The 71260-nt window shown below is 54.7% G+C and overlaps 2 pseudogenes; one reads left to right on the forward strand and one right to left on the reverse strand.

Moving 5' to 3' along the window:
• Positions 1-968: 968 nt before the first annotated feature.
• Positions 969-22789, forward strand: LOC141937020 (scavenger receptor cysteine-rich type 1 protein M130-like; annotated as a pseudogene).
• A 9292-nt stretch (positions 22790-32081) lies between these two features.
• LOC141937021 (scavenger receptor cysteine-rich type 1 protein M130-like) lies at positions 32082-57447 on the reverse strand (annotated as a pseudogene).
• Positions 57448-71260: the final 13813 nt, after the last annotated feature.

Genomic DNA, 71260 nt, shown 5'->3' on the forward strand with positions numbered 1-71260 from the left:
CCAGCGATGCAGCCTGTCCAGATCTCTCTGCAGAGCCTCCCTACCCTTGTGCCAATCAACACTCCCGCCCAACTTGGTGTCACTCTTCGCTGAATAGCTGTTTAGCCAGGACCAGGTGCATGGCCTCTACAGGTGCATGTGAGGTCACCAGAGGCCGAATACGTCAACAGCAAGAATATGGCGAATGGGTGTATATGTACTTGTGAGGTCACTGGTGCCTGAGTAGCTGACAGGGCAGGAGCAGGCATCTGGCATTGTACTGGTTTTGGCTGGGGTAGAATTAACTTTGTATTTAGTGAAATAGTGAGCGAGGGACTGTGTGGGGCTGAGCTGCTGGCTGGGGTTAAACCACAACAAGTACGTGTAGGTTGTTTTGAGGTCACTGTTGCCTGAGTAGCTGAAAGGGTAGAAGCTGGCCCATAGTGTCTGTGCTGATGAGGTCACTCACGCCTGAGTAGCTCGTAGGCCCACGGCATGTGTAGGTGCTTATAATGTCCCTGCTGCCTGAGTAGCTGATAGGGTAGGAGCAGGCCCATAGTTTGTGTTGGTGGGTTTGAGGTCATTGGTGTCTGAACAGCCGATAGGCCAGCAGCAGGTCAATATCAGAGGTAGATGCTATGACATCACCTGTGGCTGAGTAGCAGATAGGGCAGGAGCATGCCCATGGCTGTGTGTGAGCTTATGATGTCACTGGTGCCTGAGCAGCTGATAGGGCAGGATCTGGCCCATAGCTTGAGTAGGTGCTTCTGATGTCACCTAATAATCTTTAGACCGTGTCCAAATATGGCTTTTTGGAAGAACCATTGCCAGAAGAAGTCCATACACCACACACACGTGTGACAGTGTGACTCATGCACACACAGCAGTGGCAGCAGGAGGGTGTGAGGTCACTGTCAGTGTAACTCATGAGCACACAGTGGTGGCCATAGGAGGGTGTGAGGTCACATCACCAATGGCACCCCGTGGCCATGGGGCTCAGCGCAGAGCAGCCGTGTGCATCAGAGGGGCATCGCAGGGGCTGGGAGCTGCCCAGCCCCATGTCTGTGAGGCCAAAGGAGCAACCCCTGCAGCCCTGGCTGGAGCTGTCAGGGTGAGGGTGGCTCGGGGGCACCGCAGGGATGTGCCTGGGCTCAGCGCCAGGAGGAAACCACAGACTTCCTGCCCAGGCTCTGCGGGGGGAGCGCGGGGAGCGCCGCGAGTTCACGTGGGCTGTGGTTTGTGCACCTGCAGGCTGCAGCTCCCGAGCCACCCGTGGGGAATAACGGCCCCTCGGTGACATGCTGAGAGTCAGGGATATGTCTGAGCTGTGTGTCTGTGCCTGGACAGGGCCATGTCCCAGCTCCAGCTCCATCTCATTGGAAGGGACCTTCCGTGGGGCTCTCCAGGGAGGGACGGGTGAGTCAGCGCTCCTGGGATGGGGCTCTGGCCTGGGATAAGGCCCTTTCCTAGCTGCTGCTCTCAGTACAGAGGGGTCTGATGCAGAGGCAGGGGCTGTTTCCTTCCCTTCCTGACACAGCCCCCGGTGCAGTCCCAGCCCTGTGGTTCCCATGGCATGGGGATGGCTGGACACTCGCAGTTTGGGCTTTTGGTTGTGCCCAGTATAGGAGATGCTCAGTGCTCCTGGTCCACACAGCAGGGTTCAAGGCATGAAAAACCCATTTCCCCCACTACAACTGACCCTGTCCTGTGACGCCCCACCACCACAGTGACGTGACACCTGCAGCGGAGCCATCCCTCATATATGGTCATGAATGGCACTGGAGAAGTTCATTGGAGGGCTGGGCTGTGTCGGAGGGGAGATAGGTCCCGATAATGTCTAAAAAGGGGCTGCTGCTTTGATTGGCTCCTCCTGTAGCTGGGCTGGCATCAGCAGAGATATATTGCCCTCCCGTCGTCATTGTCCCCACGAGTCCCCAGGAGCTGTGGCAGGGAGTGTGGTGCAGCAGGGATGTGCAGGCAGGGCAGGAGGCTCAGGATGGGCACAGAGGGACTCCTGTCCCCTCAGATGCTGTGGCTGCTCCTCTGGGTACAGCTGTGCAGGGGTAAGTGCCATCTCCCTTGTCCCACAGCACAGGGCCAGTGGCTACCTGCGTGGTCATTGGGATCTATCAGGGAATGGGGATTCTTTGGAGGTGCTCCTGAGACGAGGGGCAGAAGGTGCTCAAGTCCCTGGACCCTGTGCCCACCTGGGTGGGAGAGAGTATCATCTCCTTCTCCAGGCTTCTGCTGTTTAGGGCAGGCTGTGCCTGGTTGGATTCATAGACACCCTGTCAGGGGATACCCTTTTGGTACCCGGTGGTGGCCTAGTGGGTGATGGAAGCACCCAAAGATTCCCCCAGGGCACTACCAATCTCTTGGGTGCCCCGAAGGGTTTTCTGTGCTGCTCCCTGTCCCCTTGTTCCAGGGGAGCCCTGACCCCAAAGGGGCAGTTTGTACTCCACTGAGAGAAGGGGACCAGAGCATCTACTATAGAGGGACATCCTGCCTTGGGCCCCGGCCCAGTGCAGGGACTGGGCTGACACCAGGGGTGAGGAGGGGATGTAGGTGCCGGGACCTTCTGGATCCTCTCAGTGGGAACATGGAAAGCCCTGGGCATGGGGGTGGGTTTGGATGGTGCTGGGACAGGGAGTTTGCATGGGAAAATGCAGGCCTGGGTACATGGGGCTGTTCAGGGGGTGCTGGGGAAGAGCAGATGCCCAGTGACGGGCTGGGCAGTGTGTGGGTGGCCATGGGCAGGTGGTAAGTAGCCACTGGGCTGTGAAAAGATGCCTTGTGTGGTGGGATGGCCACAAATGACCCAGCAGGGCCAGAGCTTGGAACCCCAAGCCTTGCACAGACCATGAGGATAGAAGGAACCCCTGAAGTGCCCTGGGGAAAGCCAGGAGGGGAGTGGGCTCCCACCCTGGTACCTCTGACTACCCTGGCAGGGGGTTTCCTCAGACCCGCAGTGCTGGGGCTTGGTGCTGTCCTGACCCATCTAATGTTGGTATTTGAAGGTGCTGTGGAGGTGAGGCTGGCGGATGGCGGCAGTCGCTGTGCTGGGAGAGTGGAGGTGAAACACCAGAGCAAGTGGGGAACTGTGTGTGGGAACTATTGGAGCATGAATGATGCAGCAGTGGTTTGTAAGCAGCTGGACTGTGGGTCTGCTGTTGGAGCTCCTCAGTACGGACACTTTGGGCCAGGATCTGGCCCCATTTGGATGGATGATGTTGGCTGTAATGGCACCGAATCTGCCCTGTCTGACTGCACACACAGTGGATGGGGTGAAAATTACTGTGATCATGTTCTGGATGCTGGAGTGATGTGTTCAGGTAAGAGGACAACCTATTCCCCACCTCTGGGGCTGGGATGGTGGAAGAGATGTGGCTGTGCCCTCAGAGAGCAACAAGCGGTTGCTGGAGCACAGCACAATGTGGCCGGTCACACTGCCAAGCTTGGACTGTCATTGCTGATGTCCCCAGTCCCTGGGGAAAGCCCAGAGGGAGCTTAACCCTGGGTGAACTAACCCTGCCACGGGGTCTCAGCTCCCTTCAGTCAGTGTCTTGGGCTGCAGATGAACCTTCCATCCCTGCCTCAGTGTGTCCACTGGTATTCACTGGTCTCCACCCATTCTGCCAGTTCCCAGTCAGCAATGCTGAGGGTCCTGTGCTGGAGAAACCTGCAGGGAACTTTCATGGAACACCACACCTTGGAGGAATGGCATGAGATGGCTGGTCCCCGTGGCTCATCCCCCCTCAGAGGCATGGGTATCTCAACTGAATCAAAAGGCTTTTCAGAGAGCATGAGCGCTGGGCCCTGGGCAGAGGAGCAGGCTGGCACACAGCCCTTTGCCTCCTGTCCCCAGGGCTGGGCTGTGTGATCCGGCACTGTGAGGCCTCGGAGCTTGGCAGCTGCTTGACTCTGGCCGCTCCCTACTGCATCACCGTGTGCCCAGGTGGGCACTAGGACATCCCTGGGGCTGTGACAGCCCTTCAGGGACATGGCCACATGCAGGCAGTGCTGCCCTGCTACCCAACCCTTCCTGCCTGCCCACAGCTCCCCACACTGCCCCATGAAACAGGGGCATTGGCCACACACACTGACTCTCAGCTGTGCCTGCTGTTACCCTCCAAGCCAGCGTGAACCCAGGGGCATGTGCGGGTCCCCTGCCCCTCTGCCTGACTGTCATTTTGGGATCTGTGCACTCTGGGCAGAGTCCTGTGTCCCTGGCTGACGACACCCTCTCAGAGCAGCCATTGGATGGGTCTGGGCAAGCAGCACCCGTGGTAACAGCTGCACCGTTTCTATGCTCTGTGAAATCTCACTGCTAACAGGAACCTCCTAAAACACCAGAACACCCCTGGGAGTGGGTTCTATTTACATCTGCATCAAGGTGATGGCCCCACCTCGTCCCATGCTCTGCAGGGATTGAGCAGGCTGCAGCAGTCATTATCATCTGGGTCATTTCTCCTGGACCTGAACTGCGCACACCTCTGCGGTGCTGGGGGGACCATGCCAGGCAGCACAGGGCACCTTGCACAGCAGCAGTTTGTCTGAGCGGTGCCTGGTGCTGCGACAGACACATAATGTTGAGTGAGGTGATGGTGTAGTGAAGGGGTGCAAGGGGTCCTGGATGTGTTTGTGTCACCAACACTCCCCCAGCAGCTTCCTCTGGGATGTGTAATGGGTGAATTGGTCACGGCTTGCTTGGAGGTGATGTGGAATGTGGGCATGTAACTGCCAGAGGGCTCTGGGAACTCCCAACTGTTTTGGGTTTTTTCTAGAATTTGTCCATCTGGTGGAAGGGAAGAGCCGCTGCTCAGGACGTGTGCAGATCCATGATGGGGACCAGTGGAAAACTGTCTGTGCTTCCCACTTTGGTCCCAAAGCTGCTGACGTGCTCTGCAGGGAGTTGCAGTGTGGCACAGCCCTGCCTGTCCCTGGAGGAAGTCCCTTTGGAGAAGGGGTGGGTCCCATCTGGGATGGAGAGCTGCAGTGTGTGGGGAATGAATCCCTCCTCGCCTCCTGCCCCAGGGGGTCCCCCAGGGACCAGCCCTGCACCCACGCAAACAGCGCTGTTGTCAGCTGCACAGGTAAGGACTCAGGGAGGGGTGCTGAATACTGGGGCTGTACTGGGGGCAGGGGAGCAGAGCAGGGACCGTGTTGGCCTTGGCATGAGACCAGGAGGGGTGATGTTTTCTTCCGCAGCCTTCAGTTATGCAGGGAAAGACACAGAAGCCAATGTCCCACTTCTGTTCTGTCCTCAGGTATTTGGTGCAGGGCTGCAGAAAGGTTCAGGATGGGGACAGAGGGACTGTGTCCCCTTAATTACTGTAGCTGCTCCTCTGGGTGCAGTTGTGCAGGGGTCAGTGCCAGGTGCCCTGTCACATTGTGCTGGGGCCAAGGAACACCACAGGGATCCCTCTGGAAATGGGGCTTCTTCCTGTGTGTCAATGTGACAAGGGGGAGAAGGTGAACAGGTTCATTGACCCTGTGCTTCTCTGAATGGGAGAAGGGCTTTTCTGTTTCCAGGGCTCCCACATTTGTGGCTGTTAGTGCATGGGTGTTGTGAGAGACGAGAAACCAGGCCTGTGAGAAACTAAGAAAAACAGTCTGAGAAAGCAAAAGTTGAGGCTGATCAAAGAAATGCCTCAAACACTCGCAAGACAAAACTATGAGTCACAGGGTGCATTCTGTGGAGGTCGAAGCTGATAAGGCTGCCCGAATAACACAAGATGGGACTGGAGGAGGGAGCCCTGTGAAGACAGGACGGCTCTGCTCTGGTGCACCTGGCCAAAACTTCAAGGGCCATCTGTCCGGTGAATGACCTTTGCTTCATTATCCACGAAATGCATATTAAAGTTAACACCCCTCAATATGCTAACGAGGGCTAACATGATCATGCTAATTACATCATCCCATGAAACACCTCACCCCTCCCCGTACATGGGATACGTAGGTATGGGGGTCGACCTAGGGGATGGACCCAAGTAAAGTGGGTATAAATCAAGAAGGGAAGAGGGGGGGGGCCCCGAGGAGAGAGAGTGCAGTGAAGCGAAGAAGACGGATGCCAGTGAAAAAGACGGATGTCTCCTGTGCCTCTCGGAACCCTCGTCGGCAGGATCAGCGCAGAAACCCAGACCGGTGATCTGTATTTCCCCATTCCCTCTATCTCCCTCTTTTCCCTTTCCTATTAAGAAATGCAAGGCATATTATATTGCTTGCCACAACTTGCTATATACTTAGCCAACTATCGTGTGTTCAATTAGTACATTGTGAGTAGTTAATAAATGTTTAGACTTGGAGACTTGTTGTCCGCTCCATTGGGGATTTGCGAATCTGAGTCACTTGTCCCCCTCGTCTGAGCGGGACGTGACATTAAAATTGGCGTAGTCGGCAGGATCCCCTTCGGTGTCGGAAAGTCTTATGAGATACTGGTTCTCTATCCGACCAACTCGGACAGGGAGAACTGGGAATTGGCCCCTCAGCTCTACGCTGGGAAAGGGTCGGAGGGATACCGATTCTCTATCCGATAAGGACAGGGAGAATCGGGAAGTGACCTCTCAGCTCTAAGCCAGGAGAGGTTCGAGCAGTGGCAAGCCATGACTGGCCAGGAAATGTCGGTGCTTGACTGCTCCCCTATTTTTGAGAAACTGAAGGAGTATAAGGCTTGTCCTCCTCATTTAGTAGAGGTTTGGGCCCACGATAATTGGCATAATCCAGAAGCAGTGGCAAGCTATATCAGTGCACTTGCGGGGGTGCAAGGGTCGCGACCAGGCAAAGGAAAAGCTGTAGTGTGCGCTGTATTAGGGGCAGCACTGACTGCAGCCCAAAAAGATAAACATGTTAAGAAACAATTAGAAGGGGAAATGATCAAATCCTTACAAGATCTGGTAAAAGCTCTCCAGGATCAATTGGTTGAGGAACGTAAAGTTACTGAACAAAAAGCTAAACTCTGGCAAGAGCAAACTGAAGTTCTGAAAAGCCAATTAGCTGATGAGCGTAACACCTCTCAGCGATTTCACATGGCTCTGTTAGATGCCTTGGACCGAGAAAAAATCTCACGGTCCGAAAAAGAGAGGAATGAACAAGAAACCTGCAACCGGACAGATTTCGGCTCTGTTCCGGATAGTGAACAGGGAGTTACGAGTCTGGCAAAAGCAGCAGCCAGACCCTTGTATCCAACAAAGGATTTAGAGATAAGCCGAGAAATTTTTTACCCCGAAAATGAGGGGGCAAATTTAAGACCATTAATTAAAACGGAGACCACCGAGGGTCAGGGTGGAAGAGCTCCACAGGTCACCATTCGAACTACACCATATCCAGCGACTGAGCTTGCAAAAATTCAGGAGAAATATACCAGACAAGCTCAGGAAACTGAGACTGAATACGTGTGGAGGGTATCTTTGACTGGTGGCGACCGAATTTTGTTATCAGAAGATGAGGCCCAGGGATACTGGGGGCCAGGGGTTTTCTTAGTTACTGATGACCAGAGAGAGCCGTGGTCGTTAACTCAACGAGCTGCTTATTGGGCTGGGGGTCTGGACCCCTTGGAAAGGGGGGATCCAGTATGTATTGAGACCCCAACCGTAAATCATTTGACTGAAAGTCTGCAGAAGGCTGCTTGTCTCCAATTAATGCATGACAGGCGTTTGGTTCCGCAGCAGCCTTCCCCAATGCTATTAATTGCTAACCCTGATCAAATGACTCCCCTGATTCGGGGTTTGCCGGACTCTTTGAAATCACATGCAGTACAATTACAAGATCGTTTGCGGAATGCATTAGCCCCGCGAGGGGGGAGACGGGCGGGGGGAGAAGCCATGACCTGGGGAGGGATAGCTCAGGATTTAATAAATTATGGCCGGAGAATGGGCCTTACCAGGGGAACGGGTAAACCTAAGCCCTCGGTACGCAGAGTGGAACAGCAGGAAAATCCGCCTCCTTCCCCTCCGCAAGTTTTAAGAGCAAAGAGAAACCTTTTGTGGACTGAGGGAATTGGACAGGGGATTCCCCGAGAGTTAATGGATGGTATGCGTACTACAGTTTTAGAAAAGCTCATTCGAGCCTGGAAAGACAAAAGAAAGCTGCCCCCCCCAACCGAGCGGACCTTTCGAGCAAAGGGAGGGACAGAGCTGGAAACTAACGAGATGGTGGTAATTGCTTCTCAAACACCAACTGCCCCTGAAGAAGACTTGATTGATTTAGGGTCGGGAAACTGGATGCGCCATCCCCAGTAAGTGAGCCGGGGGATGGCGGGTGGGTCCACTTAAGGAGGCTCACAGAGAATACTAAAGGAGACTTGTTGATTACCTTTCCGCTCGGTCCCTTTAAAACTCCAGTTACATTTCTAGTAGATACGGGTGCTCAGATTTCAGCACTCCAAACTGAGGTTGCCAAGCGGAATGGCATAATTGCTGACAAAAAGCAGATCTGGGTTACAGATGTTTTCGGGGACTCTAAGCCACAGCCGACTGCTCGGGTGAAATGCTGGTTACCTGGGAATGAAACTGCAACAGAGGCTATGATGATCCTGGGAAATTTCCCCACAAATATCCTGGGACTTGACCTATTGAAGGGACAAGCTTGGGTGGATTCAAAAGGAAGGGAACGGAAATTTGGGTCCCCAACTGCCTCTATAAGACTTCTACAGCAAGCGCCTGCGCTTCCTCCTTCTAAAACTGTTAATGTGAAACCTTACGCCTTACCGTTAGGTGCAAGGGAGGGGATCACTCCGGTAATAGCAGAGCTGCGGGAGCAAGGGATAATCGTTCCAACTCACTCACCCTATAATTCCCCAGTGTGGCCAGTCCGTAAACCTAACGGAAAGTGGCGTCTGACAATTGACTATCGGCGATTAAATGCCAATACAGGTCCTCTAACAGCTGCAGTGCCTAACATAGCTGAACTGATTGCAACCATACAGGAACAAGCCCACCAGATCTTAGCAACTATTGATGTGAAAGATATGTTCTTTATGGTCCCCATACAGGAGGCAGACAGAGATCGCTTTGCCTTTACATGGGAAGGCGTGCAATTTACTTTTACACGTCTCCCCCAGGGATACTGCCATTCGCCGACCATCGCTCATTATGCACTAGCACAGGAGCTTGCTCAAATCCCTCCAAGGGAAGGGGTCAGGATATATCAATATATTGACGATGTTCTGATTGGTGGCTCTGATGCTGCTGCAGTGGGACAGACCCAGACAGAGATAATCACCCACCTAGAAAATTTAGGGCTCCAAATTCCAGCTGAAAAGGTACAACTCCCATCCTCTGAGGTAAAGTTTCTGGGTATTTGGTGGCGGGGAGGAACAGTGTGTATTCCCCCAGAAACTTTAACTACCCTGGAAGAAGTAAAGAGCCCTGAAAATAAGAAGGAGCTGCAACATGCCTTAGGCTTGCTGGTATTTTGGAGGAAACATATTCCCGATTTTTCCATCATAGCTCGTCCTTTATATGATTTGACACGCAAAAGGGCTACTTGGGACTGGACTCCTGTCCATGAAGAAGCCTTAAAGCTGTTAATCTTTGAGGCTGGAGTATATCAGGCTTTAGGGCCGATACATCCAACAGATCCATTCCAAATTGAGTGGGGTTTTGCAATTCATGGACTATCCATACACATGTGGCAACGTGGGCCGGAGGGTACCACTCGCCCTATAGGGTTTCATTCGCGCAGTTTCAAAGATGCAGAAAAGCGTTACTCGATCTGGGAGAAGGGTCTTTTTGTGGTTACCCTAGCTTTGCAGGAAGTTGAAAAAATCATAAGGCAGCAACTAATCATTCTACGAGGACCCTTTAAGGTCCTGAAACCAGTACTGGCTGGAACCCCCCCTCCTGTGGGGGTTGCGCAGCGAGACACAGTGAGGAAGTGGTATGCACAATTAGATCATTACTGCCACACATATCAGATAGAGGAGGGGGCACCCAAAGTGCTCAAAATACAAGATCCACCTTCTGACCACCCTGAACCTCCTCCCTCATACATAAAACCTGCTCCCCCATTTGAAACCCATCTAAAGAATGTATGGTTCACCGATGCATCTTCTAGAAGAGAGGGAAAGGTATGGAAATACCGAGCAGTAGCACTGCATGTTGACTCGGGGGACCGAATCATAACAGAGGGTGAGGGAAGTGCTCAGGTGGGAGAGTTAACAGCGGTATGGAGCGTGATTGTTAAAGAAGCTGAGACTACAGAACCAGTATTTATTTACACAGACTCCTATGCCGTATTCAAGGGATGTACCGAATGGCTTACATTTTGGGAACAAAACCACTGGGAAGTAAATCGGGTACCAGTGTGGCAGCGTGAAAAGTGGGAGGAAATCTTAAACATTGCAAAACGGAAGTCCTTTTTAGTAGGATGGGTTGCTGCACACCAGTCAGGAAATCACCCTGCCCACCTGCTAAACAACCAGGTGGATTCAATGACTCGTTTGATGAGAACTGCTACAGAAGGTGAGGAGGAGAAATGGGAACACTTACTGGAATGGCTGCATGTAAAGCGGGGTCATTCAGGAAGCAAAGATTTGTTTAAAGAAGCGATAAGCAGGGGATGGTCTGTAACCAGGGAATTGTGCAATACCATTATTTCAGCGTGTAGTCTATGTCGTACTCGGCTGGGAGAGCACAACCCTCTTAAGGACCAACCCCTACACCTAAGGGACAACAAGGGACTATGGGACACCTGGCAGGTGGATTATATTGGCCCTTTCCGGCTCTCTGAGGGAAAACGTTATGTATTGGTGGGGGTGGAAATAGTATCAGGCCTAACTCAAGCAGAAGCTGTATCTCGAGCAACTGCAGAAAATACGGTGAAGGGGTTAAAACGTTGGTTTAGCTACTTGCCTAAGCCCAAATCGATCCAATCAGACAACGGTAGTCACTTTACTGCCGGGGTGGTTCAGGAGTGGGCTCAAGATGAAGGAATTCAGTGGATTTTCCATACTCCATACTATCCCCAAGCAAATGGAATTGTGGAACGCACCAATGGACTGTTAAAGCAGGCCCTAAAACCCCTCGAACCAGGATGGCCACAACGGGTGTCAGACGCAGTAATGAAGATAAACAGCCGGTGGGGAATTAATGGGTGCCCACGACTTACCGCGTTCTGTCCTAAGCCTCTGTCCATACTCGCCAGGAAAAAAGAGACTAAAGACCCTGCAAACCCGCTCCATTATCCTGGACAACCTGTTCTAGTAGACTTGCCCACTGTGGGGCAAGTACCCCTAACCCTAAAAACTCCCATCAATATTTGTTCATGGGTGGCTACTGATGCCCATGGGAAAGAATACCGCATCAATACCAGGTGGATTGTCCCTTCTTTCTAACCATCATTGTTTTGTCATGTATATATGTGTTTTACAGAGCATTGATCCTGGACAACAGGAGACCTATGTTACTTTTAGCACTTTCAATGGTTGTAGGCATTATTGGCTAGTTATTATTTGTAATCTGCTTACATTATTATATAATTTGTGGAATCATACCTGCTGAGTGTGGAATAAATCATTGCCAATCAATTACAATCAACGATCCAGGAAATTTTACAGGTACATTTAATGAGTTCACTTATTAGAAGGTTAACCTGGAGTTGTGCCTTAAGTTACCTTATTGGGAATCACCTCCAAAATAAAGGAAGCCTGTGAGCCACCTGTGACTGCAAACTGGTGCTTGCAAATACCAAACAGATCACAGTGCTAGCTCATATAACTGTATGTGGTCCTTACAACACCACATCCATCAACAGCAAGATGCAGTCATCAAAGATTAGTTGAAGGGGTCTGATCCCACAAATTAAGCATTAATGAATTGTACCTGAATATTAAATTGTATTCCCATTTAAATCCTTATAGACCTGATAATGTCATTGTGTAACCTCAAATAGTTTTAGAAAATTTAACTTAGCAATTATATGTACTAACAAGATATGCCTTTAAGGAATTAAAGGTGCAGACCCAACAAGCATCTAAGATGACGTTGCAGAATCTGGCTAGCATTGCTGAAGGAACATGGACTGTGCAGTGTGCTGAATCTAACTGAGGGAGAATGCTGCATCACCATCCACAATGCCACCACCTCTACAGAGGAGACCGTGCCATGATGAAGATGATCAACAACGCAAAGTGAGAACCTTTTTATTGACTGATGGACTAGTTTGATGGATGGAACCCTGGGTCATGGGTCACATCACTGGGATCCTCAGGACTCACGGGGTGGGGAAGATGGCTTGTAAATATTAGTATTGTGATATTATGCAAATTTTTGCTTTTAATGGTATGCCTTGCAGCAATTAGCTATATGCTCTCTCACCTTCTGTCTTCCTTTTCCCTATACCTTTTGGGATCACAATGGTCAAAGAAGAACTTGGAGTGTTTGAGTCACGGGGTGGGATGTGAGAGACGAGAAACCAGGCCTGTGAGAAACTAAGAAAAACAGTCTGAGAAAGCAAAAGTTGAGGCTGATCAAAGAAATGCCTCAAACACTCGCAAGACAAAACTATGAGTCACAGGGTGCATTCTGTGGAGGTCGAAGCTGATAAGGCTGCCCGAATAACACAAGATGGGACTGGAGGAGGGAGCCCTGTGAAGACAGGACGGCTCTGCTCTGGTGCACCTGGCCAAAACTTCAAGGGCCATCTGTCCGGTGAATGACCTTTGCTTCATTATCCACGAAATGCATATTAAAGTTAACACCCCTCAATATGCTAACGAGGGCTAACATGATCATGCTAATTACATCATCCCATGAAACACCTCACCCCTCCCCGTACATGGGATACGTAGGTATGGGGGTCGACCTAGGGGATGGACCCAAGTAAAGTGGGTATAAATCAAGAAGGGAAGAGGGGGGGGGGCCCGAGGAGAGAGAGTGCAGTGAAGCGAAGAAGACGGATGCCAGTGAAAAAGACGGATGTCTCCTGTGCCTCTCGGAACCCTCGTCGGCAGGATCAGCGCAGAAACCCAGACCGGTGATCTGTATTTCCCCATTCCCTCTATCTCCCTCTTTTCCCTTTCCTATTAAGAAATGCAAGGCATATTATATTGCTTGCCACAACTTGCTATATACTTAGCCAACTATCGTGTGTTCAATTAGTACATTGTGAGTAGTTAATAAATGTTTAGACTTGGAGACTTGTTGTCCGCTCCATTGGGGATTTGCGAATCTGAGTCACTTGTCCCCCTCGTCTGAGCAGGACGTGACAGGTGTGTCCATGGTTTTGCCATCCTTGGGCACCCTTCCTGGAGCCCGGGCTCTGCCAGCTCTGTTCCTTGTGAGCTGGTGGTGGCTTAAGTGGTGGCTCTTTGCTCTGTTATCCCAGAGGCACAGTCAGCCTGAGGGGTAGCTGGGAAGGGGTGTGGGCTGTTCAGTCTTTCCCTGGAGTCAGGGTGAGACCCAGCCTGAGCAGGGGTAGTTTGTGCTTGTGGAGGCAAGGGAAGTGGGGTGTCTGTTCCCACAGGCTCACAAGGAGGTGGCCGTCCTGGGGGATCTTAGACAAGGGCAGGGCTGGCTTGATGCCTGAAGACAAGAGGGGGCATGGGTTGGGAGGCCTGCTGGGACCATCATGTTGCTACAGAGTGGACACAGAAAGACCTGAGGGTGGAGGATGAGTTGGGAGGGGCCCAGGTCAGGCTGTGGTGCAGGGGAGCTGGGGGCTTTGGGGAGGAGCAGCTGTGTATGCTTGGGGGGGCCACAGTGGGGACAGCTCTGTTTTCAGGGTGCTGGCTGGAGAGGAGCAGGTGCCCTGGGTGGGCATGGGACAGGGGCAGGGGGCTGTTGGGCTGGAAGGAAGTGCCAAAGACTGTGGGGCCACAAATGACCCAGCAGGGCTGGATCTGGGCACCCCAGGCTTGCACAGCCCATGAGGATAGAAGGGACCCCTGAAGTGCCCTGGGGACAGCCTGGAGAGGAGTGGGCTCCCACCCTGGTACCTCTGACTCCACCTACACAGGGCTTCCCCCAGACCCACAGTGCTGGGGCTCAGTGCTGTCCTGACTGTTCCTGTGTCAGTGTTTGAAGGTGCTGTGGAGGTGAGGCTGGCGGATGGCGGCAGTAGCTGTGCTGGGAGAGTGGAGGTGAAACAACAAGGCCAGTGGGGGACTGTGTGCAGTGACTCTTGGGACATGACTGATGCAGCAGTGGTTTGTAAGCAGCTGGGCTGTGGGTCTGCTGTTGGAGCTCCTAAGTATGGACACTTTGGGCCAGGATCTGGCCCCATTTGGATGGATGTTGTTGAATGTAAAGGCACCGAATCTGCCCTGTCTGACTGCACACACAGCGGATGGGGTGAAAATGACTGCACTCATTATTATGATGCTGGAGTGATGTGTTCAGGTAAGGGGACAAACTGTTCTCCATCTCTGGGGTTGGGATTGTGGAAGGAACCCGGCTGTGCCCTCAGGGATCAACCGTCAGGCACCAGAGCACTGCCCAATGTGGCTGGTCACACTGCTGAGCTGGCACTGTCATTACTGGTGTCCCCAGTCCCTGGGGAAAGGCCAGTGGGAACCTGCCCAGGGTTGCCCTTACCGTGCCTGGCCCCTGAGGTGCCACAGATGAACCCTCCATCCCTGCCCTGCACTGTCTGTTGATTCCCATCTTTCTCCTCCTGTTCACCCAGGACCTGTCTGTCAGTGCTGAGGGCCAGGTGCCGCCATGCCAGAGACACCACAAGTGACTCATGTGGCCACCCACAGTCCTGGCCAAGGGCATGAGATGGATAGCTGCTGTCGAATTGTCCCCTGGCAAACACGAGTCCCTTGGCGGAATCAAAGGGGTTGCTTGGAGAGGAGAAGTGCTGGGCTTGGGCAGAAGAGCAGGGTGGCATGTGGCACCTCATTCTTCTCCCAGGTCACCCCATGAGAGCCGAGCATGGGGACATTGCCCCGTCCAGGCAGTGCTGACCTGCTGCCCAGCCTCTCCTGCCTGCCCCAGCCCCTGGCTGCTCGGTGCCACGGGGGATTTGTCAGCACTTACTGTCTCTGCTCTGTGCCTGCCCTTGCACCAGGAGCTCGTGTAAGCCCAGGGCTTTTCTTCTGTCCACTCTCCTGCCTTCTGCGAGCCATGGGCAGGGACATGCATGCCCAGCATTACACTCTGGCTGTGGCTGAGAACCTTTTTCCTGGGTAGGGGCCTGAACAGGGTGGTGGCACAACCACCGATCACAGGTACAGTCTCACTGTACTTTTGCCCTGTTACATGTCCCATCCACCAGCCGTGCCCCCACAGCCCAAGACCCCTGCAGGAACAAGGGGTCTTCTCGTGGCACCAAGGGGATCTTCGCACCTGTCCCTGAGCTCAGTGGGGCAGAGCAAGGTGCAGCAGCCAGCAGCGCCTGGGCCCATTTCCCTGAACCCCAAGCCCTCTGGGTGTTACAGTGCCCAGGGACCAGTACTGGGCAGCCCAAGTTCTCTGGGGCAGCAGCACTTTGAGAGATTCCTGTAGCTGTGGCTGTTGGGAGAGAAGCAAGCCCACAATTGCTGTGCTGATTTCTGAGGAGCAGCAGGCTGGGGGCTGATGTGTTTGTGCCATCAGTGCCCCCTGAGAGCAGCTGACGATGTCACAGGGGTTTTTTCCCTTTGACCACCTCTGAGATCAGTCAGGGTATTGCCAGAGGGCTGTGGGAACTCTCAGGTATCTTTGGTCCACGTCCATCTGGCTGCTCTAAGGGGACAGCCCCTCCTGAGGATGTATAGTGATCCATGATGAGGACCTTTGGCAAACTGTCTGTGACTCACACCTTGGTCACAAAGGCACCAACATGGTTTGCAGGGTGTGCTGTGGGTCTGTCACAGACACACACCCTTGAGTGCTGTGATGGTGCAGTGAAAGGGTGCAAGGGGTCCTGGATGTGTTTGTGTCACCAACACTCCACCAGCAGCTTCCTCTGGGATGTGCAATGGGTGAATTGGTCACGGCTTGCTCAGAGGTGATGTGGGATGTGGAATTGTAAGTGCCAATGGCTCTGGGAACTCCCAACTGTTTTGGGTTTTTTGCAGGATTTGTCCGTCTGGTGGAAGGGAAGAGCCGCTGCTCAGGACGTGTGCAGATCCATGACGGGGACCAGTGGAAAACTGTCTGTGCTTCCCACTTTGGTCCCAAAGCTGCTGACGTGCTCTGCAGGGAGTTGCAGTGCGGCGCAGCCCTGCCTGTCCCCGGAGGAAGTCCCTTTGGAGAAGGGGTGGGTCCCATCTGGGATGGAGAGCTGCAGTGTGTGGGGAATGAATCCCTCCTTGCCTTCTGCCCCAGGGGTTCCCCCAGGGACCAGCCCTGCACCCACGCAAACAGCGCTGTTGTCAGCTGCACAGGTAAGGACTCAGGGAGGGGTGTTGAACACTGGGGCTGTGCTGCTGGTTGGGGAACCGAGCAGGGACCCTGCTGGGCCGGGTATGAGGACAGGCGGGGTGGATGGGGTTGTCTGTGGCATGAAAATAGTGCAGAAGGAGAACAAGGGCTTGTTGTCCCTCTGGCCTCTCTGCCAGCTACAGAGGGTACAAGAGCACCAATCCACCCTCTTTCATCCTCCTCTCTCCCCAGAGTACACAGGGTTCAGGCTGGTGAATGGCAGCACAGTGTGTGCAGGGAGGGTGGAGGTCCAGGTGCTGGGGACCTGGGGGACCCTCTGTGCCTCCCGCTGGGATCTTTCGGATGCCCACGTTCTCTGTCGTCAACTCAACTGCGGGTTTGCTGAGTCCATTCCTGGAGGAGAGCATTTTGGGAGAGAGACTGGCCCTGTCTGGAGAGACTCATTCCACTGTGACGGGACTGAAGCCCACCTGCAGCAGTGCCCAGTGACCACCCTGGGGGCCTCACCGTGCTCCCAAGGGAACACTGCTGCTGTCATTTGCTCAGGTGAGTGCCAGAAGAATGCTGCATTCAATTCATTTGTCATTTGTGTGCAACATGACCACCCAGAGCAGGGCTCCCATGGCCATACCAGGCTGACTTTCTCCCCGGAGAAACCCTGCCTTCCCCAGGAGCCATCTGGAGGGCTTTCCCTGCTCAGAGTGAGCGCTCCACTTTGGGAGAGCTGACTGAACGGAGGCAGGCATCTGCCCCTAGGGCAGTGGCTTAGGCCCCAGTGCCACCGCCAGGCCTGGGCTCCACTGTTCTCATACTGTGCAAGTAGCTTGAGACAGGGCTGCAGGGCTCTGTCCCATCCCTCTGGCTGCAGACACCCACATCCCATCCCCACAGAGAGCCCTGCAGAGCCTCATCCCACCACCCAGCAGGAGCTGCCTGGGTGCACCCAGCAGCAACAGACCTGGGTGTGAGCTGCAGAGAGGGCCCAGGCATTTGCCCTCTCTTCTCCTCAGCACAAGGCTCAATCTTGTCCAGTTTGGTGGGGAAATCCCCTCTCGCGCCGCTCCCTGAAGGGTGCCATGCTCCCGGTGCCGCCCATGGCCGTGGCATCTCTGCTCTCCCCAGGCTCAGCCAGCTTTGGATCCCTACGGCTGGTGGGCGGAGGGAGCCGCTGCGATGGACTAGTGGAGATCTTCCAGGATGGGGCGTGGGGCAGAGTCCTGGATGACCAGTGGGACGTGCAGGAGGCCAGCGTGGTGTGCCGGCAGCTGCGGTGTGGGGAGGCCGGGACAGCCTACAACCCCCCAAAGCCTGAGCGAGGGACAGACCCCGTGGGGCTGCGAGGGGTGCGGTGCGCAGGGCATGAGGCCAACCTGAGTCTCTGCAACACCTCCCTGCCTGAGAGCGCGCTGGCGGCAGGGGTTGTGGAGGACGTGGGAGTCATTTGTGGGGGTGAGTGGCACTGTGCAGGCTCCCCAGGTGATGGTCTGTGCAGGCAGACAGTCCCTGGCAGCAACTGGGGTTTGTACCCACTGCAGGGAGTCGATGGCTCCGGCTGGTGAATGGGGCCGGGCGCTGCGCAGGGAGAGTGGAGATCTACTACCAGGGCATGTGGGGGACTGTCTGCGATGATGGCTGGGACCTGTCTGATGCTGCCGTCGTCTGCCACCAGCTGGGCTGCGGAGGGGCAGTGGAGGCAGCCGGCTCTGCTTGGTTCGGGGAAGGCTCCGGGCAGATCTGGCTGGATGGTGTGAACTGCTCCGGGACCGAAGCTGCTCTCTGGGACTGCCCGGCTGGGCCCTGGGGGCAGCACGACTGTGGGCACAAAGAGGATGCGGGAGTCATCTGCTCAGGTCTGTGCCAGGAGCTGTGGTGGGAGCCTGGTTCCTGGGGAGGCCAGGACGTGGGGAGAGCCGGGCATGGCTGAGGCTGTCCCTGGCTGCTTCTGAGCTCCTACCCAAGCACATCCTGTGGACACGCATACGTGGGCACCCTCAGTCCCACTGGGGGTCCTGGGGAGCTCAGCCATCCCCGAGGGTTAGTGGGAAGGGCAGGGGTGTCTGTCCATCAGGGACTTCTCTTTGCACCTGGGTGCCAAGGGGATGTGTTGGCCCTGCCCTTGCCTGGCTGAGGGCCTGGGGGTGCAGAGGTGTCCTAGCTCCCACAGCCCCAGGGCAGCCTGTTCCCCCTTTGGGGTCTTTTCCTCCCAGAGTTCATGGCCCTGAGGCTGGAGAACAGTGACGGCTGCTCTGGGCGTCTACGGGTTTTCTACAACGGGACATGGGGGAGCGTTTGCTCCAACTTGATGACTCCTGACACGGTGACGCTGGTGTGCAAGGAGCTGGGCTGTGGGGATGGAGGATCCCTGGAAAGACGCCAGCCCTCTGGTAGGGTGTCTGGCCCTGCCTGGCTGGATCGTGTGCAGTGTGGGGAGAGAACCAGCTCCTTCTGGCAGTGTCCCTCCACTCCCTGGAACCCACAGTCATGCCAAGACCTGCGAGAGGAGACCGACATCACCTGCAATGGTAATTCTGATCCTCCCAGGTACTCATGTCACTCCAGATTCTGCTGCGCATTGGCCATAGCCAAGCACAGATAAAGAGCTTGGAGGGGCTTTTCCTTGCCATGTCAGACCCTTCTGCTGCCAGTGGCACAAACATGATCATGGACACACATGTCCAGCAGCAGTTGCAACCCAGGTTGCCAGCAGCACCTGGGGGAGGCAGAGGCATCTCCAGGTGAGGTCTCAGAAGAGACCAGACAGGTTTCAGAAGAGCCTCCCTTCCACAGACAAGCTACTGCTATGCTGTGAACCAGGGAGCTCTTGGGGCTGAGCACTCAGGGTCCCCCCACAGTCCTGTGCATGTCCCCTGGATGACCGTAGTTCAATTGCTGCCATGACCAAGATGGTACAGGGAAGCACCAGCAGAGCTCAGCCACTCTCTCGTCTGCATGATCCCCCAAACCAGCCCCTTCACCACAGTGTTTCCTTCTTCAGGGGGACGCCCAGAAATGCCCCTGGCCCCGTTGGCCCCATGCCCCAACTCCACGAGCTGCACAGGTAAGGATTTGCCCCTCTGTGTCTGGCAGGGCTCTGCCTGCTGTCCTGGTGCCATGGGAGGTCTTTGCCTTCTCCAGCCAGGGAGAAGATTCGTGCCATGGGTGGTGAGGATGGGTGCTCGGGCAGAGTGGAGGTCTGGCACCGTGGCTCCTGGGGGACGGTGTGTGATGACTCCTGGGACATACAGGATGCCGAAGTAGCATGCAGGCAGCTGGGCTGTGGCCCTGCGGTGTCTGCCCTGCATGAGGCTGCATTTGGGATGGGGATGGGCCCCATCTGGCTGGAGCAGGTGGAGTGCCAGGGGACGGAGTTTTCCCTGCAGGACTGCTGGGCCCGGCCTGGGGACAGCGGTGCTTGCCGGCATAAGGAAGACGCTGCCGTGCGCTGCTCAGGTGAGTGACAGGGCTGGGACACCTTGGTCAGGCATTAGCAGGGAGCTGGGGAAGACCTTCAGTCCACGAGGTCCTGACATGGCCCCCGACCTCTCATGAGCAAGAATGTTCCTGCAGAGTGCAGGAGGCTGGTGCCAGTCAGGGAGCAGCCTTGTTGAACTGGATGTCCTTTGGCCACTACCCGTGGGGCCCTGTAGACCCAGGGCTATCGCCAGGCTGCCTGTGCCATCCTGCCTGCTTCCCAGAGCAGAGGTTCTGGGCCCAAGCCTGGCCTCTCTTTCGGTCAGTAAAGGAGGGGCAATTTGGGTTGGATGTGTCAGGGACATCTACAGACACCCCCATGGTGTGCTGGGGAGGAGGGTCCCCGCTCCCCGCATACCCAGTGTCTCAGCCCTGCTCTCTTTTTCCTCCTCTGCAGCTACACCCAGGATGACAACATCCCCACCCCAAGCAGGTAAGTTGTCCTCCCCCTTGGGCTGGGTATCCCCAGGGCCAGGCTGTGACTCACAGATGGATGGAAGGGGCTCCTTGCTGGGGTGTGAAAGTCTCTGGAGGAGGCACTGGGGTGGTGGGAGGGTGTGAGGGAGAGTTGTCATTACATCAGCAGGGTGGAAGCTTCCCCACACTCACTCTTGGGGCCCTCCAGCCTCTGCTGCCTTGTGTGATGGAGTCAGGACTGGTGCTGTCTCCACCTCTCCCAAGCCTGGTTGCTGCCCCTTCCATTTTGTCTCCCCTGCAGTTCCCACCCGAGGCCGTCAGACCAGCAGCGGGAGAGTCTCAGTGCCCGTCATCATCTGCATCATCCTGGGGGCCCTTCTCTGCCTGCTCCTGGCCCTCTTGGCTGGGCAAGTGCTGAGCACCAGGGCTGGGCGCAGAGGTGGGTCCTTCCCCAGAGGTCCCAGGGGGAGATACCTCCTGGAAGGACGGTGTGGTGCTGCAGGGGGGTGTCAGCAAGGGTCGTCAGTGAGAGGCCCAGGCAGAGGTGGGGGGATGAGATAGTATGCTGCCACCTTCACATGTGCTGCCCCACTGAGTGCCTGTCCGTGGACCACCAGCAGCAAGGACTGGAGAGAGCCCAGAGGTGGGGGGAGCTAGCGATGGGGTGAGGAGAGATATGGCAGAGTGGGGATGGCCAAGACTGGCAGTGCTCTAGGTAGTGCTGGAGAGGGCTCTGGGGCAAGGGAGATGCTAGGAGGAGTGTGGGGCAGCAGGGTCCGTCACCATGGTGTCAGGTCCCAAGCCTGTCCCTCAGCCCAGGCCTGCCCACCCCCAGGACAGGGGCCCTACTATGGACCCATGGGGCAGACAGGGGCAAGCTCCAGGTGCAGAGGAAGTGTGGGAGCTGCTCCAGGGTGAGATAAGGGGGGCATGATCCAGGGGCCAGAGGGGCATGAGCACTGTCTTCAAAGGGATGATGCGAGGGTGACGCTGCCCCAGAGGATTTCCACAGCGATGTTGCCCTCCCAGGGGATGTGGCAGCCGTGCCTGGGCAGCACAGTGGGGCTGTGCTCTCAAAGCAGTCCTGGGCTGGCCCAAGGAACTGCTTTTGGGGAGCACAGTGTGAACCCATTGCCCATTTGCTTGTCCCTGTGCCAGCCCTGCTTCTGTCCCCAGGCTCCAGGAGAGCTCAGGAGCCCTTCCTCGAGGCTGTGTATGAGGAGATTGGTTACAGCCCAGCTTTGGAGAAGCAGGCCAGGTTTGGTCACTCAGGTGGGTGTGGGTCCTCCCTGGAGGCACATCTGCAAGACCCTTTCCCCTGGCGCCAACCCAGAACTTATCCCCTGATACGCCCCCAGTCCATGCTCCCTCTGGTGCTTGGAGCGTGGGGTCTGTGGGGAGAGCATCCAGGTCCTGGGCCCAAGAGAGAATCTTTCTCCCAGTCATCCCTGACTGTCTCAGCTGGACATCCCCTCTCTTCTTGCCCCTGCACCCCATGTGGCACCCGAGGAGTGAGGGAAGGGGCTGTCCTAGGGCAACTCTGAAGCAAATTTGGGACAGGGTTTGTCCTGGGGGAGCAGGGTGAATTCGCAGCCCTCCTCCCCATGCAGCCCCAGCTCTGTGGGTCTCCCTTCCCCAGCAGCCCTGACCATGAGCCAGGTCAGTGGGGCTTGCTCCATAACACCCACTGTGCTTCTCTCCAGGCTCCTCTTCAGAGCAATCCCTGACCCAGCTGCAGCCCTACCCTGGGATGAGTGAGGAGGAGGATGGTCTGGGATCAGCACCAGGTAACGGAGGCAGGAAGGGGTTGATCTCCCTGCAGACACGTGATGGACAGAGGAGTCACTGAGTGTCACCATTGGAGATGGCGAGGACATGGGCATCTCCTGAGGTGCTGGCAACCCAGTGTCTCAGCCCTGTGTCCCTGCACATGCACTCGTCCTGTGCTCTGCAGGATGTATCTTCTCTCTGTCACCAGCTCCCCTCTCCTTTCAGATGTCCTTGTCCTGCCCAGAGATCACCCAGAAGATGGCTACGATGATGCCAGAGAGGTTTCTGATCCGGGGGAGGGAGAGTGGGAAATGCCCAGGATGCCAGAGGAGGGAGCAGGCCCCAGGGATGCACCCAGAGGTGAGAGGGAAAGACAGCACTGCCTGTTCCTAGGGTGACATCCCTGGTGCACCCCAAGTCACTACTGTACTGAGGCCGAAACCTCCTGGGAAGGGGGAACCTACCCCAGGAGGTTTCCTTGAAAGGCCTGGAGGTGGGAGAAGGAGCTGAATGTGGTGAGGAGCAGGGAGGATGGTGGGGTACAGACACCAAGGGGTGAACTGAAATGTCCACCCTTGCTGCTTGCAGGGGTCACCCCACGCTCCCAGAGAAGTGCCGAGGTCCCTGGAGCTGAAGGAGACACCTCATCTCTGTCCCCGGGGAGCATGGGCTATGATGATGCTGAAGAGGTGTCTGTGGCACATCCCCATGAGGACACAACAGCTGTGACACTGTAGCTTGGTGCACAACAGTCCCTGAGCCCCAGGCCAGGAGAGCCCATCCCTGCCCTGCAGCTGGGTGCAGCTGGAAGGGAGGAGAGGTCTGTGCAGCTGGGGGAGCCGTGAGCACCACGGAACTGACTCCCTTGACCCATGGGCAGGAGAAATTCCCTGGAGTTTCCATATTTGTATTCCCATTTTTATGCTGTGGACCTTTGTTCTTATTAAAAGTCTCTGGGGGCTTTGACCCAGAGCATCTCCTTGCCTGCCAGGTGTCAGGGCATCTTCCTGAGGCTGGTCAGGGGAGCAGAGAACAAAGACACAGTGGTAGGGAAGGGCTGTGTCTCAGGGACAGCAGACTCAGGGTCAGGCTGTTGGGCTGCGAGAGCCCATGCCCCTGGGGAATAATCTTAGTGACAGAAATATTTCCATCCTGCTGGCCACAGGCAGTTTCTAGTCAAAATGTGTCTCTGATAGGTCCCTTGATGTACCCCGGTGGGAGCACCCATCTCCTCACCTGAGGGTTCCAGCTGCTCTTTCCTCCACGCCGTGCCTCAGCCACGCTGGTCCCACAGTGCAGAGGCCATGACAGAGCTGCCATGTCAGGGGAAGCCCTGGGCTTTTGGCTCATAGAAGTGAGCCTAAGGTGACCACAGGGCCCTGAACACCCCAGCCAGACCAGGGAGGATCGTGGCCCGTGGACCTCCTCCCCCAGTGCTTAGGAGGCAGCTCTACTCCCCAGTACCCCAGCACAGAGTGCAGAGCCACTATCTGGACACATAGGGCTGGGATTCCCTCTCCTCACGCTCTGCCAGGACCCGTCTCCATGGGCTGTTCCTGCTGCTTTGCAGACCTGTGGCAGCCCTGGTCCCCCTCCTCCTGCTCCTGGTCGAGCTCCTGGCCTGGAGAAGGGCCCATCCAGGCAGCTGCTCATGTGGGCACATTTCCATGGCAGTGGAGATTTTGTGTCCCTCCACTAAAACAGGTGCTGCTGAGAGCTGAGCCAGGGTCCCTCTCCCTTAGCTGGGGTTTCACCTGCCCCAGTGCCCATGGGCAGAGAATCCTCTCATGCCGGAGCCAGGCCGGAAGAAGGGTTTGACACCTGCGCAGGACCTGGCGCCCAAACTGACAAACTGCCCTCGCTGCTCTCCACACCCTGCCAGATCTTCTCCAACAGGCTTCTCTGCCACGGGCTGGAATGTGCGTTGGGTGTCTGTGGCAGGATTCCCTGTGGGGAGCAGCTGCAGCTCTGCAGCCCTGCAAACAGCAGGATCTGGCCCTGGAGCAGAAGCGGGGAGGAGGCAGATGTTGGCAACATCCTCTCCTATTGCAGTGTTGCCCCATTCCCTGCTGGGAGTTCCTCCACCCCTGGGGTGACCCTGGGGGGAGCTGGGGGGAGCTGAGGTTCACACATCCCTCTGCCCCACACCCGGAAGCCTTCTTGCTGGCAGCCCCCATGGGAGACCAGAGTTCCCAGGGCAAGATCCCCACGCTGATGGGTGACATACATGGGCATTGCAAACACAGCCTCCATCCCCTGCAAAACTCCCACTGGGATAAGCTCCAGCCCTGTGTCTCAGAGAAATAAGGTCTGAAAGTGAAGTAAAGAAGAAGGGAGTGTTATCTTCTGGACACAGGATGCTGGACGCCTATGGGCAGTATGGACTCAAGGTGCCCCAAGTGGGGACTGGGGAGAAGAGCCCAGTGCCTGTTCCATGCCACCTCCCCACCAACTCTGCCCTCCCACAGGTATAATATCTCTCCCTTACTCTGGCAGCTGGTAGAGGTTTGCCTCTTCCTTCTGGGAGAAAGAAGCCCCAGGCCTGTATACGCTGGAGGGGCAACACCCCTGAGCAGAAGGAACCTGTTTCATGGCATTTGGGGACCTGAACAGTCTGGCCCTGGCGGTGGGTCCATTCTCTGCAGCCAAGCAGGATTGTCACTGTGTCCCAGAGCTGTGGGTGCTCCTGCAGCTCCTGAGGACCTACCTGAGGGGGGTCGCAGTGAGACCCCAACCCTCAGCACTGCAGCCCCACACTGGGCAGAGCTCAGATGTGGAAAGCCCATGGGAGACCAGCCTTATTTCTCTGAGTTTGGGCTCACCATGCCCAGAGGCTGGGCACCATGAAGTGAAAGTTCGTGTCTCACACCCCAACTTAGTTGCCAGTGTCTTGCTGGGGAAGCAGCCAAGGCACCATCTCCTGGCTATCGCCACCTCTGTGTGGCTGTGGACAGACCTGTGCCTCTCCAATCCCACCAACACAGGTTGGACGGAGACACCAAACACCCCGGGAAGAAGAAGTGGGCACCGGCCCTGCCACTCACCCCTTGGCAGGGCTGTGCCTGACCTCAGCATCTCCAGGTTCCCTGAGCTGAGGCTCTGCTCAAACCAGTGGTGATGGTGGAAGGAGAAGGACCTGGAGACAGGGTTGGGGTAAGAAATGCGTCTGCTCCAGCTGGGAGTCCCACAGCCCTGCCAGGCTCATCCAGCTCTGACCTTGCTACCTGCTGGCACAGAGGAGGCTTCCCATGTGGTATGGGATCTCCGCCTGGAGAAAGGACAATCTCAGACCCTCACCCCTGGGAAGCCACCAGGGCAGTGTGTCCCTGGTCCCAAAGGACACCTGGGCTGGACCAGCACACTCACAACACATCTCTCAGTGCAGCCAGAAAGGATTCCTAGCGTGCTGCTGACATCTTTCCCCTCCCTGAGCTCTCCCCACAAAGGAGCACACTCCGCTGCCAACGTTGTCCGTGGGTGGTGGGTGGAGGGTCTGTGGCACAGGGCAGTGACCTGAGTTCAGGTCCAGCACAGCCGCCCTCTTCTCCTCCAAGAGGGGCTTAGCAGAGGCGGCACACACAGCCCTCCCACTGCCCTCATCCCCTCCCAGATGAGCCCTGGGTGGGCAAGACAGGCCCTCAGGGCCTGGAGAGGACCAGTGCCTGAACTGCAGCCCACACCTGCCTGAGGCTGGGCTGTCAGGGCACAAACACCCTTGGAGATGCCGGGGAGTGAACCCAGGACCTCCCCCATGCCAAGCAAATGCTCGGCTCCATCCCTGTGATACCTGCCAGCAGGAGAGACCCTCTCCTCCCATGATGTGTCTGTGACATCACAGCCCTGGTGTCCTCTGGGTGTCCAGGGACCCTCTGCAGAAAACAGCACTGGAATTTTCCTGAGCCGAGGGAAGTCAGGACTGCCTCTGCGCTGGGGCCTGATCCTGGCAGAGGGCTGCACTGCAGAGTGCTGCCCCTTTAACGTCTCTGCAGGGCAATGGGGCAGGAGGAGGCTCTTGCTGCAGGCACTTCTCCCATGCTCTGGCCCCTTCTGGGGTTGGTCGATGGAGAGGAGAAAACCCCTGAGCCTCCTCTGCCCCCCAGTGCAACACCCCTCTGTGCCACATCTGTCCCAAACTCTACAGCAGGAGCAGTGCAACAGGGTGAGGGTAATTCACTCCCTGGGGTGAGGTAAAATCCCTCCCCTGGGCTGAGCTGCCCCCAGGCACTGATGGCACCCCAGGGGGTGCGGTGGGGGCATATGGGGACTGAAATCCTATAACCCCTCCTCCAGTCACTGGGCCTCCCCCTGCACCACTCTTCCCACCAGCATCCCTGGAGGTGAGGTGAACAGCAGGTGTCCATCTCCCTGGGGCTGAGGGTGTGGGTTGGGCTCATGGACCTTCCCACTCCTTCCGAGCTGAGGACTGTCCTGACAGCAAAGCAGTGCCTGGGACAGCCCTGGCTGGGCTCTGTGGCAGGGTGGGTGAGCATGTTCAGCTGTTAACTCCAAGGCTGATTGCTTGACCACATGCAGGGATGGTGTCTTCATGGTGGTAAACCTGGGGCAACTGTGCTGCCAGTGCCATAGATTTTTCCCTGCTGAGCCCCTGCCTGGCAGAGAGTGTTTGGGGCAACAAAAACCAGACCACAGTCACCATGAACGTCTGGAGTGGTTGAGTGGAGTTAAGGAGATGGACTGCTCCTCTGTTCTGCTTTGCACACGTGGCCCCAAAGCCCATCCTCAGCAGTGACTCTCCCATTCTTGCTCCAGACCTAGAAGGTCTCTTCTGGAGCAGTGACAGTCCTGCAGGCACTACCCCTGCGGACAGGCATTGTCAAGCTCATGCTCAATGCTGACAAGGCAGTAACCTTGCTTGGACAGACAGTCTCTCCCTCTCCCCTCCTCTCACTTACACTCAGTCACAACAAAAGCCAAACTTCTCTGGAGGTGCGTCCCTGGGGAGCCATGGGGAGGCAGCAGGTCTGCAGGGGGCTGGGATGTGCACATGGCTGTGGGACTACAGTCCAGTATGTGCCACTCCTTGGCCTGACTGGTTGACTGGGGAGATGCTCAGACTGGAGACAGGGGATGATCTCCTGCGTCACAGATGTCACCATGTTCTTGATGAGCAAGAAAGGTTCTGTAACAGCAAGAGGTTGCAAGAGGGGAGCTCAGCAGCTTGTTGGGGCTCATGAGCAGGTCTTTCTTTTTCTGGGCAGGGAGTTTTGGCAACCGAGGCATGGACTCTCTGTGAAGTGCAGAAGGAAAGATCCTTTATTTTTCCAATAGTACATACTTCTGCTCTTGCCAAAGCTCTTACTTCATAATTAGCAAATCAGCAATTAGACAGTTATCAACCTTTTCTCCTATCGGCATAAGACCACTCTAACACGCGCTGTGCAGACCAATCACCCTCTCGTTCATGCGCTGTTCACGCGGTGGTAACTTCTCACAGTTCAGCACTTTCCCACAGCTCAGTGTTGCAGCTCTCCGTTGTTTTCCTTTGCCACCTTGGCACAACTCAACAGTCTCTTATCTTTCTTCCAAGGCCTGTTCCTCATCAAAGCCCTGCTGCTTCTCAGAGGCTGTGCAAGGCTGACAGGCCGATGTCGACTTGCCTCTCTCCCACAGTTCCTCACCAGAGTATAGTCACCAACGTACTATCCCACCTCTCTCTCCCCCAGCATCTCCCCTCCTTTACTGATGTCTCTCCCTCGGTGCTGCCTTTGTTGCTCCAGCAGGTTCCGAGGAGCCCTGTCAGCTCTCCTTCACCCAAGGGTGCAGTGCTGAGAGGCTGCTGAAGCTTGTCCAGCCCTTGGAATGTTTCCCCAGCTGCTCTTCCACACGAGCACCATTGATCCTGCCCCAGGGCACCTGGAAAGTGTCAGGCATGACAACATGACTCTGGACACGATGTTCAAAGGCATTCGGGGGCAGGTGATCTTCTTCTCAGTCCTGCTGGTGGGTGGCAAAGGGAACAGACCCTGCAGGTAGACAATTGTGCCATTGGTGTTAGTAATGGGTTTCTATGACCTTCAGACCCTCCCTGAGGAAGAGATGGGATTCTCCTGATGAAGTGGGACAAAACTACCTTTGCTAACAGGCTGGGCAACCTGGAAAGAAGCTTTAAACTGAAAGGGTGCATGAAAGTTTCACCAAAATGCGATAAAAGGTCTTATTGACACGGATGTGATGTAGATGAGCAGACACTCCTGTATTAATGGCCGGGTGCGCAGGGGAGTCATCTCACCAATAGCGCACCCCTAACTGGAGTAGCATGCTGATTATATTGGATACAGTCACAGAATCACAGAATCGCAGAATCATCTAGGTTGGAAAGGACCTTGAAGATCATCTAGTCCAACCATTAACCTATCATTGGCAGTTTCCAACTACACCAGATCCCTCAGCGCTGTCGACCCTACTCTTAAACACCTCCAGGGATGGGGACTCCACCACCTCCCTGGGCAGCCCATTCCAATGCCTAATAACCCGTTCTGTAAAGAAATACTTCCTAATATCCAGTCTAAACCTTCCCTGGCGCAACTTAGGGCCATTCCCTCTTGTCTTATCACTCAATACTTGGTTAAAGAGGCTCATCCCCAGCTCTCTGCAACCTCCTTTCAGGTAGTTGTAGAGGGCAATGAGATCTCCCCTCAGCCTCCTCTTCTCCAGACTAAACAACCCCAGTTCCCTCAGCTGCTCCCCATCAGACCTGTGCTCCAGACCCTGCACCAGCTTCATTGCCCTTCTCTGGACACGCTCGAGTCATTCAATGTCCTTTTTGTAGTGAGGGGCCCAAAACTGAACACAGTAATCGAGGTGCGGCCTCACCAGTGCCGAGTACAGGGGCAGGATCACTTCCCCGTCCCTGCTGGCCACACTATTTCTGACACAAGCCAGGATGCCATTGGCCTTCTTGACCACCTGGGCACACTGCTGGCTCATGTTCAGCCAGCTGTCAATCAACCCCCCCAGATCCCTCTCTGACTGGCAGCTCTCCAGCCACTCCTCCCCAAGCCTGTAGCGCTGCTGGGGGTTGTTGTGGCCCAAGCGCAGCACCCGGCATTTGGCCTTATTGAAACTCATACAGTTGGCCTCAGCCCATCGCTCCAGCCTGTCCGGATCTCTCTGCAGAGCATCCCTACCCTCGAGCAGATCAACACTCCCACCCAACTGGGTGTTGTCTGCAAACTTACTGAGGGTGCACTCGATCCCCTCATCTAGATCATCAATAAAGACGTTAAACAGAAGTGGCCCCAAAACCGAGCCCTGGGGGACACCACTCGTGACCGGTCGCCAACCGGATTTAACTCCGTTCACCACAACTCTCTGGGCCCGGCCATCCAGCCAGTTTTTTAGCCAGCGAAGCGTGTGCCCATCCAAGTTGCAAACAGTCAGTTTTGCCAGGAGAATGCTGTGGGAAACGGTGTCAAAGGCCTTACTGAAGTCGAGGTAGACAACATCCACAGCCTTCCCCTCATCCAATAAGGAAGTTGCCCTGTCGTAGAAGGAGATCAGGTTTGTCAGGCAGGACCTGCCTTTCATAAACCCATGCTGACTGGGCCTGATCACCTGGTTTTCCCGCATGTGCTGTGTGATGGTACTCTGGATGAGCTGCTCCACCAGCTTCCCAGGCACCGACGTCAAGCTGACAGGCCTGTAATTTCCCGGATCATCCTTCCGACCCTTCTTATAGATGGGCATCACATTGGCCAGTTTCCAATCTGTCGGGACCTCCCCGGTCAGCCAGGACTGCTGGTAAATGATGGAGAGTCAGACATATTAATCAAGTTCTCATACACAAACATGCTCATTCCCATAACTCATTTTCTTATTCCCACCTCTTTCTGGTCATGCGCACCAGAGTCCTGAAATGAGTCAGGGGGTCGCTTTTGTGACCACCACAGACTGCTGACCTAAAACAAAGACCCTCCAATGCCCTTGGCTCAAGGATTTTGGCTCACATTGCAATTTTAACATGCTTCGAGGTCCTTTCACAATGCAACTTTTAGAACACCTGGTCTACAGGGCAATAAATCATCCTGAGCGTGCAGTCTAACAATGGCACTTCATCATGAGTCTTATTCTTTGACTAGAAATCCGGTTAATGATTACTACTAGTCTACGTGGCCTTAGCCTGGGACTTCACAAAGGACTTTGTAGCAGCATAACTGGTTCTATGGTTACTCTAAATCATTCCTTATTTAAATCCAAATCACCAAATATCATTAAAATCAGCTCAAATTAATAACAAATCAGTCACACTCCTGCAGTGGCCTTTTGATTATCTGTCTTGTCTGCTGTGCTCCAGTAAGACATTAGTTAATTCTGTGTTTTCTGCTGACACCTGCTGGCCCTTAGCAGAAGGTTATTGTGGGCCTTCTACAAAACTTTCCTGCCTGAAAGGCTTTCACAACCTCGGAAGTTGTTATTATTGATAACGATGTCAGGGTGCGGCACAGGACCCCTCGATTCATCCCACAGAGGGTCCCCATTGGAAGCGCGCCGTTCCCTCCACTTTCTGGACCCCTTTGCCGAAGGGACGCAGGAAATACCCAGCCAGGTCCCAGCAGAGCTGCCCTGCGGGGACACAAGCATCAGCTCTGCTGGGGACACACACCTCCCCTCCAGGGCCACCCTGCAGAGACCCGGGAGACCCCAGCACCCATCGGAGCCGTTTTGGGCTCACCCAGCCCTTCGTGGGGGTCCCAAATCCAGGACTCACACTCAGGAGACCCCACAACGGTGACAAACATCACGGCAGCCGCGAGGACGTGGAGGAGTGAGGGACACCAGCCGAAGAGCAGCGGGCAGAGGACGTTCCCACACGTCACCGTGGATCCCACAGGAGGGGAGGCACCGAGTGGGACCATTGTCACCTGCAATGGCCCAAATTCACGCCGTCACCCCACAGGGTTGTCCCCAAGGCGACCCACCTCCAGAGACCCGGATGATGTTGAGGTTGGAGTAGAGCTCCTTGACTGTTAAGAAATAGATGAAAATCTCTATTTTAATGATTACTTACAAATAAATGAGATCATAGAAATAAGAAATCAGTGGTCATTGTGATTCTGAATAAGAGACTAGAAATTAGTAAACTATTGCAAGGGTGCAGGTGTTCAAATAGTCTGAAGACGTAAAACCTCGCTGTGCTGCTCATTCGTCCTGTGGTTGGCCAAAAACCCAGCCCAGTTAATCCATGGATAAAGACAGATGTATTGAAACATTTGTTTTGATTTTTTATTATATTTATATTAATATATTTTTATTATATTTATAATATATAAAATATATTTATATTATCTATATTATAGACAATATATTATATATGTAGATATAAATATAATTTATATTTAGTATAATATTTTAACTGCTATAGACATAAGAAATGGGTGATAATCAAAGTGTCTAGTCTTAAGATTCTTAAAGGTTATAAGATTAACTTCTCAGAAATTAGAAATGTTAAATGGAACATCGAGAGAAGGTTGCAGAAGACAGATGAAGAAAGAGGCCGTTTGAAGCTGGATGACTTGATGGCCCTGAAATGGACCAAGAGACCACGTGATCAGGAGCAGAACCAAAGACAAGAAAGGACTTGCTGACTGATGGAAATTTATGGACATTTTTGATCACTGAAAGAATAGAGAATTGAAACATCAAGGGAAACTGAGGTGGACTTTGATGTGATGGTTTAGAATCCCGAAATAAGGAGGAGCAGGGACTGATGCCAGTTGCCGTTCACTGAGGTGGGGTGCACGTGATAATAAAGACCAAACTAGAGTGAAGCCCATTCCGTTACAAGTCTATTTTACTTGTCTTTATCAGTCTGCAAGACATAGAAATATCTCTCTTCTATGCTGCAGGCCTGAGTATGATAGAAATGTTTAGACAATGTCAATAAAAATGAAACAAAGACGAAATGAGGAAAGAAGCAAAGCAAAGACTATTTTTAAATACAATTTTCAGCTATTTAACATATTTTTGTGTTTATTTCCTCTTTAATATACCTTGCTTTGTTTTGATATACCATTCTTTGGGGCATTTCATGAACGTATTTTCAATTACAATTTTGAAAGACAAAAATATTTCCAGAAGTGGGGTGGGATGTAGCTGCAGGGACACAGATGCCCTAAGTCACAGGGGAAGAGTTTTGTCTTTATCATTGACGATCTCTGATCGGTGCTCCCAGGGCCGCGTCATCCCGTGGCTCTTGCATTTCCTGAAGTCAAACTGTGGAGATTTTTTAAATTTATTTTTTGGGGGGTGGTGGAGGGAAGAAAAAGAAACCCCATTACAGCCATCCAGGAGCACCCATGGGTGCCCCCACCCATGCCAGAGCCACCCACCTTAGAGCTGTCGGAGAGCTTGTCGGCCTTCGCGGCGTTTTCAGCCGCAGAAATCTCCCCCTCAGTGTGATACTCAGGAGGGGGGACCCCTGATACCCAGGATGGGGGGGCACCCCCAGGGTGCCCGGGATTGGGGGGACACACCCTATCAGTGCCCAGTGTGATGCTTAGGAGGGGGAACCCCCCTGGTACCCAGGATGGGGGGGACCCCCCCCAGTGCCTGGTATAATTGTCAGGAAGGGGGACACCCACCTCAGGTGCCCACCCCCCCCACCACCACGCTCTGGGCACATCGTCCATTCAACAGCAGCCTAGGGGAAGGGGGGATGCCAGGCTCCCTCTCGCTGTCCATGGCGGCATCTGTCCGTCCGTCTGTCAGTCGGTTGGTGGGTCTGTCCCGGCCCGCCAGTATTTAACGGGAGGTGTCGGGCATGAGCGAGGTGCGGCCCCCCCACCTCCCCCAGAACCGTCCCCCTTCCCACCAGGAGGGGCCGGGGCCGACCTGCCTCCGCAGGGTCCTGGGGTGCGCCTGATAACAGGGTGCGCCGTGTATCAGGGCACCCAAGGATGTGGGTGCGCTTCGACGGTGGGCGTGGTGTATCGGGGTGCAGGGGAACCAAGGTGCATGGTGTGGGGGGGTGCACAGGGTCGGGGGTGCACGGGAATCAGTGTGCGTGGTGTATTGGGGTACACAAGGATGGGGGTGCATGGGGAGCAGGGTGCGTGGTGTATCGGGGTGCGGGGGGTTGGGGTGCAGAAGAATCTGGGGTGCCCAGGGAGGTGGGTGCAGGGTTTACCCAGGTGAGCAGTGCACAGTAGCGCAGGGGAGTGGGGGGCACAGTATGTTGGGGTACACAGGGACTGGGGTGTGTTAGGGTACACAGGGACTGGGGCGCAGAGTATATTGGGGTGCACAGCGAGTGGGGTGCACAATCTGTTGCGGTACAGTATATTGGAGTACACGGGGAGCACAATGTATTGGGGTGCACAGGGACTGCAGTACACGGGGTGTTGGGGTACACAAGGTGTTGGGGTACATGGGGTGTGTGGTTTCTGGGGGTGCCTGGGGACCAGGCACAGGGTGTTATCGGGGTGCAGAGCTATCGGGGTGTGCAGGGACCTGGGCCCCGGGGCTGCTTCTTGAGAAACGCCCAGTTTTGGATCAAAAAGAGAGAATTTCTGCCCATCAAGAGCCTTTGGCACGCGAGTAATGGGGCTGGGGGGGAGAGGGGAGGCAGGGGGTCAACCCCATCTAAACTTGGTTCTCCAAGTCCCCCCTGGGTGTGGCGATGGGCTGAGCGGTGCTGAGCCCCCAGAAAAACCCAAACCAGCGTTTGCTCAAACAACTCCTTTAACACAGGAAAAACCCGGCGCCTGCCGGGGGACGAGAATCGCCAGGAACAGACGGTTCACACCAAAAACCAGCAGCTCCTCCCGCCCTGCAGAGAGAAAATACAGCACAAAAATAGATTTTCTCACACCAAAACATGGGGAGTTCCCCACCCCCGCTGCAGTTCTCACAGCTTTTATAGACAAATGGGGTTTTTTTGGCACTTTACGACTCACAGAGACCTTCAGCATCGGGGGCTTACGGATTTTTATTCCCCTTTGAAAAATAAAACTATTAAAACTCTATGCTTCCAGCGGCCTCATTTGCCAGAATTTCCAAGAGATTCTCCTCCCCCACCTATAAAAAGGTTTTTTGGCAAATACTGAACAACTCTGCTTTGAAACAAACCCAAGGGGGTTTTTTCCCCCCAAAAGGAAGGAAGACAGAATTCCACCTTGATTTCTAAACGACATGAATATAAAAGACTCTCGTTTGGGGTTTGGGGTCTGGTTGGGTGGTTTTGGTCTCCTTTGCACTTACATTTTGATTGCTTGGTTTTGCTTTGTTCTGATACAAATCACCTGCTCTAAACCAAACTAGGGACAAAGGACAAATCCTGATACGACAAATTTAGATCTGCTTTGCAAAAGGAGCAAACACAGACACAGACAACTCTCCGCTGGCTGCTGCTCCCCTTCAGCGGCACAGGGCACCAAACAAAGACCCCAACTGTCCCCTCGGGAGCTGGCCTGGTCCTTACCTGACTGGAGCTGCTGCTCGGGGAATAGGTTCCAGCACTGCCGTAAGCAGTGCGGGTGCTTGACAGAGCCCGTCGATGAGGGCTGTACCCTGGGCTACAACCGGCAGCAAACTTTGGGCGGGCGCGAGGGTAGCAGGACGGGCTGTAACTCTGGCCCCGGAGCGGAGGAGAAGGTGTCCAGGACGGGGCTTTCTTTGCCGCCAGCTCACGCGCTGGAGTTGTTTGTACCGCTGCAAGAAGGAAAAACAGAATTAGCATTGCGGATGCAGCAGCCCCAAACTCTCCTCCCCACTTTAGATGCACACACACCGCTATCTTAAGGCGATTTAAAAAAGGTGCTACAAGGGACACTAGAAAAATCTGGCCCCTACAGAACTCAGCAGTCAAGCCACTGACAGAAAAAAAGAGAAGACTGAGACACAGGACCACAGCTCAGCACGACTCCTGCAGCTTCAGATTTCAGTTCAGTGTTAAAAGGCACCTTGCCTAACCCAGGGGGGTCTCTATTCCCTCGTCTATCTCATCAGCTCCTCCACCTGCCTACTTTGTGCATCTTCAGGCGTTGAATGTCTCAACTGGTCTGTGCAAATAAACACAGGAGATGCTTGAACCTTGGTGTTACAGCGTTACAACCGACTGCTTCCCATATTCTAGGGGCAGAGGAGCAGAGCGCAATACTACCGTGCCAGCATTTCCCTTTTGGTGTATTTGCCTTGTCAGGTTCTTTTTAGAACTTTGCTCTGACCTTCAAAAGCTTTCTGAGTGACCACTCTCTAGACTCGTTCTCAGACTTCACACGAAGGTCTGTCTGTCCCTCTCATTTGGTTCTCGTTACCCAGCGTGACAGTAGTAGGACATCAAAATTAAATACGAACCTGCGCTCTCTGCCTTGCTCCTAGTTCCACGGATAAGTCACAAATTCCTTGCCCAACATCACAGTGTTCAAGTCCCTCCCTGTCCTTCAGCAGCCGCTCTCATCCTGCCCTCTTCCACCATCTGTGTTTCCCCTCCAGTTCTCCCCACAACACTCATCAAATTATCACTTGACGTGGTGAATTTTAACATGCTGCGGGTAATTCAGTCACCGCTCCTGTCACATGAGGCGATTCAGAACTCGCTTTGCTAAAGAATCCTGGTGTTGAGAAAGACACCATCTTGAAACAAAAAAAAAAAAAGAATAAAAAGTATTGCCAGAGCTATTGACTGCACCCACCTGCATTCTGCAACCCCAGCAGGGTCTGCTGGCGAGGACTCACGACCAAGCTGGTCGGTGCCACTGTGTATTTGAAGTACACCCAGAAATCAAAGGCGGCGTTCAGGCCGAACAGAGATGCGAGTGCGAGTTCTAGAAGAAACAGAGAAGTTTTTACTGAGGCTTGAGCACGGGGAATAACCAAAGTGTCTTGTTTGCAAAAACAGGCATATGCCTATTAAAAACAGGTCTAATTATTAGTGCTGTCAATAAGTACCAGTTTGGGCAATGGCTAAGATTTCACTTTTTTATGCCAGAACCATTGGAGATAATTTTCCTTTCTGTACTGAGATTAATCGACACTGCTAAAATTGAATTTTTAAAGATGGACAGTCATTTTCCAAATCTACTACAATGAAGTTTCACAGTATTTCTCAAAAACCGTCTTCTGTCAAATCATCTGTCACTCATCTCATGATTTTTCTCCTCCTCTTGCTTCATCCTCTAATCATATTTGACACAGCTGGCTTAGAGTCTGCTCCTCCGAAACAAACTTTAATTCTTGTGAAATGCCATCCACGCCCACGGTACAATAGAGCAGGAAAATCTGCCGTGTTCCCCAAAGCCTTCCTCTACACGGTCAGCAGATTTAATGCACCAAGGAAGTTCTTCCTATCTAAGAAAGCTGTTAACACTCCTTACCTGTCGCTAAAACAGATGAAATTCCAAGTTTCAAGGAGACAGTAGAAAGCAAACCAAAGCTTTGGTTTAAATTTAAAACAAACAAAAAAACCCAATTTAAAAAAAAAAAGCTAGCTTTGGCGAGAGCATAAGTACGTACTATTGTAATAATAAAGGATCTTTCCTTCTGCACTTCATGGAGAGTCTGTGCCTCAGTTGCCAAAACTCCCTGCCCAGAAAATGAAAGACCTGCTCATGAGCCCCAACAAGCTGCTGAGCTCCCCTCTTGCAACCTCTTGCTGTTACAGAACCTTTCTTGCTCATCAAGAACATGGTGACATCTGTGACCCAGGAGATCATCCCCTGTCTCCAGTCTGAGCATCTCCCCAGTCAACCAGTCAGGCCAAGGAGTGGCACATACTGGACTGTAGTCCCACAGCAATGTGCACATCCCAGCCCCCTGCAGACCTGCTGCCTCCCCATGGCTCCCCAGGGACGCACCTCCAGAGAAGTTTGGCTTTTGTTGTGACTGAGTGTAAGTGAGAGGAGGGGAGAGGGAGAGACTGTCTGTCCAAGCAAGGTTACTGCCTTGTCAGCATTGAGCATGAGCTTGACAATGCTTGTCCGCAGGGGTAGTGCCTGCAGGACTGTCACTGCTCCAAAAGAGACCTTCTAGGTCTGGAGCAAGAATGGGAGAGTCACTGCTGAGGATGGGCTTTGGGGCCACGTGTGCAAAGCAGAACAGAGGAGCAGTCCATCTCCTTAACTCCACTCAACCACTCCAGACGTTCACGGTGACTGTGGTCTGGTTTTTGTTGCCCCAAACCCTCTCTGCCAGGCAGGGGCCCAGCAGGGAAAAATCTATGGCACTGGCAGCACAGTTGCCCCAGGTTTACCACCATGAAGACACCATCCCTGCATGTGGTCAAGCGATCAGCCTTGGAGTTAACAGCTGAACATGCTCACCCACCCTGCCACAGAGCCCAGCCAGGGCTGTCCCAGGCACTGCTTTGTTGTCAGGACAGTCCTCAGTGTGGGAGGAGTAGGAAGGTCCATGAGCCCAACCCACACCCTCAGCCCCCGGGGGATGGACACCTGCTGTTCACCTCACCTCCAGGGATGCTGGTAGGAAGAGTGGTGCAGGGGGAGGCCCAGTGATTGGAGGAGGGGTTATAGGATTTCAGTCCCCATATGCCCCCACCGCACCCCCTGGGGTGCCATCAGAGCCTGGGGGCACCTCAGCCCAGGGGAGGGAATTTTCCTCACCCTGTTGCACTGCTCCTGCTGTGGAGTTGGGGACAGATGTGGCACAGAGGGGTGTTGCACTGGGGGGCAAAGGAGGCTCAGGGGTTTTCTCCTCTCCATCGACCAACCCCAGAAGGGGCCAGAGCATGGGAGAAGTGCCTGCAGCAAGAGCCTCCTCCTGCCCCATTGCCCTGCAGAGACATTAAAGGGGCAACATTCTGCAGTGCAGCCCTCTGGCAGGATCTGGCCCCAGTGCAGAGGCAGTCCTGACTTCCCTTGGCTCAGGACAATTCCAGTGCTGTTTTCTGCAGAGGGTCCCTGGACACCCAGAGGACACCAGGGCTGTGATGTCACAGACACATCATGGGAGGAGAGGGTCTCTCCTGCTGGCAGGTGTCACAGGGATGGAGCCGAGCATCTGCTTGGCATGGGGGAGGTCCTGGGTTCACTCCCTGGCATGTCCAGGGGTGTTTCTGCCCTGACTGCCCAGCCTCAGGCAGGTGTGGGCTGCAGTTCAGACACTGGTCCTCTCCAGGCCCTGGGGGCCTGTGCTGCCCACCCAGGTCTTGGCTGCAAGGGTAGGAGGGTGGTGGAAGGGCTGTGTGCGCTGCCTCTGCTGAGCTTCTCTTGGAGGAGAAGAGGGCGACTGTGCTGGACCTGAGCTCAGGTTACTGCCCTGTGCCACAGACCCTCCACCCACCACCCACGGACAACGTTGGCAGCGGAGTGTGCTCCTTTTTTGGGGAGAGCTCAGGGAGGAGAAAGATGTCAGCAGCATTCTAGGAATCCTTTCTGGCTGCACTGAGAGACGTGTTATGAGTGTGCTGGTCCAGCCCAGGTGTCCTTTGGGACCAGGGACACACTGCCCTGGTGGCTTCCCAGGGGTGAGGGTCTGAGATTGTCCTTTCTCCAGGCGGAGATCCCATACCACATGGGAAGCCTCCTCTGTGCCAGCAGGTAGCAAGGTCAGAGCTGGATGAGCCTGGCAGGGCTGTGGGACTCCCAGCTGGAGCAGACGCATTTCTTACCCCAACCCTGTCTCCAGGTCCTTCTCCTTCCACCATCACCACTGGTTTGAGCAGAGCCCCAGCTCAGGGAACCTGGAGATGCTGAGGTCACGAACAGCCCTGCCGAGGGGGGACTGGTGAGGCCGGTGCCCACTTCTTGTTCCCGGGGTGTTTGGTGTCTCCATCCACCCTGTGTTGGTGGGATTGGAGAGGCACAGGCCTGTCCACAGCCATGCAGAGGCGGCGATAGCCAGGAGATGGTGCCTTGGGTGCTTCCCCGGCAAAACACTGGCAACTAAATTGGGGTGTGAGACATGGACTTTCACTTCATGGTGCCCAGCCCTTGGGCATGGTGAGCCCAAACTCTGAGAAATAAGGCTGGTCTCCTGTGGGCTTTCCACATCTGAGCTCTGCCCAGTGTGGGGCTGCAGTGCTGCGGGTTGGGGTCTCACTGCGACCCCCCTCAGGTAGGTCCTCAGGAGCTGCAGGAGCACTCACAGCTCTGGGGCACAGTGACAATCCTGCTTGGCTGCAGAGAATGGACCCACCGCCAGGGCCAGACTGTTCAGGTCCCCAAATGTCATGAAACAGGTTCCTTCTGCTCAGGGGTGCTGTCCCCTCCAGCGTATACAGGCCTGGGCCTTCTTTCCCCAAGAAGGAAGAGGCAAACCTCTACCAGCTGCCAGAGTAAAGGAGAGATATTATACCTGTGGGAGGGCAGAGTTGGTGGGGAGGTGGCATGGAACAGGCACTGGGCTCTTCTTCCCAGTCCCCGCTTGGGGCACCTTGAGTCCATACCGCCCATAGGCGCCCAGCATCCTGTGTCCAGAAGATAACACTCCCCTCTTCCTCTTTACTTCACTTTTAGACCTTATCTCTCTGAGACACAGGGCTGGAGCTTATCCCAGTGGGAGTTTTGCAGGGGATGGAGGCAGTGTTTGCAATGCCCATGTATGTCACCCATCAGCGTGGGGGTCTTGCCCTGGGAACTCTGGTCTCCCATGGGGGCTGCTAGCAAGAAGGCTTCCGGGTGTGGGGCAGAGGGATGTGTGAGCCTCAGCTCACCCCAGCTCCCCCCAGGGTCACCCCAGGGGTGGAGGAGCTCCCAGCAGGGAATGGGGCAACACTGCAATAGGAGAGGATGTTGCCAACATCTGCCTCCTCCCCGCTTCTGCTCCAGGGCCAGATCCTGCTGTTTGCAGGGCTGCAGAGCTGCAGCTGCTCCCCACAGGGAATCCTGCCACAGACACCCAACGCACATTCCAGCCCGTGGCAGAGAAGCCTGTTGGAGAAGAGCTGGCAGGGTGTGGAGACCCACCAGCGGGAGCAGGGAGGGCAGTTTGTCAGTTTGGGCGCCAGGTCCTGCGCAGGTTTCAAACCCTTCTCCCAGCCTGGCTCCTGCATGAGAGGATTCTCTGCCCATGGGCACTGGGGCAGGTGAAACCCCAGCTGAGGGAGAGGGACCCTGGCTCAGCTCTCAGCAGCACCTGTTTTAGTGGAGGGACACAAAATCTCCACTGCCATGGAAACGTGCCCACATGAGCAGCCGCCTGGATGGGCCCTTCTCCAGGCCAGGAGCTCGACCATGGCTTTTGGTTGCATCACACATCTTGTGGGGCTGCTTTCTCCATCTCCCTGGCCCTCTAACAGCACTGGGGGAAAGGTGCCCTCATCCTCGCTGGTCCCAGCCCTCCTGTACCTGCCTACAAGTCCTGCCCCACACACAACCCAGACTGACATCCCTGGCAAGGGATAAGGAGGACAGGGGTGGGAACTGGAGGGGAGCAGGAGGAGGGGAGCCCAGGGCTGCCACGGGACTGCAAGGCAGCAGAAACAGCCCATGGAGATGGGTCCTGGCAGAGCATGAAGAGAGGGAATCCCAGCCCCATGTGTCCAGAAAGTGGCTCTGCACTCTGTGCTGGGGTACTGGGGAGCAGAGCTGCTTCCTAAGCACTGGGGGAGGTAATCCATGGCCCACAATCGCCCCTGGTCTGGCTGGGGTGTTCGGGGCCCTGTGGTCACCTTAGGCTCACTTCTATGAGCCAAAAGCCCAGGGCTTCCCCTGACATGGCAGCTCTGTCATGGCCTCTGCACTGTGGGACCAGCATGGCTGAGGCAGGGCGTGGAGGAAAGAGCAGCTGGAACCCTCAGGTGAGGAGATGGGTGCTCCCACTGGGGTACATCAAGGGACCTATCAGAGACACATTTTGACTCAAAACTGCCTGTGGCCAGCAGGATGGAAATATTTCTGTCACTAAGATTATTCCCCAGGGTCCATGGGCTCTCGCAGCCCAACAGCCTGACCCTGAGTCTGCTGTCCCTGAGACACGGCCCTTCCCTACCACTGTGTCTTTGTTCTCTGCTCCCCTGACAGGCCTCAGGAAGATGCCCTGACACCTGGAAGGCAAGGAGATGCTCTGGGTCAAAGCCCCCAGAGACTTTTAATAAGAACAAATAAGGATGCACAGCATAAAAATGGGAATAAAAATAGAGGAAACTCCAGGTGATTTCTGCTGCCCATGGGTCAAGGGAGTCGGTTTCCCGGTCCTCACAGCTCTCCCAGCTGCACAGACCTCTCCTCCCTCCTACTGCACCCAGCTGCAGGGCAGGGATGGGCTCTCCTGTCCTGGGGCTCAGGGACTGTTGTGCACCATGCTACAGTGTCACAGCTGTTGTGTCCTCATGGGGATGTGCCACAGACACCTCTTCAGCATCATCATAGCCCATGCTCCCCGGGGACAGAGATGAGGTGTCTCCTTCAGCTCCAGGGACCTCGGCACTTCTCTGGGAGCGTGGGGTGACCCCTGCAAGCAACAAGGCCGGATGTTTTAGTTCACCCCTTGGGGTCTGTACTCCACTATCCTCCCTGCTCCTCACCACATTCAGCTCCTTCTCCCACCTCCAGGTCTTTCAAGGAAACCTCCAGGGGCAGTTTCCCCCATCCCAGGAGATTTGGGTGTTAGTACAGTAGTGACATGGGGGGCACTGGGGTTGGCACCCTAGGAACAGGCAGTGCTGTCTTTCCCTCTCACCTCTGGGTGCATCCCTGGGGCCTGCTTCTTCATCCGGCATCCTGGGCATTTCCCACTCTCCCTCCCCCGGATCAGAAACCTCTCTGGCATCATCGTAGCCATCTTCTGGGTGATCTCTGGGCAGGACAAGGACATCTGAAAGGAGAGGGGAGCTGGTGACAGTGAGAAGCTACGTCCTGCAGAGCAGAGCACGGAGGGATGCACAGGGACACAAGGCTGAAACACTGGGGTTGGCAGCACCACAGGAGACGGCCATGTCCTCCTCATCTCCAATGGTGACACTCAGTGACTCCTCTGTCTATCACATCTCTGAAGAGAGATCAACCCCTTCCTGCCTCCATTACCTGGTGCTGATCCCAGACCATCCTCCTCCTCGCTGACCACAGGGTAGGGCTGCAGCTGGGTCAGGGACTGCTCTGAAGAGGAGCCTGGAGAGAAGCACAGCGGGTGTTATGGAGCAAGCCCCACTGACCTGGCTCATGGTCAGCGCTGCTGGGGAAGAGGGACCCACAGAGCTGGGACTGCGCGGAGAGGGCTGGGAATTCACCCTGCTCCCCTGGGACAACCCTGTCTCAAAGGTGCTTCAGAGCTGCCCTAGGACAGCCCCTTCCCTCACTCCTCAGGAGCCACATGGTGTGCAGGGGCAGGAAGAGAGGGGCTGTCCAGCTGGGACAGTCAGACCTGACTGGGAGAAAGCTTCTCTCTTGGGCCCAGGACCTGGATGCTCTCCCCACAGACCCCACGCTCCAAGCACCAGAGGGACCCTGGACTGGGGGCGTATCAGGGGATCAGCTCTGGGTTGGGGCCAAGGGAAGGGGTCCTGCAGATGTGCCTCCAGGGAGGACCCACACCCACCTGAGTGACCAAACCTGCCCTGATTCTCTGAAGCTGGGCTGTAACCAATCTCCTCATACACGGCCTCGTGGACAGGCTCCTGAGCTCTCCTGGAGCCTGGGGACAGAAGCAGGGCAGGCACAGGGACAGGCAGAGGGGCAATGGGATCACACTGTGCTCCCCCAAACTAGATCCTTGCACCCACCCAGGACTGCTGTGACAGCACAGCCCCACTGTGCTGCCCAGGCACTGCTGCCACATCCCCTGGGAGGGCAACATCGCTGTGGAGATCCTCTGGGGCAGCATCACCGTCGCATCATCCCTTTGAAGACTGCACTCATGCCCCTCTGGCCCCTGGGTCATGCCACCCATATCTCACCCTGGAGCAGCTCCCACACTTCCTCTGCACCTGGAGCTTACCCCTGTCTGCCCCATGGGTCCATAGTAGGGCCCCTGTCCTGGGGGTGGGCAGGCCTGGGCTGAGGGACAGGCTTGGGGTCTGACACCATGGTGATGGACCCTGCTGCCCCGCACTCCTCCTAGCACCTTCCTTGCCCCGGAGACCCCTCCAAGCATTACCTTGAGCACTGCCAGCCTTGGCCGTTCCCACTCTGCCATTTCTCTCCTCGCCCCATCGCTAGCTCCTCCCACCTCGGCGCTCTCTCCAGCCCTTGCTGCTGGTGGCCCATGGACAGGCACTCAGTGGGGCAGCACATAGTCTCATCCCCCCACTCTGCCTGTGCCTCTCGCTGATGACCCTCACTGGCACCCCCTGCAGCACTACACAGCCCTTCCAGGAGGTATCTCCCCCTGGGACCTCTGGGGAAGGACCCACCTCTACGCCCAGCCCTGGTCCTCAGCACTTGCCAAGCCAGGAGGGCCAGGAGCAGGCAGAGAAGGGCCCCCAGGATGATGCAGATGATGAAGGGCACTGAGAATCTATCACTGTTGGTCTGATGGCCTTGGGTGGGAACTGCAGGGGAGAGAAAATGGAAGGGGCAGCACCAGACCTCGGAGATGTGGAGACAACATCAGTCCTGACCCCATCACACAAGGCAGCAGGGGCTGGATGGCCCCAGGGGTGAGTGTGGGGAAGCTTCCACCCTGCTGACGAAATGACAACCCTCCCTCACACACTCCCACCACCCTAGTGCCTTCTCCAGAGAGTTTCACACCCCAGTAAGGAGCCCCTTCCATCCATCTGTGAGTCACAGCCTGGCCCTGGGGATACCAGCCCCAGAGGGAGGACAACTTACCTGCTTGGGGTGGGGATGTTGCCATCCTGGGTATAGCTACAGAGGAGGAAAAGGAGAGCAGGGCTGAGACACCAGGTGTGCGGGTAGTGAGGACCCTCCTCCCCAGCACACCATGGGGGTGTCTGTAGATGTCCCTGACACATCCAACCCAAATTGCCCCTCCTGGAGTGCCCAAAAGGGACGCCAGGCCTGGGCCCAGCACCTCTGCTCTGGGAGACAGGCAGGATGGCACAGACAGCCCAGGCAATAGCCCTGGGTCTGCAGGCCCCATGGGCAGTGGCCAGACGACATCCAGTTCAACAAGGCTGCTCCCTGACTGGCACCAGCCTCCTGCACTCTGCAGGAACATTCTTGCTCATGGGAGGTCAGGGGCCATGTCAGGACCTCGCGGACTAAAGGTCTTCCCCAGCTCCCTAAAAATGCCCAACCAAGGGGTCCCAGTCCTGCCACTCACCTGAGCAGCGCACGGCAGCGTCTTCCTTATGCCAGCAAGCACCGCGGTCCCCGGGCCGGGCCCAGCAGTCCTGCAGGGATGGCTCCGTCCCCTGGCACTCTACCTGCTCCAGCCAGATGGGGCCCATCCCCATCCCAAACGCAGCCTCATGCAGGGCAGACACCGCAGGGCCACAACCCAGCTGCCTGCATGCCACCTCGGCATCCTGCATGTCCCAGGAGTCGTCACACACCGTCCCCCAGGAGCCACGGTGCCAGACCTCCACTCTGCCCGAGCACTCATCCTCACCGCCCACGGCACGAATCTTCTCCCTGGCTGGAGAAGGCAAAGACCTCCCATGGCACCAGGACAGCAGGCAGAGCCCTGCCAGACACAGAGGGGCAAATCCTTACCTGTGCAGCTCGTGGAGTTGGGGCACGGGGCCAACGGGGCCAGGGGCATTTCTGGGCGTCCCCCTGAAGAAGGAAACACTGTGGTGAAGGGACTGGTTTGGGGGATCATGCAGATGAGAGTGGGGCTGAGCTCTGCTTGGGCCTCCCTGTACCATCTTGGTCATGGCAGCAACTGAACTGCAGTCATCCAGGGGACACGAACAGGACTGTGGGGGGACCCCGAGTGCTCAGCCCCAAGAGCTCCCTGGTTCACAGCACAGCAGTAGCTTGTCTATGGAGGGGAGGCTCTTCTGAAACCTGTCTGGTCTCTTCTGAGACCTCACCTGGAGATGCCTCTGCCTCCCCCAGGTGCTGCTGGCAACTTGGGTGGTAACTGCTGCTGGATTTGAGTGGCTGTGGTCATGTTTGTGCCACTGGCAGCAGAAGGGTCTGACATGGCAAGGAAAAGCCCCTCCAAAATATTTTCGTGTGCTTGGCCATGGCCAGCAGGGAGCAGGATCTGGGGTTATATGAGTACCTGGGAGGATCAGAGTTACCGTTGCAGGTGATGTTGGTCTCCTCTCGCAGGTCTTGGCATGACTGTGGGTTCCAGGGAGTGGAGGGACACTGCCAGAAGGAGCTGGTTCTCTCCCCACACTGCACACGATCCAGCCAGGCAGGGCCAGACACGCTACCAGAGGGCTGGTGTCTTTCCAGGGATCCTCCATCCCCACAGCCCAGCTCCTTGCACACCAGCGTCACCGTGTCAGGAGTCATCAAGTTGGAGCAAACGCTCCCCCATGTCCCGTTGTAGAAAACCTGCAGACGCCCAGAGCAGCCGTCACTGTTCTCCAGCCTCAGGTCCATGAACTCTGGGAGGAAAAGACCCCAAAGGGGGAACAGGCTGCCCTGGGGCTGTGGGAGCCAGGACACATCTACATCCTCAGGCCCTCAGCCAGCCAGAGTCAGAGCCAGCACATCCCCCTTGCTCCCAGGGGCAGAGAGAAGTCCCTGATGGACAGACACCCCTGCCCTTCCTGCTAACCCTCAGGGATGGCTGAGCTCCCCAGGACCCCGAGAGGCACTGAGGGTGCCCATGCATGTGTGTCCACAGGATGGGCTCGGGCAGGAGCTCAGGGGCAGCCAGGGACAGCCTCAGCCATGCCCGGCTCTCCCCACGTCCTGGCCTCCCCAGGAACCAGGCTCCCACCACAGCTCCTGGCACAGACCTGAGCAGATGACTCCCGCATCCTCTTTGTGCCCACAGTCGTGCTGCCCCCAGGGCCCAGCCGGGCAGTCCCAGAGAGCAGCTTCGGTCCCGGAGCAGTTCACACCATCCAGCCAGATCTGCCCGGAGCCTTCCCCGAACCGAGCAGAGCCGGCTGCCTCCACTGCCCCTCCGCAGCCCAACTGGTGGCAAACGACGATGGCATCAGACAGGTCCCAGCCATCGTCGCAGACAGTCCCCCACATGCCCTGGTAGTAGATCTCCACTCTCCCTGCACAGCGCCCGGCCCCGTTCACCAGCCGGAGCCACCGACTCCCTGCAGTGGGTACAAACCCCAGTTGCTGTCAGGGACTGTCTGCCTGCACAGACCATCACCTGGGGAGCCTGCACAGTGCCACTCACCCCCACAAATGACTCCAACGTCCTCCACAACCCCTGCCACCAGCGCGCTCTCAGGCAGGGAGGTGTTGCAGAGACTCAGGTTGGCCTCATGCCCTGCACACCGCACCCCTCGCAGCCCCACGGGGCCCATCCCTCGCTCAGGCTTTGGGGGGTTATAGGCTGTCCCGGCCTCCCCACACCACAGCTGCCGGCACACCACGCTGGCCTCCTGCACGTCCCACTGGTCATCCAGGACTCTGCCCCACGCGCCATCCTGGAAGATCTCCAGTCGTCCGTCGCAGCGGCTCCCTCCGCCCACCAGCCGCAGGGATCCAAACCTGGCCGAGCCTGGGGAGATCAGAGATGTCTCAGCCATGGGCGGCACCGGGAGCATGGCACCCTTCAGGGAGCGGGGCGAGAGGGGATTTCCCCACCAAACTGGACAAGATTGAGCCTGTGCTGAGGAGAAGTGAGGGCAAAGCCTGGGCCCTCTCTGCAGCTCACACCCAGGTCTGTTGCTGCTGGGGGCACCAAGGCAGCTCCTGCTGGGTGGTGGGATGAGGTTCTGTGGGGATGGGATGTGGGTGTCTGCAGACAGAGGGGTGGGACAGAGCCCTGCAGCCCTGTCCTGGGCTCCTTACACAGTATGAGAACAGAGGAGCCCAGACCTGGTGGTGGCGCTGGGGCCTAAGCAACTGCCCTAGGGGCAGATGCCTGCCTCCGTTCAGTCCTCAGCTGTCCCAAAGTGGAGTGCTCACTCTGAGCAGGGAAAAACCTCCAGATGGCTCCTGGGGAAGGCAGGGTTTCTCCAGGTAGAAAGTCAGCCTGGTATGGCCATGGGAGCCCTGCTCTGGGTGGCCATGTTGTACACAAATGACAAATGAATTGAACGCAGCATTCTTCTGGCACTCACCTGAGCAAATGACAGCAGCAGTGTTCCCTTGGGAGCACGGTGAGGCCCCCAGGGTGGTCACTGGGCACTGCTGCAGGTGGGCTTCAGTCCCGTCACAGTGGAATGAGTCTCTCCAGACAGGGCCAGTCTCTCTCCCAAAATGCTCTCCTCCAGGAATGGACTCAGCAAACCCGCAGTTGAGCTGACGACAGAGAACGTGGGCATCCGAGAGATCCCAGCGGGAGGCACAGAGGGTCCCCCAGGTCCCCAGCACCTGGACCTCCACCCTCCCTGCACACACTGTGCTGCCATTCACCAGCCTGAACCCTGTGTACTCTGTGGAGAGAGGAGGAGGAATGAGGGAGGATTGGTGCTCTTGTACCCCCAGCAGCTAGCAGAGAAGCCAGGGGGACATGTTCTTTGTCTCCTTCTGCACTATTTTCATGCTGTAGAAAACCCCAACCACCCCTCCTGTCCTCACACCCAGCCCAGCACAGCCCTTGCTCTGCTCCCCTGCCCCCAGCACAGCCCCAGTGTTCAACACCCCTCCCTGAGTCCTTACCTGTGCAGCTGACAACAGCGCTGTTTGCGTGGGTGCAGGGCTGGTCCCTGGGGGACCCCCTGGGGCAGGAGGCGAGGAGGGATTCATTCCCCACACACTGCAGCTCTCCATCCCAGATGGGACCCACCCCTTCTCCAAAGGGACTTCCTCCAGGGACAGGCAGGGCTGCGCCACACTGCAACTCCCTGCAGAGCACGTCAGCAGCTTTGGGACCAAAGCGGGAAGCACAGACAGTTTTCCACTGGTCTCCGTCATGGATCTGCACACGTCCTGTGCAGTGGTTCTTCCCTTCCACCAGACGGACAAATCCTGGAAAAACCCAAAACAGTTGGAAGTTCCCAGAGCCCTCTGGCAGTTACATGCCCACATCCCACATCACCTCTGAGCAAGTCATGAGCAATTCACCCATTGCACATCCCAGAGGAAGCTGCTGGGGGAGTGTTGGTGACACAAACACATCCAGGACCCCTTGCACCCCTTCACTGCACCATCACAGCACTCAAGGGTGTGTGTCTGTGACAGACCCACAGCACACCCTGCAAACCATGTTGGTGCCTTTGGGACTAAAGTGTGAGTCACAGACAGTTTTCCAAAGGTCCTCATCATGGATCACTATACGTCCTCAGGAGGGGCTGTCCCCTTAGAGCAGCTGGAGAGATTCTGGAGCAACCAAAGACCCCTGAGAGCTCCCACAGCCCTCTGGCAATACCCTGACTGATGTCCAGAGTGGCCAAAGGCAAAAAGCCCTACGACATCCCCAGCTGCTCTCAGGGGGTGCTGATGGCACAAACACATAAACCTCCACCCTGCTGCTCCTCAGAAATCAGCACAGCACTTGTGGGCTTGCTTCTCTCCCAACAGCCACAGCCACAGGAATCTCTCAGAGAAACTGCTGCTGCCCCAGAGACCTTGGGCTGCCCAGTACTGGTCCCTGGGCACTGTCACACCCAGAGCACTTGGGGTTCAGGGAAACGGGCCCAGGGCTGTTGGGTGCTGCAGATTGCTCTGCCCCACTGAGCTCAGGGCCAGGTGCGAGGAACCCCTTGATGCCACGAGAAGTGGTCCCCGTTCCCACATGTGGCTTGAGCTGTTTGGGCATGTCTGGTGGATGGGAAACGTCACAGGGCAAAAGAACAGTGAGTCTGTAACTGCGAACGGTGGCTGTGCCACCACCCTGCTCAGGTGCCTACTCAAGAAAGAGGTACTCAGCCTCGGCCAGAGTGCACTGCTGGGCATGCATGTCCCTGCCCATGGCTGGACAGAAGGCAGGAGAGTGGACAGAAGAGCAGCCCTGGGCTTACACGAGCTCCCGGTGCAAGGGCAGGCACAGAGCAGAGACAGTAAGTGCTGACAAATCCCTTGTGGCACTGAGAAGCCAGGGGTTGGGGCAGGCAGGAGAGGCTGGGCAGCAGGTCAGCACTGCCTGGACGGGGCCATGTCCCCATGCTCAGGCTCTCATGGGGTGACCTGGGAGAGGAACGAGGTGCCACGTGCCACCCTGCTCTTCTGCCCAAGCCCAGTGCTTCTCCTCTCCAAGCAACCCCTTTGCTTCAGTCAAGGGACACGTGTCTACTTGGAGGCACAACCCAACAGCAGCTATCCATCTCATGCTCTTGGCAAGGACTGTGGGTGGCCACATGAGTCACTTGTGGTGTCTCTGGCATGGGGGCACCTGGCCCTCAGCACAGACAGACAGGTCCTGGATGAACAGGAGGAGAAAGATGGGAATCAACAGACAGTGCAGAACAGGGATGGAGGGTTCATCTGTGGCACCTCAGGGGCCAGGCACGGTAAGGGCAATCCTGGGCAGGTTCCCACTGGCCTTTCCCCAGGGACTGGGGACACCAGTAATGACAGTGCCAGCTCAGCAGTGTGACCAGCCACATTGGGAAGTGCTCTGGTGCCTGACGGTTGATTCCTGAGGGCACAGCCACGTTCCTTCCACAATCCCAACCCCAGAGATGGAGAATAGCTTGTCCCCTTACCTGAACACATCACTCCAGCGTCATAATAATGATTGCAGTCATTTTCACCCCATCCGCTGTGTGTGCAGTCAGACAGGGCAGATTCGGTGCCATTACAGCCAACATCATCCATCCAAATGGGGCCAGATCCTTCCCCAAAGTGTCCATACTTAGGAGCTCCAACAGCAGACCCACAGTCCAGCTGCTTACAAACCACTGCTGCATCATTCATGTCCCAATAGTCACCGCACACAGTCCCCCACTGGCCTTGTTGTTTCACCTCCACTCTCCCAGCACAGCGACTGCCGCCATCCGCCAGCCTCACCTCCACAGCACCTTCAAACACTGACACAGGAACAGTCAGGACAGCGCTGAGCCCCAGCACTGTGGGTCTGGGGGAAGCCCTGTGCAAGTGGAGTCAGAGGTACCAGGGTGGGAACCCACTCCTCTCCAGGCTGTCCCCAGGGCACTTCAGGGGTCCCTTCTATCCTCATGGGCTGTGCAAGGCTGCGCTGCCCAGCTCCAGCCCTGCTGGGTCATTTGTGGCCCCACAGTCTTTGGCACTTCCTTCCAGCCCAAGAGGCCCCTGCCCCTGGCCCATGCCCACCCAGGGCACCTGCTCCTTCCCAGCCAGCACCATGAAAACAGACCTGTCCCCACCATGACCCCCCCAAGCATACACGGCTGCTCCTCCCCAAAGCCCCCAGCTCCCCTGCACCACAGCTTGCCCTGGGCCCCTCCCAACTCATCCTCCACCCTCAGGCCTTTCTGTGTCCATTCCTCAGAAACATGATGGTCCCAGTGAGGCCTCCTAACCCATGCCCCTCCTTGTTCTTGGGCATCAGCCCAGCCCTTCCTTTCTCTCGGATTCTCCAGGATGGCTGTGATAGACAGTAAACTGTTCATCAAATTCCATTAAAGATACTGCATGGCCACCTCTTTGTGAGCCTGTGGGAACAGACACTCCACTTCCCTTGCCTCCACAAGCACAACCTACTCCTGCTCAGGCTCGGTCTCACCCTGACTCCAGGGCAAGACTGAACAGTCCACACCCCTTCCCAGGTACCCCTCAGGCTGACTGTGCCTCTGGGATAACAGAGCAAAGAGCCACCACTTAAGCTACCACCAGCTCACAAGGAACAGAGCTGACAAAGCCCGGGCTCCAGGAAGGGTGCCCAAGGATGCCAAAACCATGGACACACTCAGCCACTAATGGCCATAAAAGTTGGAGCCCTGGAAACAGAAAAGCCCTTCTCCCATTCAGAGAAGCACAGGGTCAACGAACCTGTTCACCTTCTTCCCCTTGTCACATTGACACACGGGAAGAAGCCCCATTTCCAGAGGGATCCCTGTGGTGCTCCTTGGCCCCAGGACATTGTGACAGTGCAGCCGGCATTGACCCCTGCACAACTGCACCCAGAGGAGCAGCCACAGCAGTTAAGGGGACACTGTGCCTCTGTCCCCATCCTGAACTTTTCTGCAGCCCTGCACCAAATTCCTGAGGACAGAACAGAAGTGGGACATTGGCTTCTGTCTCTTTCCTGCATGACTAAAGACTGCAGAAGACAACATCACCCCTCCTGGTCTCATGTCAAGGCCAAAACATTACCTGCCCTACTTCCTTGCCCCCAGCACAGCCCCAGTGTTCAACACCCCTCCCTGAGTCCTTACCTGTGCAGCTGACAACAGCGCTGTTTGCGTGGGTGCAGGGCTGGTCCCTGGGGGACCCCCTGGGGCAGGAGGCGAGGAGGGATTCATTCCCCACACACTGCAGCTCTCCATCCCAGATGGGACCCACCCCTTCTCCAAAGGGACTTCCTCCAGGGACAGGCAGGGCTGCGCCACACTGCAACTCCCTGCAGAGCACGTCAGCAGCTTTGGGACCAAAGTGGGAAGCACAGACAGTTTTCCACTGGTCCCCATCATGGATCTGCACACGTCCTGAGCAGCGGCTCTTCCCTTCCACCAGATGGACAAATTCTAGAAAAAACCCAAAACAGTTGGGAGTTCCCAGAGCCCTCTGGCAGTTACATGCACACATTCCACATCACCTCCAAGCACGCTGTGACCAATTCACCCATTGCACATCCCAGAGGAAGCTGCTGAGAGAGTGTTGGTGACACAAACACATCCAGGACCCCTTGCACCCCTTCACTACACCATCACCTCACTCAACCTTATGTGTCTGTCACAGCACCAGGCACCGCTCAGACAAAGTGCTGCTGCGCAAGGTGCCCTGTGCTGCCTGGCATGGTCCCCCCGGCACCACAGAGGTGTGTGCCGTTTGGGTCCAGGAGAAATGACCCAGATGATAATGAGTTCTGCAGCCTACTCAGTTCCTGCAGAGTATGGGAACAGTTGAGGCCGTCACCTTGATGCAGATGTAAATAGAACCCACTCCCAGGGGTGTTCTGGTGTTTTAGGAGGTTCCTGTTAGCAGGGAGATTTCACAGGGCACAGAAATGGTGCAGCTGTTTCCATGGCTGCTGCTTGTCCAGATCCATCCAATGGCTGCTCTGAGGTGGTGTCATCAGCCAGGGACACAGGACTCTGCCCAGAGTGCACAGATCCCAAAATGACAGTCAGGCAGAGGGGCAGGGGACCCGCACATGCCCCTAGGCTCACGCTGGCTCAGAGGGTAACAGCAGGCACAGCTGAGAGTCAGTGTGTGTGGCCAATGCCCCTGTTTCATGGGGCAGTGTGGGGAGCTGTGGGCAGGCAGGAAGGGTTGGGCAGCAGGGCAGAACTGCCTGCATGGGGCCGTGTCCCTGAAGGGCTGTCACAGCCCCAGGGATGTCCTAGTGCCCACCTGGGCACACGGTGATGCAGTAGGGAGCGGCCAGAGTCAAGCAGCTGCCAAGCTCCGAGGCCTCACAGTGCCGGATCACACAGCCCAGCCCTGGGGACAGGAGGCAAAGGGCTGTGTGCCAGCCTGCTCCTCTGCCCAGGGCCCAGCACTCATGCTCTCTGAAAAGTCTTTTGATTCAGTTGAGGTACTCATGCCTCTGATGGGGGATGACCCACGGGGACCAGCCATCTCATGCCATTCCTCCAAGGTGTGGTGTTACATGAAAGTTCCCTGCAGTTTTCTCCAGCACAGGACCCTCAGCATTGCTGACTGGGAACTGGCAGAATGGGTGGAGACCAGTGGATACCAGTGGACACACTGAGGCAGGGATGGAAGGTTCATCTGCAGCCCAAGACACTGACTGAAGGGAGCTGAGACCCTGTGACAGGGTTAGTTCACCGTGGGGTAGGCTCCCTCTGGGCTTTCCCCAGGGACTGGGGACATCAGCAATGACAGTCCAAGCCTGGCAGTGTGACCGGCCACATTGTGCTGTGCTCCAGCACCCGCTTGTTGTTCTCTGAGGGCACAGCCACATCTCTTCCACCATCCCAGCCCCAGAGGTGGGGAATAGGTTGTCCTCTTACCTGAACACATCACTCCAGCATCCATAACATGATCACAGTAATTTTCACCCCATCCACTGTGTGTGCAGTCAGACAGGGCAGATTCGGTGCCTTTACAGCCAACATCATCCATCCAAATGGGGCCAGATCCTGGCCCAAAGTGTCCGTACTGAGGAGCTCCAACAGCAGACCCACAGTCCAGCTGCTTACAAACCACTGTTGCATCATTCATGCTCCAGTAGCGACCACACACAGTTCCCCACTGGCCCTGGTGTTTCACCTCCACTCTCCCAGCACAGCGACTGCCGCCATCCGCCAGCCTCACCTCCACAGCACCTTCAAATACCAAAATAAGATGCGTCAGGAGAGCACCAAGCTCCAGCACTGCGGGTCTGAGGGAACCCCCTGCCAGGGTAGTCAGAGGTACCAGGGTGGGAGCCCACTCCTCTCCAGGTTGTCCCCAGGGCACTTCAGGGGTTCCTTCTATCCTCATGGTCTGTGCAAGGCTTGGGGTTCCCAGCTCTGGCCCTGCTGAGTCATTTGTGGCCATCCCACCACACAAGGCATCTTTTCACAGCCCAATGGCTATCTCCCTCCTTCCCATGGTCACCCACACACTGCCCAGCCCTGCACTGGGCACATGTTCCTCCCCAGCACCCCCTGAACAGCCCCATGTGCCCAGGCCTGCATTTTCCCATGCAAACTCCCTGTCCCAGCACCATCCAAACCCACCCCCATGCCCAGGGCTTTCCATGTTCCCACTGAGAGGATCCAGAAGGTCCCGGCACCCACATCCCCTCCTCACCCCTGGTGTCAGCCCAGTCCCTGCACTGGGCCGGGGCCCAAGGCAGGATGTCCCTCTATAGTAGATGCTCCGGTCCCCTTCTCTCAGTGGAGTACAAACTGCCCCTTTGGGGTCAGGGCTCCCCTGGAACAAGGGGACAGGGAGCAGCACACAAAACCCTTCGGGGCACCCAAGAGATTGGCAGTGCCCTGGGGGAATCTTTGGGTGCTTCCATCACCCACTAGGCCATCACCGGCTCCAGAGGCTCAGTGCTAGGGAACAGGGGGTCTCAAAAGGGTACCCCATGACAGGGTGTCTATGTATCCAGCCAGGCACAGGCTGCCCTAGACGGTGGAAGCCTGGAGAAGGAGATGATACTCTCTCCCATCCAGGTGGGCACAGGGTCCAGGGACTTGAGCACCTTCTGCCCCTCAGTGGCACCTGCAAAGAATCCCCATTCCCTGACAGATCCCAATGACCACGCTGGTACCTGTTGGCCCTGTGCTGTGGGACAAGGGAGATGGCACTTACCCCTGCACAGCTGTATCCAGAGGAGCAGCCACAGCATCTGAGGGGACAGCAGTCCCTCTGTGCCCATCCTGAGCCTCCTGCCCTGACCGCACATCCCTGCTGCACCACACTCCCTGCCACAGCTCCTGGGGACTCGTGGGGACAATGACGACAGGAGGGCAATATATCTCTGCTGATGCCAGCCCAGCTACAGGAGGAGCCAATCAAAGCAGCAGCCCCTTTTTAGACATTATCGGGACCTATCTCCCCTCCGACACAGCCCAGCCCTCCAATGAACTTCTCCAGTGCCATTCATGACCATATATGAGGGATGGCTCCGCTGCAGGTGTCACGTCACTGTGGTGGTGGGGCGTCACAGGACAGGGTCAGTTGTAGTGGGGGAAATGGGTTTTTCATGCCTTGAACCCTGCTGTGTGGACCAGGAGCACTGAGCATCTCCTATACTGGGCACAACCAAGAGCCCAAACTGCGAGTGTCCAGCCATCCCCATGCCATGGGAACCACAGGGCTGGGACTGCACCGGGCGCTGTGTCAGAAAGGGAAGGAAACAGCCCCTGCCCCTGCTTCAGACCCCTCTGTGCTGAGGACAGCAGCTGGGAAGGGGCCTTATCCCAGGCCAGAGCCCCATCCCAGGAGCGCTGACTCACCCGTCCCTCCCTGGAGAGCCCCACGGAAGGTCCCTTCCAATGAGATGGAGCTGGAGCTGGGACATGTCCCTGTCCTGGCAGCAGACACACAGCTCAGACATATCCCTGACTCTCAGCATGTCACCGAGGGGCCGTTATTCCCCACGGGTGGCTCAGGAGCTGCAGCCTGCAGGTGCACAAACCACAGCCCACGTGACCTCGCAGCGCTCCCTGTGCTCCCCCCGCAGAGCACGGGCAGGAAGTCTGTGGTTTCCTCCTGGCGCCAAGCCCAGGCACATCCCTGTGGTACCCTCAAACTCCCCCTACCCCAACAGCTCCAGCCAGGGCTGCAGGGGCTGCTCCTTCAGCCTTGCAGACATGGGGCCGGGCAGCTTCTGGCCACTACAATGCCCCTCTGATGCAAATGGCTGTTCTGCGCTGAGCCCCACGGCCATGCGGTGCCATCGGTGACGTGACCTCACACCCTTCTATGGCCACCACTGTGTGCTCATGAGTTACACTGACAGTGACCTCACACCCTCCTGCTGCCACTGCTGTGTGTGCACGAGTCACACTGTCACACGTGTGTGTGGTGTATGGACTTCTGCTGGCAATGGTTCTTCCAAAAAGCCATATTTGGGCACGGTCTAAAGATCATTAGGTGACATCAGAAGCACCTACACAAGCTATGGGCCAGATCCTGCCCTATCAGCTGCTCAGGCACCAGTGACATCACAAGCTCACACACAGCCATGGGCATGCTCCTGCCCTATCTGCTACTCAGCCACAGGTGATGTCATAGCATCTCCCTCTGACATTGGCCTGCTGCTAGCCTATGGGCTGTTCAGACACCAATGACCTCAAACCCACCGACACAAACTATGGGCCTGCTCCTGCCCTATCAGCTACTCAGGCAGCAGGGGCATTATAAGCACCTACACATGCCGTGGGCCTACTCCAGGCCTATGAGCTGCTCAGGCGTGAGTGACCTCATTAGCACAGACACAAGCCGTGGGCCTGCTCCTGCCCTATCAGCTACTCAGGCAACAGTGACCTCAAAACAACCTACATGTACTTGTCATGGTTTAACCCCAGCCAGCAGCTCAGCCCCACACAGTCCCTCGCTCACTATTTCACTAAATACAAAGTTAATTCTACCCCAGCCAAAACCAGTACAATGCCAGATGCCTGCTCCTGCCCTGTCAGCTACTCAGGCACCAGTGACCTCACAAGTGCATATACACCTCTTGCCATGTTCTCGCTGTTGATGTATTCGGCCTCTGGTGACCTCACATGCACCTGTAGAGGCCATGCACCTGGTCCTGGCCAATCAGCTATTCAGCCAAGAGTAACATCACAAGTACATACCCAATGCATTTGTCTCCCTCTTGCCTATCAGCTACTCGGACATCAGTGACCTGACCACCACGCATCCCTCCACTTGTTATCTGCTCGCCTATGAGATAAGAAGGCACAAATGGCCTCACAAGCTCTGACACAAGTCATGTGCATGCGCTCGGTCTATCAGCTACTCAGGCACCAGCAATCTCACAAGCACTTACACAAGCCATGTACCAGCTCCCAGCCTGTGATCTACTAAGGTACCAGTGGCCTCACAAGCACATATCAACCTAGTTGCTCTGTGCTTGTGTGGTGGGTAACCCTGTGTGGCAGCCCCCACCCAGTCACTTGCTCACTCCCCAGCAGCGGGATTGTGGTGGGAAGTGGAAGGAGAAAAGTGAGGGAAACAATCTCATGGGCTGAGATAAAAACAGTTGAGTAAGCAGAGCAGCAATCACTCAGAGCAGGAGATTGATTCCCGGCCAGACTCTGAGCAAAGGATACTTTGAAGAACACCCTCCACTCCCCCAGTTTTATTGCTGTTCGTGACGTCATATGGTGTGGAGTATTGATTTGGTCACTTGGGGTCAGCTGTCCTGGTTTTGTCCCCTCCCAGACCCTTGCTACCACCAGCCTCCTGCTTGTCAGGGCAGAGGGAGAAATAGTGAAGACCTTGACACTGTGCAAGAACTGCTCAGCAACAGCTACAGTGTTGGGGTGATATCAAAGCTGTTTTGGCCACCAAGGCAAAGCACAGCACCATAGGGGCTGCTGAGAAGAAAATTAACTCCATCCCAGCCAGACCCAGTGCAACCCCCACCCCTTATTCCATGCCATGTGCATCCTGCTCAGCTCCTACCGTATTCAATACATTTACATCCACCACCATCACCCCCTTCCCCATCCCTTGACATGACACATGCACATCACACTGGGTTTGGCTGGTGTGGCTCAGTCGGACCTGGACAAGTCCCAGCACACGCTTGACTTCTCCCCTCACTCAGTCAGGCAGAGCTTTTGGAAACATTCAGTCAGGTTATCAACCTAAGGACAAGAAAATTTATGTAGCACCAGCCTGCACCCCACGGTGGGCTTACAGGTAGCTGTGAGACCCCCCACAGCCATGCGGAAAGGGAGTTCCCCACCAGCACCCTACCCCTCTGTTTGGCACCTCAAAATCCAGTTTGTGGTTCATGGGCTAACTGGTGAGTTCCTCTGGTTCACGTGGTCTTTTTTGGAATCCCCTCTGGGTCTTTTCTCTATTGTCCCCATGCACATATTCTTCTGATGTTGGCATTTTGTCCTGGTTTTCCCCATTTGCAGACAGTGTTGCCTGTGCCTTGCAGCACCAAGAAGAGCTCAGAGTCTGCCCCAGTCTACCCTGCCTGGCCGTCCGGCAGGGCTGGGCTGCTGGGGGCCTTCCAGTCCAGCTGGCAGGATCGGGCTCTTCTTTGGATGTTACAGGGGTGGCGCTGAGGGCCCCTTAGTGGTGTCCTGGGAGGGGCCATAGCGCTGGGGCATGTTCCAGCTTGTCTGTGTCCTCCCCACCTTCTTGAGGTTCCCCCAGCCCAGACATGTCTGGACTTCTGCAGCCTGGTAAAGTAGGGGACCTCGACTCCTACAGTATTCCTATGATACTTTATTGCAATTAATGCTATTCCTCAGAAGAAATGATAAATGGGATGAGGTGGTATATGCTGATATGTTTTTCACCTTAAGAAATCATCCTGAGTGGCAAAAAGAGTGTGGTAGAAATTTGGCCCCTCAGGATCCCCTTGTTTTGGCATTAGAAAAGAATAAAAAGAGGGAACAGGGAAAATTGAAGCGATGTTGTTCAGCATGTAGTATTGGAGAAAGATGTCTAAAAGTGAAGGACCGGGGAGCTGAAGAAAGGATGGAGGATTATGTACTGCCACCTCCTATATTGCCTGCAGGATTTCCAGATGAGGAAAATGACGCTGGGGCAGGGCCACTAGTGGAAAGATCAACCCCAATTACTGCCCGAACTCGTAGTAAAACAGGACCAGTTAAAGTCCTCTTTAATATGGGAGACTTGGATGCTTGGAAGGAAGTGGTTAAAGGGTATAGAGATGATCCACTGAAGATTGCCAACAGATTTGAATTAATAATTAAAAATCAAAACCCAGACTGGAAAGATATAGACATAATGTTAGGTGCAATGACTGAAAATGAGAAACAGCTGGTTTTAAAAACTGCCCAAACCCAAGTGCAGGCTCAGATTACAGCTGGAATGCTGGTAGGGGGAGTTGATCAGTATGTTCCCCTGACTGACCCGAATTGGGATCCAAATGATAATATGGATTATCGCATGTTAAAGCGATATCCAGATTGGATAAAATTTGGATTGGAGAATGCAATCCCAAAGGCTATAAATTGGTCAGCACTTTATACTGTAAAGCAGGGGCAAACTGAAACCCCTACAGAATTCTTAGACAAATTACAATTGGCAATGCGTAAATATACTGCCTTAGGCCCCTCATCTGATGTAGGGCAGCAACAATTGGTATCATTGGTTTTGGGCCAATCATCGGAAGATATTAGGAGAAAACTCCAGAAACTAAAAGAGCCTGAAGCGTGGGATTTGGAGAAGTTAATTGAAGAAGCCTGGAGGGTATACAGAAATAGAGAAAACAGTGATAAGAGAAAATTAAATAGAACAATATCCATAACAACAATTGCAGCATTAGAACGAAGTGCGGGCCCTCAGAGACTCCCTGGATGCAGAGGTAAAGGAGGACCTCCTGTGGGAACTCGAAGTTTCCAAACAACACTGAGACCAGATCAGTGTGCTTATTGTGGAGAAAGCGGGCATTGGAAAAAGGACTGTCCGAAACTGAGAAAAGTAAAGCCTGAAGTGATTGCTGAAATGGAATGACAGGGACCTGGGGAATCTACCCGAGCGGATCCACTGGTTAAATTGAAGCTAAAGAATCAGAATGAGCAGATAGAATTTCTTATAGATATGGGTGCCTCATATTCTGTATTAAATCAGGAACTAATACCTGTAGGTCACAATTTTGTAACTGTAATAGGAGCTACTAGCCAGCAAAAGAAGGCTTTCTTTTTACAGTCAATTGAATTTAAGATTGGAAAACAAATGGGAATTCACAAATTACTTTATTTACCAGAATCTCCAAAATCCTTATTGGGACGGGACTTATTAGAGCAATTAGAGGCACAGATAATTTTTGAAAAGGATAAAATAGAACTCAGAGTGAAAATAATCAACTAATTAAAATTTTAAGTTTAGCTATGATTCAAATGGAAAAACAAACTGAGGGTACCCCAGAACTTGGCAAAATATTAGATCAAGTGTATCCAGGAGTATGGGCCTCTGAAACTCCTGGTAAGGCCAAAAATACGATGCCAGTGAAAGTGGAATTAACACCTGGTTCTAGTGTAATTAAAATGAAACAGTCTCCTTTAAGATTGGAAGATCGGAGAGGTATAAAAAAACATAATTGGAAGATTCTTAAAATTTGGTTTGAATCAGAATTTAATACCCCAATTTTACCGATAAAGAAGCTGGATGGGAAATATATAATAGTACAAGACTTAAGGGCAGTTAACAGAATTGTGGAAGATCTATACCCAGTAGTAGCAAATCCATACAGCTTAGTAACTAGCCTCAAAGAAACATAGGAATAGTTTACAGCATTGGATTTAAAAGATGCATTCTTTGGCCTCACCTTGGCCCCTGAAAGCCACCATCTGTTTGCCTTTGAATGGGAAAACGCCGATTCAGAGCGTAAAACCGTAAAACTCAACTTACTGGACAGTGTTACCCCAGGGATTTAAAAATAGCCCTACAATTTTTGGAAACCAATTAGCAAGAGAACTAGAACTTTGGGAAAGGCCTGCAGGTAATGGCATCCTTTTTCAATATGTAGATGATATCTTAATAGCTACAGAGAAAAGAGAAGAATGTAAAGAATGGACTGTGAGCTTACTGAACTTTCTTGGACTAAGTGGTTATCGAGTGTCATTACAGAAAGCTCAAAAAGCAGATTGAGGTCAGCACAGTTGAAGAGGAGGTGGTCAGGGACCTGCTACAGCACTTGGATGCACACAAGTCTGTGGGACCGGATGGGTTACACCCAAGGGTGCTGAAAGAGTTGGCAGATGTGCTCACCAAGCCGCTTTCCATGATCTACCTGAAATCATGGCTAACTGGGGAGGTCCCAACGGACTGGAGGGTGGCCAATGTGACACCCATCTACAAGAAAGGCAGAAAGGAGGATCCGGGAAACTATAGACCTGTCAGTCTGACCTCGGTGCCAGGGAAGGTCATGGAGCAGCTCATCTTGAGTGCCATTAAAAGTCATATAATGGACAACCAGGGGATCAGGCCCAGTCAGCATGGGTTTATGAAAGGCAGGTCCTGCCTGACAAACCTGATCTCCTTCTACGACAGGGCGACCTGCTTATTGGATGAGGGAAAGGCTGTGGATGTTGTTTACCTTGACTTCAGTAAAGCCTTTGACACCGTTTCCCACAGCATTCTCCTGGCAAAACTGGCTGCTCGAGGCTTGGATGGGCACACGCTTCGCTGGGTAAAAAAGCTGGCTGGATGGCCGGGCCCAAAGAGTTGTGGTGAACGGAGTTAAATCCAGTTGGAGGCCAGTCACGAGTGGTGTCCCCCAGGGCTTGGTTTTAAGGCCATTCCTGTTTAATATCTTTATTGATTATCTGGACAAGGGGATCGAGTGCACCCTCAGTGAGTTTGCAGACAACACCAAGTTGGGTGGGAGTGTTGATCTGCTCGAGGGTAGGGAGGCTCTGCAGAGAGACCTGGACAGACTGGAGCGATGGGCTGAGGCCAACTGCATGAGCGTCAATAAGGCCAAATGCCGGGTGCTGCCCTTGGGCCACAACAACCCCCAGCAGCGCTACAGGCTTGGGGAGGAGTGGCTGGAGAGCTGCCAGTCAGAGAGGGACCTGGGGTGGTTGATTGACAGCTGGCTGAACATGAGCCAGTAGTCTGCCCAGGTGGCCAAGAAGGCCAATGATATCCTGGCTTGTGTCAGAAATAGTGTGGCCAGCAGGGACAAGGAAGTGATCTTGCCCATGTACTCGGCACTGGCGAGGCTGCCCCTTGATGACTGTGTTCAGTTTTGGGCCCCTCCCTACAAAAAGGACATTGAATCACTTGAGCGTGTCCAGAGAACGGCAGCGAAGCTGGTGAAGAGTCTGGAGCACATGTCATACGAGGAGCGACTGAGGGAACTGGGGTTGTTTAGTCTGGAGAAGAGGAGACTGAGGGGAGACCTCGTTGCCCTCTACAGCTACCTGAAAGGAGGTTGCAGAGAGCTGGGGATGAGCCTCTTTAACCAAGTAACAAGCGATAGGACAAGAGGGAATGGCCTCAAATTGCACCAGGGAATTTAGACTAGATATTAGGAAGAATTTCCTTATAGAACGAGTAGTCAGGCATTGGAATGGGCTGCCCAGGGAGGTGGTGGAGTTCCCATCCCTGGAGGTATTTAAGAGTTGGGTTGACATAGCGCTTAGGGTTATGATGTAGTTGGGAACTATCAGTGCTACATTAATGGTTGGACTAGATGATCTTCAAGGTCTTTTCTAACCTAGACGTTTCTGTGATTCTGATTCTGTGAAATCCTGAAACAGAAGTGGTCTATTTGGGATTCCTCATCTCCAAAGGACAACGACAGTTTGGAACTGAAAGGAAAGAGGCCATCTGTAGGACTCCAGAGCCAACTATGGTAAAGGAACTTTGAACTTTTCTAGGAATGACAGGTTGGTGCCGTCTATAGATTTATAATTATGACTAATAGTAAAACTTTATATGAACTATTGAAAGGTAATCAGAAGCAATTAATCTGGACTGATGAGGCCAAAAGAGCATTTAAAGAGTTAAGATTAGAACTGATGAGAGCCCCTGCTTTGGGCTTGCCAGATGTGACTAAACTTTTTTGGTTGTATGCCTATGAAAAACAAGGAGTGGCCCTAGGAATTTTAGCCCAAAGATTGGGACCCTACAAGCAAGCAGTAGCATATTTTTCCAAATAATTGGTTTAAGTCAGCAAAGGATGGCCAGGATGCCTCCGGGCAGTGGCGGCTGTTGTCACAATCATTCAAGAGGCTCAAAAGTTTACCCTGGGGCAGAAGATCATCGTTCACACTTCCCATGCAGTAACTTCTGTTTTGGAACAAAAAGGCGGACATTGGTTATCACCGTCTAGATTTTTAAAATATCAGGCAGTCCTAATGGAGCAGGACGATGTGGAAATTATTCCATCTACAATAGTTAACCCTGCCTCTTTTCTAAGTGACAAATAGGAAACTGACCCCATTATACATGACTGCACAGAAACAATTGAAACCATCTATGCGAGTAGACCTGACCTGAAAGAAGAACCGTTGGAAGAAGCCGACCATACCTGGTATACAGATGGAAGCAGTTTTGTGAAAAATGGAGTCCGAAGGGCCAGATACACAGTGACAACGACAGATCAGGTAATAGAAGCAAAACCTCTCCCAAAAGGTACATCAGCACAGAGGGCGGAGATAATCGCCTTAACGAGAGCACTGGAGCTCGCTGAAGGACTACGTGTAAATATATGGACAGATTCAAAGTATGCCTATGGTGTAGTGCATGCTCATGGAGTGATCTGGAAAGAACAAGGACTTTTAACTACACAAGGAAAAAGTATTAAACACGCAGATATTACAAATTTTGGAAGCAATCCGATTTCCGACAGCTGTGGCCATCGTGCATTGTAGAGGACATCAGAAAGGTAATACTGACCAGGAGGTGGGTAACAAATTGGCTGGTTATAAGGCAAGGCAAGCAATGGAACAAGGTGAGGTATTAAGTTTGATTCCTAAAAAAATCTCTATCATTACCTGAAACAGTAAAATCTGATGAAAAAGATAAAAAGCTAAAATTGATTAGTCAAATTGGGCAACAGTAGAAGACAATCGAGTAATAGTTCCCTTTAGAATATTATGGACATTGGTAAAATTAAACATGAAAAAAGTCACTGGGGAACAGAAGCTCTGTATAATTCTCTCTCTAAGCAAATAATAGATCGAAACTTGTTTCAAAATATGAGAAATGTGGTTAACAAATATGAGACATGTTTGAAAAATAACCCAAAAGTAGAGCACCAAGTAAAGTTTAGAAATATTAGCAAAGGATGTGTTCCAGGTCAAAGTTGGGAAATAGACTTCTCAGAATTGCCTAGAAAAGGGGGGTATAGATATCTGTCAATATTAACAGACACCTATTCCAGTTGGCCTGAAGCATTTCCCTGTCGAACTAATAAAGCTCGAGAAGTGACTAAAATTCTGTTAGCAAAAGAATTTGCTTAGAAAAAAGAAAAGGGGGGAAATGAAGGGAAGCTGCTACAAGTATACTTGAAATTGCTAATTTACAGGGACCTGTAATTTAAGACATTTAGTTTTAACGTTAGACATCACTGGTATTTTACTAGCTTTTTTCCCCTGTATTTTTCCTGTATTTTGCTGTAATGTATATAATTTCATTTATCCTTTTTCCTAACTACCCTCTGTAGTCATTACCCACTTGTAAGATGTTTTGAAACCTTTAACTCCTTGCCCAGTAGAGATAAGACAGACCTTGGACAGTCTGAAAAACTCCCTGAGTACATCCCTAATAGCAGGAACCTAAAAAACCAAGTGTCTAAGAAGACTCCAGTGTTGAGATAAGTGCTGAGAGCTGGAACAAACAGGAGCTGAAGGATGCATGAAGTAACTCTATGACCAGATATGGACACTAGAAACCTAATTCACTAACGGACAGTGTGAGGAAGAGTATGTGGACCCCTAAGGAGGGGAGAAGACCCTCACTCTATTTTTACTATGCCTGCTCAGAGTATGTAAATGAATTCTGAGAACCCATTAGCATAAGACTGCCTTTTCTAAGAAATGTGATACATACGTGTGCTTTTTGTGTATATTAGTCAGAGAGTTTTGTTAGTAAGCGTGGCACTTGTGGTGGAGCGATCCCCAGTGCTGCCCAGCGCTGTGAATGAAGAACACCTGCTTAACAGTTATACTGAATTCTGACTGTGGAGTGAAGCTCTTTGTTTCAGGAGAGCCTGGTGTCCCATTAGCAGAGCCGCAGGGTGTGCCTGTAGCTCTGTCCCCTGTCTGTGCCCACTGTCCTGGGCACTTGTGCCTCCCACCGCAGCACCTGTGCTCTGTTGAGGGACGTTGTGTCCCAGAGTCCTCAGATCATAACCCTGTGCTGAAGCAGCTCCATCGCTGCCCTCAGCTGCTCAGTGCCACTTTCCCCCTGCAGTACTCACTGTGCCCGGGGGCTGAGAGGAGCAGAGAGCCAGGAGTGGGCCCAGGAGAGGAGAGGCTGTGGCTCATGACTGCCCCTTTCTGTCCCCTCATCCTGCCTGGGGGCTCTAGGGAAGCCCATTCCCACAGATGGGAGAGGTGAAGGAGGCCAGGGAAGCCTGTCTTGTTGCTGCAGGAAAGTCCCCTGGCTTGACCTCCTTGCCATGGGGGGCAGGGGCAGGATCAGGCCTCATGCTGGTGTGTCCCATCCGCATGCTGAGCCTTGCAGATGCACACCCTGCCCTGGCAGTGACCCCCTGCCCTCCATAGGCACTGGAGGGTCTCACTCTCTGGCCCACAGACTCGGGGACCCTAGCCCCCTCATGGGACCTGCGTTCCCAGTGCAGCCCCCGGGCAGACATTCTGCAGGCCACAGCTTGCTCACTGTGGAGCAGGGCTGCCTGGGGCCATTTTGCAGGGGCTGCAGGTCTGCCCGCAGCTGCTTGAGGCAGAGACTCAGGGGTGTCCATGCCCATGTCAGCCAGGCTAGCCCCTCGCTCACCTGTGAGCTTGGGGCAGCTGGGGTTGATCTTCTCTCTTCCTCCTGCCAGGAGTCGAACCCTGTGCGGGAGCTCTCAATCCATCACCATCCACCTTTCAAGATGCGATGGAGTTTGTGGTGGGCAGCAAAGAAAAGATGAAGCAGGAAGTGTGTGAGTGCCTGCTCCCACTGTTGTTCCACCTGCACAACCAAGACAAGCGTGTGGCTGAGGTCGGGATTCCCAACACGCTGACCAGTCCTTTAGGGAGGGCGATGCTGGCACCTATTGGGTGTGCCTGAGCATCAGGGGCCAGGGCTGCTGATAGCCGGACCCTTTGAACATGTGTCACATTGAGGCCCAACTTGCTGAGTCCCTGAGGACCAGGCGGAGCCCCTCTCCATGTCTGCTGCCTTTCTCCCCCTGCCATGTCTCTTGCTGCCCAGAAGGACAGGGATGTGGGTCCTTCCCCACCCTACCCCCTCCATACAGCCCTGTACCAGCACAGTCATGGAAAGGATGTGGCCGCCCTGCAGCTGGCAGGGGCCGAGACATTTCCCAGACCTGCCCTGACTGGTCCCACAGGGCTCAGCAGCAGTCCAGGCCCACCAAGGACCAAACGTTCAAGTCCTGATGGGCTTCCAGCACACTCCAGAGCACCCCCAGCGTGGGGAGAAAAGATTTGGGAGGGAGGGTGTGGGATGCAGTCAGGAGAGGGGTCTGGCCCTGTCTCCTGGGTACTGGGTACTGGAGCTCAACCAAGTGGGACAGGGAGCTGCAGGTGTGTCCTCATATCCATCACCTGTGGCTGAGTCCTGCCATGGCACCTTGGTGACTGCAGCACTTCAGCCTCCTCCCAGCCTTGGCAACAGCTCAGAAACATTTGGGGCTCTCTGTACCACTGCCCCAGCAGCATGAGGTGCCCAAGGTTGTGGCTGCCCTCTTCTCCTTCCAGGGTGTGGAACCCAGTTGCAGTGTCAGTCCCCAGCTGCTGCATCTTCCCCACATGGGCTGGGACAGCCTCTGAGCTCTGCCAAGGTGAGGGGGGTGCAGGCTCTTCTGCCCTGGGGATGGTGCCATCTCTGCTGCTTGGCAGGCCTCTCAGGAATCCCTCCTCAGCACTGCATGGTTCCTGAAGTGGGGGCAGATTGCAAACCTAGCTGAGACAGTGCAGGTGTGGAGGATTGGGAAGCACCTGGTGAGTGGAGTCCCAACGCCCCCAGGATCCAGCCTGGGTGAGATCTGCCCCGTTCCCAGCATACGGGATGGAGGGATGTGCTCCCCCTATTGCTGCAGACCCTGGCTGGGTGCTCCACACCCACTGTTTTTCCTCTAGCCCTGGCCAGCTCTGCTCCAGGCTCCTCACCCCTTGCTCCCTGCTGGGGACTTGAAGGAGACCCTGCCACCAGGATGGCAGCACCACATCCTCTGGGAGCACTCTGCTCCCTCTGAACCTCAACGTCACACATCTCCCAGAGGGGAGCTGGGGATGTCCTGGTGAGGGGAGAGGAACAGGAGGGTGGCCCTGGGCAGGGGGATGGCCTGGTTGGGGGTCAGTTCTGCACCAACCCTGCACTGTTCTCCTCTCTTCAGCTGGGCAGGAACAGGCGCAGAGCCAAGGACTATCTGTGCTGGAGCTGGTCATAACTGCAGAGCCTGCAGCAGCCCTTGTGGCTCTGAGGTTCATTGGTGAGCCACGAGCTCTGGGGCCCTTCCATTACCCAGGGTTTTGATGCAGTAAGTCAGGAGCCCCAATGGCCCAGTGTAGGGCCCAGGAACCTGTGGGGCACCCAGTCATGCGCTCCCACCCCTTCCTGAAAAGGTGGGGCTGGCAGGAGGCTCATCACTCCCACACCCCCAGTGCTGCACCACAGGAGCCCCCCAGGCTCAGCCCTTTCTGGGGAGCTGTGCTGCTGGGCAGGTTGGGCAGCGAGGTCCCAGGCTGTGTGTCCCTCGGGGTCATTGGGCAGCACGTGGTGGAGCAGTATGAGAAGATCCAGGGCCTCTGCAAGGGCAGTGGGATGTCAGTGGGGGCTGGTGCAGAGGATGAAGGACTCTGGCACTGAGCTCCTGCCCTATCCAGGACGAGGGGGGGGTCTTCTCTCAGTACCTCCATGGGGAAGGGGATATTTCTGTGCTCCTGGGTATGACCTCTTGGCCATGGGAAGAGCTGTCTGCAATGGGCCCTTCCTGGAGGGGGAGGCCAGGTTTTCCACAGATACAGGCGTGTCTCTCACTTCTGTTTCTCTGTTGCCTCAGTCCTTCAGGGCTTCAGGGAAGACACCAGTCCCCTGGTCTCACCCCTGGCAACTCAGATGCTCCTGATATTGAAAAAAGAAAGGCTGACAGCAAGGTTTAACCTAGGATGGCTGTGCCTCAGGCTGCAGGGGGGCATGGAAGAAATGGCACTCTGCCCCAGGGGACAGTTCTGCTTGAGCAGAGTCAAAGCAGCAGTCCCAGACCCAGGGTGCTCTGCAATCTGTGAACATGTGATTGTTCTGGTAAGATCCTGGCTTCTCCTCCTGCCCACAGACCTGCTCCATTCCTCGGGCGCATCCCATCCCCATTGCTGTGCTACCATTCACCCTGTGAGAGACGAGAAACCAGGCCTGTGAGAAACTAAGAAAAACAGCCGGAGAAAGCAAAAGTTGAGGCTGATCAAAGAAATGCCTCAAACACTCACAAGACAAAACTCTGAGTCACAGGGTGCATTCTGTGGAGGTCGAAGCTGATAAGGCTGCCCCAATAACACAAGATGGGACTGGAGGAGGGAGCCCTGTGAAGGCAGGACGGCTCTGCTCTGGTGCACCTGGCCAAAACTTCAAGGGCCATCTGTCCGGTGAATGACCTTTGCTTCATTATCCACGAAATGCATATTAAAGTTAACACCCCTCAATATGCTAACGAGGGCTAACATGATCATGCTAATTACAACATTCCATGAAACACCTTACCCCTCCCCGTACATGGGATACGTAGATATGTGAGTCGACCTAGGGGATGGACCCAAGGAAAGTGGGTATAAATCAAGAAGGGGGGGGGGCAGGGAGAGAGAGTGCAGTGAAGCGAAGAAGACGGATGCCAGTGAAAAAGACAGATGCTTCCTGTGCCTCCTGGAACCCTCGTCGGCAGGATCAGCGCAGAAACCCAGCCCAGTGATCTGTATTTCCCCATTCCCTCTATCTCCCTCTTTTCCCTTTCCTATTAAGAAATGCAAGGCATATTGTATTGCTTGGCACAACTTGCTATATACTTAGCCAGCTATCGTATGTTCAATTAGTACATTGTGAGTAGTTAATAAATGTTTGGACTTGGAGACTTGTTGTCCGCTCCATTGGGGATTTGCGAATCTGAGTCACTTGTCTCCCTTGTCTGAGTGGGACGTGACATCACCCTGTTGTGCTTTTCCCAAAGACGGAGCCCTCCTTCTTCAGCAGGTGTGGGTATCTTCTCTTTGTGAAGAGTAACAGGGAAGAAACCTACCCCAAAATAATCAGCACTGTCCTGAGAGTGGCAAGACATCTGCTCTTTCAAGATGTCCATGCCAGTGCAGAGCACACCCACACACAAAGTGAAGTAGAGGGGCAAAATCACCATCCTTGACCTGCTGGCCAAACTTCCTTGTAGGCAGCCCTGGATATGGTTGGCTTTCTGGGCTGCAGACACAAATTGCTGGCTCTTGTCCGATTTTTCATCCACCAGTATCCCCAAGTTCTCAGGGCTACTCTCAATTCATTCACCACCCTGTCAGCGCAGGACCTTGCACTCTGCCTTGTTGAACTTCAGGATGTTCTCATGGGCCTGAGAGTCAAGTCTGTCAAGGTCCCTCTGGACGACATCCTTTCCCTCGAGAGTATCGACTGAACCACCCAGATTGGTCATCATCTCCACACTTGCTGAGGGTGCACTCAATCCCACTGCCTATGCTGTTGATGAAGATATTAAATGGTATTGGTCCCAGTAGAGACCCTTGAGGGACACGTCTTGTGGGGCATTGAACCATTGTCTGTAACCCATTGGATGCGGCCAGCAGCCAATTCCTTATTCATCTAACAGGCCCTCCATCAAACCCATCAAATGTAGAAGGCCAGTAGATGTCATCTATAGCTCATCCCCTGTCTCCTGATGCACTCACTCCATTGTAGATTAGTCAGGCACGATTTGCCCTTGGTGAAACCATGTTGGCTGTCTCTAATCAGGACGGATCTTGTTCCACAAAGATCTGTTTCATGATCTTACTGGGCACAGAGGTAAGGCTGACTGGTTGGTAGTTCCCAGGGTCCTCCTTTCTGCCCTTTTAAAAAATGGGCATGAAGTTTTCCTTTTTCTGTCACTGGGGACTTGTGGAGTCACTGGGGACTTTGCAATGGACTCGCAATGAACACAAGTGAGAACAAATGCCATCAGCTATTCCTGAAGGTACCATGACGGCATGTGGGACAGACAGTGTCTAGAGGTCATTTCACGTTGAGAGAAACATCCCCTGGGAAACACCTGAATGCAGCACTGGGATGTGTTTCCTTGAACTGAAGGACCCTCTGTCCGTTCTCCATGCCTTGGGACATCTCAGACAAGTGCAGAGCAGGGCAATACACCCCAGGGTTGAGGTGCCTCCCAGCCTCCTGGGAGTGGCAACCAATTGCCAAAGAGACACTAGGACTGCTGCGATGCACTGCCTCTGCACGTGGAAGGGAAGGACGCATGGCTCTGAACACCCCTGTGTACAGGAAGAGGACATGAGGCCAGCTCAGATGCTGACACCTCACAGAGCCCTGACACTTCTCTGTGTGACTCCAGGAACAATTCCCAGCATCCCAGTGAGATTTATCTCACTTGCCTTGGAAAGGCTCATTGCCATTTCCTCTCCCTGCTCTGATAGTCTCCCCTGCCTTTCTGGCCTGTGCCTTCCAACACACAGTATGAAAGAAGCACAGTTGTGGAGCATCACACATGTGCAGTCAGAGGGGTTCTGCAAGCAGGAGCATCATTGCTCTCTAGAAGGCGGCAGCTCTCACCTTTCAGAAAACACAGAGCACATTGAGGGAGGATGAATACACTCAGAGGCACACACGCCTCCTTATTTCACCTCTCTGAACTTCCTTCCCAATCTCTTTAAGCAACTAACAAGGAAACATATGTTCTTCCTCACAGGTGTCCTACCGGGTGAGATTGACAAGAACAATTTAACTCCTCGTGTGGAGAAAGAGGAACCATAAAATCAGGCATCACTGATGGACTTTCCCCTACTGTAAATGTGAAATGTATCCAATCCTTTGACAAGTCACTTCCTCCTCTCTCTCATGACCTGCCTTGAGATTGTAGTTGGGAACATCCTCATTATTGGGCTGTTGGTGCAAATCCAGCTCTGTAAAACCGCATGGCCGCCTTCCTGGGGAATGTGTCCTCCCTGGAACCTGCCACAGCTCTACCACCACACCCCAGCTGCTGGGCAGCTTTCTAACTGGGAACAGCACCATCTCGGCTCACAGCAGTGTTAGTACCGTTTCCTGCACCTTTTGCACGCACAGAGGGTTTACTGCTGGTGACCACACTCTATGGTCAGTACTTGGCTGTGTGCCACCGCATGTTATCTGAAAGACTCATGACCCGGAAGGTCACTCTCCAGCAGCTGCCCCTTGGCTGGGGGATTTTTGTCACCTACAGCAATTTCATTCTTGTCCCAGATATGGTCCAGTGGCCCAAAGGTACTGGACCTCACCTGTGACCTCACCCCATTTCTGGAGCTCTCCTGCAGGGACACAGGGATACAAGCTCTTTGCTTTCATAACCTGATTCTTAGAGCCAGTCCTCCCCTTCTGTTCACATGGGCATCCTGGGTGTGCATCAGAGCTGCCACCCCGGGGCAGCTCTCCCGCCCAGCATGGCCAGGCATAAGGCCTTCTCCACCTGCTCCTCTCACTTCACTGTTTTTACAGCACCCTCCTCCTTTCTGTGTGACGCCCAGAACAGCCCTCCTGACAGTGTCTGGCAGGGCCCTTTTCCTGCAGCATTCTCATGCTCCTGCTCAATCCGCTCATCGTGTTTCCAGGGGAAGTGAAGCACTGAGAAAAACACTCAGGAAAGCTGTGAGCTGCTCAGACAGCCCATTGAAGTTGTGGACCTGCAGGAAGAAATCACTACTGGTCCTCTTTTGAACCAGCCCAGAGGACCTGGAAAGGTGTGTGCTGTGTCCTGGGCACTCCCCTGGAAGTGTGGGAGATGGAGAAGGCTTCTAGTGTGGGAAGGTGCAGTCA

This window comes from Strix uralensis, chromosome 36 (assembly GCF_047716275.1).
Source record: "Strix uralensis isolate ZFMK-TIS-50842 chromosome 36, bStrUra1, whole genome shotgun sequence".
Classification (NCBI taxonomy): domain Eukaryota; kingdom Metazoa; phylum Chordata; class Aves; order Strigiformes; family Strigidae; genus Strix; species Strix uralensis.